Here is a 72,089-nt window from a genome sequence, read left to right as displayed (position 1 = left end):
TAACGCAACCACAAGCGATACCCATGACCACCTTGCTCTTGAGGAAGCACTGGGGGCCCATGTGCTGTTGCGGTTTAACGTCACAGAGCTAAAGTTATCTCCATCTGATTCTTCAGGATCATCATTATTTACATAGTCTGAGCTTCTTTTTATTTTTCTGCTTTTTACAGACGATAAGTGACATGTCTAATACTTTAGCACTGATAGCCCTACTACACTTTATTATTATATTTTTGCAGACTGTTTCACTCATATTCTTTCATTCTAGCACTTTGATTGTCATTTACACACACACAAAAAACATGACAAAACACAAATATTTTTTAACTTAAAATCCCTCTCACAGAGGTTGTTCAATCTTACGGATACTTATTTAATTTAATGGATTTATTGTAAATGGCTGGGAATGCTAAAATACTTAGATGTAATGTAAACTACATACGATCGATTAATCTGTTTAGAGATATCTGATTGATTCATTGATTCATTGATTTAATGTATTACATGTTTAAAAGTAGCAGGCTGCTCCAGCCAGAGACAACATTACATACATTAAACATGAATAAACATTATCAAGGATAAAAACACAATAAATCCTCTTAGACAGTGAGATGGCAGGTGGGCAAGATAGACCCATCATACTCAATTCAATTAAAAACAACAACAGTATCATCAATTACAAATATATACAACAACAAGTTACAACAACATCAACAGTACAGAGGTGCTCCCTTAAGTCTGATCAGCAGCCAACAGACTTTCTCAGTTTGTTATACAACGCAAAGGGGATTCGCTGTAAAAGTTCTGCCTCCATACAGGGGTTGATGATTGACGAAGGAGACAGGAGACAGGGTTCGTTCGAGCCAGGGTTGGGGTTGATTCTGAATTCCTGAATTTAATTCAATTATACCCATTAATTAAAGTTGAATTTGAATTAGACTTACCCCACAGCAAGAATCATTTAATTAAAGGCAATTCAAATAAATTCAACTCAGACAAGAAACACGAAAGTCTCATTCCTTTGACAAAACATTTACCAAAACCATCTGCCACTTATTCCTGCAAAGAATCCAGATACATTAAAAAATGCTTTATTATAACTCAAACAGTATGTTTTGTCATTAGATGTTAGGTTGTTCCCTTCCATTCAGAAGTGTTTGATTTAATGCATCCTGGAAGAAAAACAAAATCTCATATTTAATGACGTGTGTAAATTATGATAATAATAATAATCCTAATGATAATAATTAACAACATTTCCTTTCTAAATTAAAATAACACTCACACTTGACTTGTTCCTACTAGCACTGACTTTGCGGATATCTACTTTATTGTCTCACCTAGCCATTTTAAGATGAATGCACTAACTGTAAGTTGCTCTGGATAAGAGCTTCTGCTAAATGATTCAAATGACAAATTTAGATATAAACTCTGCAAGACAACATGGCAAACAAATTCACTTTTTGGCCTACATAAAAAAAAATACAGATTTGAGTTGAATCCAGTACAACTCAACACAGAGTGAAACCGTCTGTATTTCAAGAATTGTGGTGGCAGCATCATGTTATGGGTATGCTTGTCACAGCCAGGGACTGCAGAGTTTGTCAGGATCAAAAGGAAAAGACTTTACTTCACATCTCTTACTGTCTCCTTTACTTCACATCTCTTTACTGTCTCCTATACTGCACATCCCTTACTGTCTCCTATACTTCACATCTCTTTCTGTCTCCTATACTTTAATGTCTTAGTGTGTCCTTTACTTCACATCTCTTTACTGTCTCCTTTACTTCACATCTCTTTACTGTCTCCTATACTTCACATATCTTACTGTCTCCTATACTTCACATCTCTGACTGTCTCCTATACTTCACATCTCTTTACTGTCTCCTATATGTCACGTCTCTTTACTGTCTCCTATATGTCACATCTCTTACTGTCTCCTATATGTCACATCTCTTACTGTCTCCTATACTTCACATCTCTTTACTGTCTCCTATACTTTAATATCTTACTGTGTCCTATACTTCACATCTCTTTACCTACTCCTTTACTTCGCATCTCTTTACTGTCTCCTATACTTCACATCTCTTTACTGTCTCCTATACTTCTAATCTCTTTACTGTCTCCTATACTGCACATCTCTGACTGTCTCCTATACTTCACATCTATTTACTGTCTCCTATACTTCTCATCTCTTTACTGTCTCCTATACTGCACATCTCTTACTGTCTCCTATACTTCACATCTCTTACTGTCTCCTATACTTTAATATCTTAGTGTGTCCTTTACTGCACATCTCTTACTGTCTCCTATACTTCACATCTCTTACTGTCTCCTATACTTTAATATCTTAGTGTGTCCTTTACTGCACATCTCTTACTGTCTCCTATACTTCACATCTCTTTACTGTCTCCTATACTTTAATATCTTACTGTGTCCTTTACTTCACATCTCTATACCTACTCCTTTACTTCACATCTCTTTACTGTCTCCTATACTTCTCAACTCTTTACTGTCTCCTATACTGCACATCTCTTACTGTCTCCTATACTTCACATCTCTTACTGTCTCCTATACTTTAATATCTTAGTGTGTCCTTTACTGCACATCTCTTACTGTCTCCTATACTTCACATCTCTTTACTGTCTCCTATACTTCTCATCTCTTTACTGTCTCCTATACTTCTCATCTCTTTACTGTCTCCTATACTTCACATCTCTTACTGTCTCCTATACTTCATATCTCTGACTGTCTCATGTATTTTACATCTCTGACTGCCTCCTATACTTCACATCTCTGACTGTCTCCAATACTTCACATCTCTGACTGTCTCTTATACTACACATCTCTGACTTCCTCCTACACTTCACATCTCTGACTGTCTCCTATACTTCACATCTCTGACTGTCTCCTATACTTCACATCTCTTACTGTCTCCTATACTTCACATCTCTTACTGTCTCCTATACATCACATCTCTTACCGTCTCCTATACTTTCAAATAAAGCTGTACATATGAAACAGTTCTCCTCTAGATCAGTGGAGGCTATTGAGGGGAGAGTGTTCTAGGTATCAGTACAGGACAGTGGTATACTATCTATCTCCCCTTTCTGTCTTTTCTCTCCCCCTCGGGATCCCGAAGCCAAGTCAGGGTCAGAACACCTCAATCTCAGGTCAGCTAAACCAACAGGGGTGAGTACAGTCGCCAACCTCTCGACTTCTCCCTCTCTCTTTATTTATCTTCCCTACTTCTTTAATTCCTTAACTCATAAAAATGTAATGATACAACTCACAGGAGGTTGGTGGCACCTTAATTGACGAGGATGGGCTAGTGGAAATGGCTGGAGTGCAATTTGTGCAAATACATTAAACACATGGTTTCCATGTGGTTGATGCCATTCCATTTGCTCCATTCCAACCATTATTATTAGCCATCCTCCCCTCAGCAGCCTCCACTGATACAACTACCCTCTTAGAAAAAAGGATACCCCTTTTGGATAACCCTTTTGGGTTCTGTAAGGAAATGTTATTCTTAGTACATAGGTACTCCTGTATGTTTATCCATGGTTAAGTCAATACAATTACTCTATCTGTGTGATAAAGCGCAGTTCCCATCTATGAAGTGTGAGAAAGAGACCTGAAACAGAACTGCTGTTTAAATGTACTGATGATTACTAAAGCCCTATCGCATGATGTTTTGTTTACACATATTGCTACATAGTAATTAATAACAAATGTAAAGAGCTATCTTTCTTTGTTAGGGTGGCAGGTAGCCTAGTGGTTAGAGCGTTGGACTAGTAACCGAAAAGTTACAAGATCGAATCCCTGAGCTGACAAGGTACAAACCTGTCATTCCGATCCTGAACTTGGCAGTTAACCCACTGTCCCTAGGCCGTCATTGAAAATACGATGTTCTTCACTGACTTGCCTTGTAAAATCAAGCAAAACTATATAAAATTAGGAGTTTTGAGGATACAAGCCAGTTCCTGTTGATGCTATGTTCCAGTCTTACTTCTGCTAGCACATGATAGCAATAAGAGGAAGAAGGATTGGGTAACTAACTGCCAATAAGCCGAACTCTGCCCAGCAGAGACAACTATGTATTAACAACTCATAATTATGAGTTTATATGGTATTAAGTTACGGGACATCACACTGGGCGGGGTGAACCATAGTAGGGGATATAAAGGGAAAACTGAGAACTGAGTGTGTTACTTGCAAATTACTCTAAGTCTATACTCTGGGTTGCAATCTTTATTAACCTCTACGGGATCAGTGACAGAAAGAGTGAGTGAGGCGCTCAGACAGCCTTAAGAAGCAGAACTCTCTGGGATAACAGGTTCCTCCCTCACTTTCTCTGTGACCCCTCAAGCACTGCACTGCAATGCCTTAGACAGCTGTGCCACTCAGAGACCCAATGTGAAAACTTTTAAAGAAACATGGATTGTCTTCTGACACATTTAGTCAGGGGTGTAGATTGTCTTCTGAGACATTTAGTCAGGGGTGTAGATTGTCTTCTGAGACATTTAGTCAGGGGTGTAGATTGTCTTCTGAGACATTTAGTCAGGGGTGTGGATTGTCTTCTGAGACATTTAGTCAGGGGTGTAGTCAAGGGTGTGGATTGTGTTCTGACACATTTAGTCAGGGGTGTGGATTGTCTTCTGACACTGTTAGTCAGGGGTGTGGATTGTCTTCTTACAAGATTAGTCAGGGGTGTGGATTGTGTTCTGACACTTAGTCAGGGGTGTGGATTGTCTTCTGACACTGTTAGTCAGGGGTGAGGATTGACTTCTGACACTGTTAGTCAGGGGTGTGGATTGTCTTCTGAGACATTTAGACAGGGGTGTGGATTGTCTTCTGAGACATTTAGTCAGGGGTGTGGATTGTCTTCTGACACTGTTAAACAGGGGTGTGGATTGTCTTCTGACACTGTCAGTCAGGGCTGTGGATTGTCGTCTGACACCGTTTTTTCAGGGGTGTGGATTGTCTTCTGAGACCGTTAATCAGGGCTGTGGATTGTCTTCTGACACTGTCAGTCAGGGCTGTGGATTGTCTTCTGAGACCGTTTATCAGGGGAATGGATTGTCTTCTGAGACCGTTAGTCATGGGAATGGATTGTCTTCTGAGACCGTTTATCAGGGGAATGGATTGTCTTCTGAGACCGTTAATCAGGGGAATGGATTGTCTTTTGACAGGTGGTGCCACTCCTTCACTCATAACCTCAACATAGTCAATGCTCCATCTGACGTAAGACAATGAGGTTTGTGTGCAGCAAAACACACTTGTGTTTTTTTCCAGATACAGACACAATCTAGAGATAGAGGTCATTGTTTCCCATGAAGGAAGAGAAGTGAACAGTCTTCTACTGGTCCTGAGAAATGGACATGCCTTTATAACTGCCCTTTTCTCTTTCTTGCTCACACACACACACACACACACACACCCACATGCTCACACACACCCACATGCTCACACGCTCACACACACGCTACTGCAAGGACGTATGAACACATGGATGCACACAGGCATACACACATGCACACAAACGTATTCTTCCCTCTTTACATAATCCTTCTGTGATCCCTAGCTTTATTCTTTGCTATTGTAGCCTTTACAATGTCAAATGACCCTGCTGGTAGTAACATAGATAATTGTCATGTAAAAAAAGGTATATTTATTTCTAATATAATTTTTCAGTTGATGGGCTCTCTCCGTCTGGTTCATGGTGCTGAACAAGGCTTTTATCAATCTCTGCTCTGTGTGAAGTCTGTAACATTTCAAAGAGGTTTGTGTGTGGTGTGTGCCGTTTTAATACATTAATGTGTTTTGCTGAGAAACGTCAATGCCAAATTAATGATAATGTAATATTGAATGTACTATTTTCATATTTATTTTACACTGTATAAATAGAACCGTGCCTTGGTTTCAGATGGTCTGTTAACCTGCATGTTGGAGCTGTCGCTGACAGACAAGCCTATGTCCTTTAGATTAGAATATCTCACACACAGAAATGTAGCTGCCTTTCACATATAAACATGACTGAGATATCTGAAAGCTGCCAGTGTATATGAGAGGATTTACAGAGAAAACATTAACAATGAAAACCAATGTAACTCTCCAGTGTGCAGTAACTATAACATCCTTATCTCAAAGCAGTCTTCTTGTAGCCTGACTGACACGCAGGCCCACGTGGTACACAGTGAGAGGAGAGCTTGTGGTACTTACAAGCGCATTAGCCAGGCAAGTCTTTTTTCCCCACCAAGGGGCTGATGTATCCGACCTAGGGCAATCCTGGGTGGGATACAGCATACACTAAGATGTCATTCTGTGAAAGAGTTGGATACTGACCCTGAGTCAGTTGCTAGGGGGATTTGTATATTAATAACTGGCTCATGTATCTGCTTAAACAGCACTGCACCACCATACATGTCCTTTTGTAGCAGTGACGGATTTCTGGTGTTGTTGTTCACTGGTTATGATGAGTTAACTTTGTAATGTGTGTGTTGAATACAAAACATGTTGTACTGTTTTCCTGTTCACAGGCCTGTGCTGGATGTATTACTTCAGATTTACCAATGACTTTAAGTATTGATATTTAACTGGCTGTGTGTATTCATATGAGTGAATACATTCTGTAAGCAGTCATTGTTATTGCTGGAAAAATCATGACATGCAACATTTACATTTCAAACTGAGATAGAGATGACATTGAGTGAGCAGAAATGAATGATCAATATAAAACGCACCATGCTGTTGTAGAGTCCAGTAATATATTACAGACTAAAGAGATGTATTATTAAGTTAACATCTACAATAGAAAACACACCATGCTGTTGTAGAGTCCAGTAATATATTACAGACTAAAGAGATGTATTATTAAGTTAACATCTACAATAGAAAACACACCATGTTGTTGTAGAGTCCAGTAATATATTACAGACTAAAGAGATGTATTATTAAGTTAACATCTACAATAGAAAACACACCATGTTGTTGTAGAGTCCAGTAATATATTACAGACTAAAGAGATGTATTATTAAGTTAACATCTACAATAGAAAACACACCATGCTGTTGTAGAGTCCAGTAATATATTACAGACTAAAGAGATGTATTATTAAGTTAACATCTACAATAGAAAACACACCATGCTGTTGTAGAGTCCAGTAATATATTACAGACTAAAGAGATGTATTATTAAGTTAACATCTACAATAGAAAACACACCATGCTGTTGTAGAGTGTATTATTAAGTTAACATCTACAATAGAAAACACACCATGCTGTTGTAGAGTCCAGTAATATATTACAGACTAAAGAGATGTATTATTAAGTTAACATCTACAATAGAAAACACACCATGCTGTTGTAGAGTCCAGTAATATATTACAGACTAAAGAGATGTATTATTAAGTTAACATCTACAATAGAAAACACACCATGTATATATTAAGTTAACATCTACAATAGAAAACACACCATGTTGTTGTAGAGTCCAGTAATATATTACAGACTAAAGAGATGTATTATTAAGTTAACATCTACAATAGAAAACACACCATGCTGTTGTAGAGTCCAGTAATATATTACAGACTAAAGAGATGTATTATTAAGTTAACATCTACAATAGAAAACACACCATGCTGTTGTAGAGTCCAGTAATATATTACAGACTAAAGAGATGTATTATTAAGTTAACATCTACAATAGAAAACACACCATGTTGTTGTAGAGTCCAGTAATATATTACAGACTAAAGAGATGTATTATTAAGTTAACATCTACAATAGAAAACACACCATGCTGTTGTAGAGTCCAGTAATATATTACAGACTAAAGAGATGTATTATTAAGTTAACATCTACAATAGAAAACACACCATGCTGTTGTAGAGTCCAGTAATATATTACAGACTAAAGAGATGTATTATTAAGTTAACATCTACAATAGAAAACACACCATGTTGTTGTAGAGTCCAGTAATATATTACAGACTAAAGAGATGTATTATTAAGTTAACATCTACAATAGAAAACACACCATGCTGTTGTAGAGTCCAGTAATATATTACAGACTAAAGAGATGTATTATTAAGTTAACATCTACAATATAAAACACACCATGCTGTTGTAGAGTCCAGTAATATATTACAGACTAAAGAGATGTATTATTAAGTTAACATCTACAATAGAAAACACACCATGCTGTTGTAGAGTCCAGTAATATATTACAGACTAAAGAGATGTATTATTAAGTTAACATCTACAATAGAAAACACACCATGTTGTTGTAGAGTCCAGTAATATATTACAGACTAAAGAGATGTATTATTAAGTTAACATCTACAATAGAAAACACACCATGCTGTTGTAGAGTCCAGTAATATATTACAGACTAAAGAGATGTATTATTAAGTTAACATCTACAATAGAAAACACACCATGCTGTTGTAGAGTCCAGTAATATATTACAGACTAAAGAGATGTATTATTAAGTTAACATCTACAATAGAAAACACACCATGTTGTTGTAGAGTCCAGTAATATATTACAGACTAAAGAGATGTATTATTAAGTTAACATCTACAATAGAAAACACACCATGTTGTTGTAGAGTCCAGTAATATATTACAGACTAAAGAGATGTATTATTAAGTTAACATCTACAATAGAAAACACACCATGCTGTTGTAGAGTCCAGTAATATATTACAGACTCTACAATAGAAAACACACCATGCTGTTGTAGAGTCCAGTAATATATTACAGACTAAAGAGATGTATTATTAAGTTAACTTGTAGAGAAAACACACCATGTTGTTGTAGAGTCAGTAAAGAGATGTATTATTAAGTTAACATCTACAATAGAAAACACACCATGCTGTTGTAGAGTCCAGTAATATATTACAGACTAAAGAGATGTATTATTAAGTTAACATCTACAATAGAAAACACACCATGCTGTTGTAGAGTCCAGTAATATATTACAGACTAAAGAGATGTATTATTAAGTTAACATCTACAATAGAAAACACACCATGTTGTTGTAGAGTCCAGTAATATATTACAGACTAAAGAGATGTATTATTAAGTTAACATCTACAATAGAAAACACACCATGTTGTTGTAGAGTCCAGTAATATATTACAGACTAAAGAGATGTATTATTAAGTTAACATCTACAATAGAAAACACACCATGCTGTTGTAGAGTCCAGTAATATATTACAGACTAAAGAGATGTATTATTAAGTTAACATCTACAATAGAAAACACACCATGCTGTTGTAGAGTCCAGTAATATATTACAGACTAAAGAGATGTATTATTAAGTTAACATCTACAATAGAAAACACACCATGTTGTTGTAGAGTCCAGTAATATATTACAGACTAAAGAGATGTATTATTAAGTTAACATCTACAATAGAAAACACACCATGCTGTTGTAGAGTCCAGTAATATATTACAGACTAAAGAGATGTATTATTAAGTTAACATCTACAATAGAAAACACACCATGCTGTTGTAGAGTCCAGTAATATATTACAGACTAAAGAGATGTATTATTAAGTTAACATCTACAATAGAAAACACACCATGCTGTTGTAGAGTCCAGTAATATATTACAGACTAAAGAGATGTATTATTAAGTTAACATCTACAATAGAAAACACACCATGTTGTTGTAGAGTCCAGTAATATATTACAGACTAAAGAGATGTATTATTAAGTTAACATCTACAATAGAAAACACACCATGCTGTTGTAGAGTCCAGTAATATATTACAGACTAAAGAGATGTATTATTAAGTTAACATCTACAATATAAAACACACCATGTTGTTGTAGAGTCCAGTAATATATTACAGACTAAAGAGATGTATTATTAAGTTAACATCTACAATAGAAAACACACCATGCTGTTGTAGAGTCCAGTAATATATTACAGACTAAAGAGATGTATTATTAAGTTAACATCTACAATAGAAAACGTCATACATTGTTACAAATCACACAAAGATACAGTACCTATTCATATTGATGTACAATGACTATATGAAAAGGAAGAAAAAAAACCAGTAGAACTGTATTAAACATTTGTCAAATCCAGTTGATGGACCAGCACAGGGACTGTTGTTGTGGACAGGTGACTGGTAAGCGGTCCCTCAGGCATGAGAACGATGGGTTTGATAAATACTGCTGTGTAACAAAGTTTATGTCACAACTTCCTTGTTCGGGTGGCGTTCGGCGTTCGACGTCACCGGTCTTCTAGCCATCGCCGCTCAACCTTTCATTTTCCATTTGTTTTGTCTTGTTTTCCCACACACCTGGTTCACATTCCCTCATCTGACTGAATGTATATTACCCTCTGTTCCCCCCATGTCTGTGTGTGGAAGTGTTTGTTGTTACGTGTATGTGCACGTCAGGCTGGTTTGCGCCGGGTTATATCAACCTGTATTTGTTTCGTTTTCTTAGTGCTGTGTGTTTGTTCGCGGTAATAAAGGGCTCCGTTTCCTACAGTTCTGCTCTCCTGTGCCTGACTTCCCTGCAGCCAGTTACGCTACAGTTTAAATTGACAAAATTACAAAATAACATCTCTTAACATAGAGTATAGCAAATATACTAGATTTATAACATGCTGATCCAAACATTTATCCTAGTGTTTATCATTATCCAGTTCCTTCTACCCATAACATTTACAGTACTAATATTAAACATACAGGCATACAGTGGTACTGCTGGGTTAGTTAAAGGTGCATATCAAATAGGCAATGACAGAGAAGAGAAAATACATTGAGACAAAAAACCAAAACATTCTTTGTGATTATCTAATTAGCCTGCAAATCCCAGATTGACTGTGCTCTTGGACAGGCTTTTCTTGATCAGGCAGTTGTTGCTGCATTGGTGCTGCTGGGCAATTTCTCATAGCACTTCTTCATCTCTTCATATTCCTCAGAGACATCTGCAAAGAAGCATTTTATTTTTTATTTTATTTCACCTTTATTTAATCAGGTAGGCTAGTTGAGAACAAGTTCTCATTTGCAACTGCGACCTGGCCAAGATAAAGCAAAGCAGTTCGACACATACAACACAGATTTACACATGGAATAAACAAAACATACAGTCAATAATACAGTAGAAAAATATATATACAGCATGTGCAAATGAGGTAAGATAAGAGAGGTAAGGCAATAAATAGACAATTGTGGCAAAGTAATTACAATATAGCAATTAAACACTGGAATGGTATATGTGCAGAAGACGAATGTGCAAGTAGAGATACTGGGGTGCAAAGGAGCAAGATAAATAAATAAATAAATACAGTATGGGGATGAGGTAGTTGGATGGGCTGTTTACAGATGGACTATGTACAGGTGCAGTGATCTGTGAGCTGCTCTGACAGCTGGTGCTTAAAGCTAGTGAGGGAGATATGAGTCTCCAGCTTCAGTATTTTTTGCAGTTTATTCCAGTCATTGACAGCAGAGAACTGGAAGGAAAGGTGGCCAAAGGAGGAATTGGCTTTGGGGGTGACCAGTGAGATATACCTGCTGGAGTACGTGCTACGGATGGGTGCTGCTATGGTAACCAGTGAGCTGAGATAAGGCGGGGCTTTACCTAGCAGAGACTTGTAGATGACCTGGAGCCAGTGGGTTTGGTGAAGAGTATGAAGCGAGGGCCAGCCAACGAGAGTGTACAGGTCGCAGTGGTGGGTAGTATATGGGGCTTTGGTGACAAAATGGATGGTAATGTGATAGACTGCATCCAATTTGTTGAATAGAGTGTTGGGGGCTATTTTGTAAATGACATCGCCGAAGTCGAGGATCGGTAGGAGTGTCAGTTTTACAAGGGTATGTTTGGCAGCATGAGTGAAGGATGCTTTGTTGCGAAATAGGAAGCTGATTCTAGATTACATTTTGGATTGGAGATGCTTAACGTGAGTCTGGAAGGAGAGTTTACAGTCTAACCAGACACCTAGGTATTTGTAGTTGTCCACGTATTCTAAGTCAGAGCCGTCCAGAGTAGTGATGTTGGACGGACGGGCAGGTGCAGGCAGTGATCGGTTGAAGAGCATGCATTTAGTTTTACTTGCATTTAAGAGCAGTTGGAGGCCACGGTAGAAGAGTTGTATGGCATTGAAGCTTGTCTGGAGGTTAGTTAACACAGTGTCTAAAGAAGGGCCAGAAGTATACATAATGATGTCGTCTGTGTAGAGGTGGATCAGAGAATTACCAGCGACATCATTGATGTATACAGAGAAGAGAGTCGGCCTGAGAATTGAACCCTGTGTGTGTGTGTGTGTTGAAACTATAATTTCAGTTCCTGTTGATACTATGTTCCAGTCTTACTTCTGCTAGCACATTGTAGCAATAGGAGGAAGAAGGATTGGGAAACTAACTGCAAATAACAAGAAGCTGAACTCCGCCTAGCAGAGACATCTTTGTAATAGCAACTATTAATTATGAGCTTATATGGTATTAAAGATAAGGGACATCACCCTGGGCGGGGTGATCCTCAGTAGGGGATAAAAAGGGAAAACACCATATTTTGTACTGAGTGTCTAGCTTGCAAATTACTGTAAGTGTAAACTCCAGGTTGCAATCCTTATTAAACAAGCTAACCTCTGATCAAAGAAGTGTCCTGTGGTCACTTGTGTGCACATAGGGCAGAATTCCATTACAATTCTCTGCCTAAATGACTACAGACCCGTAGCACTCACTTCTGTAGCCATGAAGTTCTTTGAAAGGCTGGCCATGGCTCACATTAACACCAATTATCCCAGAAACCCTAGATACACTCCAATTTGCATACAGCCCCAACAGATCCACAGATGATGCAATCTCCATTGCACTCCACACTGCCCTTTCCCACCTGGACAGAAGGAACACCTATGTGAGAATGCTCAAAGCTCATCACTAAGCTAAGGGCCCTGGGACTAAACACCTCCCTCTGCAACTGGATCCTAAATTTCCTGACGGGCCAACCACAGGTGGTAAGGGTAGGTAACAACACATCCGCCACACTGATCCTCAACAGGAGTGCTTGCTCACTCCCCTCCTGTACTCCCTGTTCACTCATGACTGCATGGCCAGGCATGACTCCAACACCATCATTAAGTTTGCTGATGACACAGCTGTGGTAGGCCTGATCACCTACAAAGACGAGACAGCCAATAGGGAGGAGGTCAGAGACCTGGCCGTGTGGTGCCAGGACAACAACTTCAAGACAAAGGAGATGATTATGGACTACAGGAAAAGGAGGACCGAGCACGCCCCCATTCTCATCGATGGGGCTGAAGTGGAGCAGTCTGAGAGCTTCAAGTTCCTTGGTGTCCACATCACCAACAAATTATCATGGTCCAAACACACCAAGACAGTCTTGAACAGGGCACGACAAAGATTATTCCCCCTCAGGAGACTGAAAATATTTGGCATGGGCCCTCAGGTCCTCAAAAAGTTCTACAGCGTCATCATCGAGAGCATCCTGACTGGTTGCATCACTGCCTGGTACGGCAATTGCTCTGCCTCCAACCGCAAGGCACTAGAGAGGGTAGTGCGTACGGCCCAGTACATCACTGGGGCCAAGCTTCCTGCCATCCAGGACCTCTATACCAGTTGGTGTCAGAGGAAGGCCCTAAAAATTGTCAAAGACTCCATCTACCCTAGTCATAGACTGTTCTCTCTGTTACCGCACAGCAAGCGGTACCGGAGCGTCAAGTCTAGTTCCAAAAGACTTCTTAATAGCTTCTACCCCCAAGCCATAAGACTCCTGAACAGCTAATCAAATGGCTACCCAGACTATTTACATCCCCCCCTTTTTTAAACTGCTGCTACTCTCTGTTTATCTATGCGTAGTCACTTTAACTCTACCGACATGTACAGATTACTTGTAGTTTTTCATGTTGTTTGTCTGTCATTTTTGTAATGACTTGGTGCTGCCTATCTTGGCCAGGACGCTCTTGAAAAAGAGATTTTAAATCTCAATGAGCCCTTCCTGGTTAAATAAAGGTTTAATAATAATTTAATAAAATATTACCTCAATTACCTCAACTTACTGGTGCCCCCACACATTAACTCCGTACCCCCTGTATATAGCCTCACAATTGCTATTTAACTGCTGCTCTTTAATTACTTGTTACTTTTATTCTTGTGTTTTTTACCTATTTTTTTTACTTAACACTTATTTTTCTTGAAACTGCATTGTTGGTAAGGGCTTGTAAGTAAGCATGTGTTGTGTTGCTACCATGTTGTTGTCATGTTGTGTTGCTACCATGCTGTGTTGTTTTTCTGCCTTGTTATGTTGTTGTCTCAGGTCTCTCTTTATGCAGTGTTGTGTCTCTCTTGTTGTGATGTGTGTTTTGTTCTATATTTATATTGTATTATTATTATTATTATTTTTATCCCAGGCCCCCGTCCCCGCAGGAGGCCTTTTGCCTTTTGGTAGGCCGTCATTGTAAATAAGAATATTGTTCTTAACTGACTTGCCTAGTTAAATAAAGGTCATATAAAATAAATAAATAAATAAAACATTTCACTGTAAGGTGAATTGTTGTATTCGGCACAAATGACAAATAAAGATTGATTTGATTTAGTATATCCCTCACTGTGAAAACAGTTGATGGGACTGGAAAACTGGTCATTTAGCTAATAATCATTGGTAGTGATTGGCGAAACCATTCTACTTAAATACTTCATGGCCAAATCAACTAAAATCCACTGAAATCAACTCAATATTCAGTTTGACCTTACTTAAAGGTGATTTGGCCATTTTAAAAAGGTTGTTTATATTTAGAACAGATTTGTAATATCTGTAAAACATCACTTACTCATTCTGCTACTAATTCAAGCTAACTTAATTCATGCTGCCACTGATTTGAAAGAAAAAAGAAGTTGCAAATCTCTTACATGACTTTTCCTTATCTCATTTGCAGTAATGTTAGCATTCAATTATCACCTTACAAGATCTGAATCAAAACCCTTGGTAAACCCTCATTTAATATCATTTATTTTAATGATGCTACTTATTTAAAGCCATTTCAGGCATTTCTAAGCAGTTTCAGAAACCTATTTCACGAGGAAATTTAAATGACCAATTAATTGTCTTTCTTGTAAATGAGCCCACATTGATCAACTAAGAGTTTTCCGTGAAATGTTTGGAAAGTTCAAACAAAAATATGCTGATACTTTACCTCAAAGGCAATCTTCTACAAATGTATTCTGTGCTACTTACTCACCTCTCTACAGCAAGCAAACATACTGAACAATGTATGTGGTGTTGGGTAAAGGAGTACAGCAGGATGGGTGTGGCTGTTCTTTGACTTGTTCTGACTGGTTTTCATATTCAAGCTACAATAAAACACCTCAGTGTGGTAGTTAACCCTAATTTCCCCTCTATAAAATAGAATGACCTTGCTCAGTATATTACTGTGATTGAACAATTGTGCTTAAACTAATTTAAACTAATACAAAATCCTGTCATACAATAACTTTGGCTTTATTCAGCTACATAATTTCTTGGCTGTAACATGATCATGTAAAAAATTTAATGTTTCCAGCGAATGGCTTTAGCGGCAAAACTGTATTTTTCTGATCATTTAAGAAAATAGCTTTCTTGCATCTTTTATTGAGTGTTTTTAAACATAATAATAATGTGTTGCCAAAACTGGAAGTTATTTTTCAGTTTTCTACTTCGGTAGGCATGGTCATGACATGACATGGTCTAAATAATCTAAGGTCCAGGCACTCAGGGGGGTTTTAATATTAAAAGCTGTTATTAACTGGACATAGAGCATATTACAAACATGTACGTGTTTCATCAGAGTGAATGTCATGGTGGATAGACAGTGAATCGACCTGGAATAACCTCCTCATTCTAAAACTTCTCATTTGGAGACTAAGCAGGGCCTGAGCCCTAGGACCATGCCTTAGGTGTCAGGGGTGCGTACTGGCGGCAGAGAAATCAGGCGCAGCAAAAACTGTGTTACAATGGCACAGTTTAATAATAAAAGCAGAGTAAACAGAACAATCAATACAATGGGTACAAAACCAGTCGCACACCAGAATGTAATACATGTATCACTAGCCACTTTAACTATGCCACTTTGTTTACATACTCATCTCATATGTATATACTGTACTCGATACCATCTACTGTATCTTGCCTATGCTGCTCTGTACCATCACTCATTCATATATCCTTATGTACATATTCTTTATCCCCTTACACTGTGTACAAGACAGTAGTTTTGGAATTGTTAGTTAGATTACTTGTTGGTTATTACTGCATTGTCGGAACTAGAAGCACAAGCATTTCGCTACACTCGCATTAACATCTGCTAACCATGTGTATGTGACAAATAAAATTTGATTTGATTTGATTTGATTTGATTTGAAATAACGTGCACAAGCACTTACAATAAACAATTCCGGACAACGACATTTGCGGGAACAGAGGGTTAAATACACAACATCTAATAATGGAATTGAAAACAGGTGTGTGGGAAGACAACCGCCGAACGCCGCCCGAACAAGGAGAGGAACCAACTTCCGCGGAAGACATGACAGTACCCCCCCCCCCCCCCCCCCCCCTTGACGCGCGGCTCCAGCAGCTCGCCGACACCGACCTCGGGGACGACCCGGAGGGCGAGGCGCAGGGAAATCCGGACGAAGACAGTGGAACTCCTGCAGCATTGAAGGGTCCAACATGTCCTCGACCGGAACCCAGCACCTTTCCTCCAGACCGTACCCCTCCCACTCCACGAGATACTGAAGGCCCCTCGCCCGACGCCTCAAATCCAGTATGGAACGAACGGAGTACGCCGGGGCCCCCTCGATGTCCAGAGGGTGCGGAGGAACCTCGCGCACCTCAGACTCTTGGAGCGGGCCAGCCACCACTGGCCTGAGGAGAGACACATGGAACGAGGGGTTAATACGGTAATCGGGGGGAAGCTGTAACCTGTAACAAACCTTGTTCACTCTCCTCAGTACTTTAAATGGCCCCACAAACCGTGGACCCAGCTTCCGGCAGGGCAGGCGGAGGGGCAGGTTTCGGGTCGAGAGCCAGACCCAGTCCCCCGGTGCGAACACCGGGGCCTCACTGCGGTGACGTCTGCGTTCTCTTTCTGGCGCAGCACGGCCCGCTGAAGGTGAACATGGGCAGCTTCCCATGTGTCCTCCTCTCGCATGAACCAGTCGTTCACTGCAGGAGCCTCTGTCTGACTCTGATGCCAAGGTGCCAGAACCGGCTAGTACCCCAGTACGCAGTGGAAGGGCGAGAGGTTAGTGGAGGAGTGGCGAAGCGAGTTCTGTGCCATCTCGGCCCAGGGCACGAACGCCGCCCACTCCCCTGGCTGGTCCTGGCAATAAGACCGCAGAAACCTGCCCACATCCTGGTTTACTCTCTCCACCTGCCCATTACTCTCGGGGTGAAACCCTGAAGTAAGGCTGATCGAGACCCCCAGACATTCCATGAACGCCTTCCAGACCCTAGACGTGAACTGGGGACCTCGATCAGACACTATATCCTCAGGCACCCCTTAGTACCGGAAGACGTGCGTAAACAAGGCCTCCGCAGTCTGTAGGGCCGTAGGGAGACCGGGCAGAGGGAGGAGACGACAGGACTTAGAGAACCGATCCACAATGACCAGGATCACGGTGTTACCCTGTGAGGGGGGAGATCGGTAAGAAAATCCACCGACAGGTGCGACCAAGGCCGTTGTGGAACGGGTAAGGTGTGTAGCCGCCTGCTCAATGTCCGCGTCCAGCTCCCACACTATCGGCGCCACCAGGCAGGAGGCTGGGAGTATGGGAGTGGGATCCATGGGCCGCTCCTCTGTGTCATACATCCGGGACAATGCGTCTGCCTTCACGTTCTGGGAGCCTGGTCTGTAGGAAAGGGTGAACACAAAATGGGTGAAAAACATGGCCCACCTTGCCTGGCGAGGGTTCAGTCTTCTCGTTGCCCGGAAGTACTCCAGATTGCGGTGGTCAGTACAGATGAGAAAAGGGTGTCTAACCTCCTCTAGCCAATGTCTCCACGCCTTCAAGGCCTTGATGACAGCCAACAGCTCCCGGTCCCCCAATGTCATAGTTTCTTAATCTTAATGTTTTTCCTCATAATCCTGGACTATCGGACCACCATTTTATCACGTTTGCAATTGCAACAAATAATCTGCTCAGACACCATCCAAGGAGCAGCAAAAGTCGTGTTATAAATTCACAGACAACACAAAGATTCCTTGATGCCCTTCCAGACTCCCTCTGCCTACCCAAGGACGTCAGAGGACAAAAATCGGTTAACCACCTAACTGAGGAACTCAATTTAACCTTGCGCAATACCCTAGATGCAGTTGCACCCCTAAAAACTAAAAACATTTCTCATAAGAAACAAGCTCCCTAGTATACAGAAAATACCCAAGCTCTGAAGCAAGCTTCCAGAAAATTGGAACGGAAATGGCGCCACACCAAACTGGAAGTCTTACGACTAGCTTGGAAAGACAGTACCGTGCAGTATCGAAGAGCCCTTACTGCTGCTCGATCATCCTATTTTTCCAACTTAATTGAGGAAAATAAGAACAATACGAAATTTATTTTTGATACTGTCGCAAAGCTAACTAAAAAGCAGCATTTCCCCAATTTGGAAACCCAAATTGGTCTACACGGACAAGTTCTGGCATGGTTTCGATCTTATCTGTCGGAAAGATATCAGTTTGTCTCTGTGAATGGTTTGTCCTCTGACAAATCAACTGTACATTTCGGTGTTCCTCAAGGTTTCGTTTTAGGACCACTATTGTTTTCACAATATATTTTACCTCTTGGGGATGTCATTCGAAAACATAATGTTAACTTTCACTGCTATGCGGATGACACACAGCTTTACATTTCAATGAAACATGGCGAAGCCCCAAAATTGCCCTCGCTAGAAGCCTGTGTTTCAGACATAAGGAAGTGGATGGCTGCAAACTTTCTACTTTTAAACTCGGACAAAACAGAGTTGCTTGTTCTAGGTCACAAGAAAAAAAGAGATCTTCTGTTGAATCTGACAATTCATCTTAATGGTTGTACAGTCGTCTCAAATGAAACTGTGAAGGACCTCGGCGTTACTCTGGACTCTGATCTCTCTTTTGACGAACATATCAAGACCATTTCAAGGACAGCTTTTTTCCATCTACGTAACATTGCAAAAATCTGAAACTTTCTGTCCAAAAATGATGCATAAAAATTAATCCATGCTTTTGTTACTTCTAGGTTAAACTACTGCTCTACTTTCCGGCTACCCGGATAAAGCACTAAATGAACTTCTGTTAGTGCTAAATACGGCTGCTAGAATCCTGACTAGAACCCAAAAATGTTATCATATTACTCCCTACACTGGCTTCCTGTCAAGGCAAGGGTTGATTTCAAGGTTTTACTGCTAACTAACAAAGTATTACATGGGCTTTCTCCTACCGATCTCTCTGATTTGGTCCTGCCGTACATACCTACACGTACGCTACGGTCACAAGACACAGGCCTCCTAATTGTCCCTAGGATTTCTAAGCAAACAGCTGGAGGCAGGGCTTTCACCTATAGAGCTCAATTTTTATGGTATGGTCTTCCTACCCATGTGAGAGATGCAAACTCGGTCTCAACCCATAAGTCTACTGAAGACTCATCTCTTCAGTGGGTCATATGATTGAGTGTAGTCTGGCCCAGGAGTGTGAAGGTGAACGGAAAGGCTCTGGAGCAACGAACCGCCCTTGCTGTCTCTGCCTGGCCGGTTCCCCTCTTTCCACTGGGATTCTCTGCCTCTAACCCTATTACAGGGGCTGAGTAACTGGCTTACTGGTGCTCTTTCATGCCGTCCCTAGGAGGGGTGCGTCACTTGAGTGGGTTGAGTCACTGATGTGATCTTCCTGTCTGGGTTGGGTTTTTCCTAGCCACCGTGCTTCTACACCTGCATTGCTTGCTGTTTGGAGTTTTAGGCTAGGTTTCTGTACAGCACTTTGAGATATCAGCTGATGTACAAAGGGCTATAAAAATAAATTTGATTTGATTTGATGTACCCCCGATGCAGGGATTCGGAAACATATGTTTCTATAGCCGCCGTCTCCGCCTGTGAGAGGGGCTACAAGTTACTCCTGGGAAGTGCAGCTTCTACCAGGAGATCTATGGCACAATTGCCCCGTCGGGGTGGTAATTGAGTCGCCTTCTTTTTGGAGAAGGCAAGAGCCAAATCGGCATATTCAGGGGGAATGCGCACGGTGGAGACCTGATCTGGACTTTCCAACGTAGTAGCACAAATGGAAACCCCTAAACATCTCACCCAGCACTCTCGCGACCACCCTGTGAGTGTCACACCCTGACCATATTTTGCGTTGTATGTTTCTATGTTTTGTCTGGTCATGGTGTGATCTGAGTGGGCATTCTATGTTGTGTGTCTAGTTTGTCTGTTTCTGTGTTTGGCCTGATATGGTTCTCAATCAGAGGCAGGTGTTAGTCATTGTCTCTGATTGGGAACCATATTTAGGTAGCCTGTTTGGTGTTGGGGTTTGTGGGTCATTGTCTCCTGTGTCAGTGTTTGTGCCACACGGGACTGTTTCGGGTTTACACGTTTGTTGTTTTTGTAGTTTATTCATGTATAGTTTTCTTATTAAAAACAAACATGAATTTCAACCTCGCTGCATTTTGGTCCTCCTCTCCTTCGACGGAAGAATCCCGGTACAGAATCACCCACCACAACAAGACCAAGCGGCGTGGTGACAGGCAGCGGCAGCAGGAGCAGCGCAAGGAGTACTGGACATGGGAGGATGAGTTGGATGAAAAAGGACCCTGGGCACAGCTTGGAGAATATCGCCGCCCCAAAGAAGAGCTGGAGGCGGCGAAGGCGGAGAGAAACTGGTATGAGGAGGCAGCACGGCGGCGTGAATGGAAGCCCGAGAGTCAGCCCCAAAAATGTCTTGGGGAGGGCACACAGGAAGTGTGGCGAAGCCAGGTAGGAGACCTGCGTCAACTTCCTGTGCTTACCGGGGGCTAGAGAGACCGGGCAAGCACCGTGTTATGCTGTGAAGCGCACGGTGTCCCCAGTGCGGGTGCATAGCCCGGTGCGGTACATACTAGCTCTGCGTATCGGCCGGGCTAGAGTGGGCATCGAGCCAAGTCCCATGAAGCCGGCTCTACGCATCTGGTCTCCAGTGCGTCTCCTTGGGCCGGCTTACATGGCACCAGCCTTGCGCATGGTGTCCCCGGTTCGCCTGCATAGCCCAGTGCGGGCTGTTCCACCTCGCCACACTGGCAGGGCGACCGGGAGCATTCAACCAGGTAAGGTTGGGCAGGCTCGGTGCTCAAGAGCTCCAGTGCGTCTGCACGGTCCGGTCTATCCGGTACCACCTCCAGGCACCAGCCTTCCGGTGGCAGCCCCCCGCACCAGGCTGTCTCTCCGTCTCATCCCTACAGGTGCTCCAGCCTGTCCAGTGCTGCCGGAGCTGCCAGTCTGCAAGGAGCTGCCAGTCTGCAAGGAGCTGCCAGAGCCGCCAGTCAGCATGGAGCAGCAAGAGCCGCCAGTTAGCATGGAGCAGCCAGAGCCGCCAGTCAGCATGGAGCAGCCAGAGCCGCCAGTCAGCATGGAGCAGCCAGAGCCGCCAGTCAGCATGGAGCAGCCAGAGGCGCCAGAGCCCCTCAGTCCAGAGGCGCCAGAGCCCCTCAGTCCAGAGGCGCCAGAGCCCCTCAGTCCGGCGCTGCCAGAACTTCCGCCCCTCAGCCCAGAGGCGCCAGAGCCCCTCTGTCCCGAGCTGCCCCTCTGTCCCGAGCTGCCCCTCTGTCCCGAGCTGCCCCTCTGTCCCGAGCTGCCCCTCTGTCCAGTGGGTTCATTTAGGAGGGTCGCCGTGGTTAGGAGGAAGCGGACAATGGGGCGAACTATATCGAGTGGATTTCAGTTGGTTTTATAACTACCAATGAATTTTTGCAAAATTACATTTTTTTCCAGAACCATAGACTACTTTCATGGTGAGGAAACAACTCAACTTAAGTTTTAAAATACTGAACTTCCCCTTTAAGTAAAAACTAATAGAAGATGGGTTTATCCTGTATCTAGTCCCCCCATTTGAAAAAGTCATAAGTATTTGGACAAATAAAAATTCACAGGACAAATAAAAATTCAGTGTTACGAAGTTGATTAACTAGCTAATATTATTGCGCTTGCTATCTCTAGGGGTCTTGAGCCAACCTGCAAAGGGCACACTACATCACATATCTCTAATCAGGTCTCAGCTAACCAGCTCATCTCCCTCACTAGGGAGAACCATTTCCTGGGAACCACTGTTTATGTATTCTCAGAAAATGTTGTGATGTTTTTTTCCCCCTGTTCAGAGAAGTTAGTCAGGTTTATGTCTTATCATACATCCTGATATTATCAGGTTCTGACCACTAGATGACACTGTTACCTGATGGTGCTGTTCCCTCAATGTTAAAAATGTAGTTCACCTAAATTACATATTGGTTTCCTTACCCTGTAAGCAGTTTATTATGGATACGGTCTCCCCATGATTTTTTTTACTAACTTTATTTAACTAGGCAAGTCAGTTAAGAACAAATTCTAATTTTCAATGACAGCCTAGGAACAGCAGGTTAACTGCCTGTTCAGAATGACAGTTTTGTACCTTGTCAGGGATTTGAACTTGCAACATTCCAGTTACTAGTCCAACACTCTAACCACTAGGCTACCCTGCAGCTTTGGTTGTAGAGCTCTGCTAGTTTAAAATATGGAATCGTTTTTTAAAGTGGAACAGAGCGTTTTAGCAAAATGAAACCTTGTTAAAATATGTTCATATACACCCCAAGAAGAACATCACACTTTAAAAAAAAAAATTCTGACAAGCAAGCACTTAGATATTGTCCTTTTCACATTTTCATACTTTCATAGAATGTTTGGGAATGACGTGGAGTAAGACATTTGTAAAAATTCTATAGCAAAATAGTGGGAAAGCAGCTGTGCATTTTGACAATTTATAGACACTGAACTTTGAACTGGACTCTGTGTTTACATGCAATAGCAACAGTGCAACTGTAGATAATTAGAAAGCATTGGCCACAAGCCACAAAATACACCTGAATGGATTTCTGCAAATGTGCAAATATTATGGGAGTCCTATTACATTTGGGAACTTTACAGTCATATTGATCAAACAACCATGAAAAGTTAGGCTCTCTCTCCCTCAGTTGCCTATGCACATCAGCAACAATAACAAGATCAACAACTAATGCTAGCCAGAGTGAGATAAACAAATATCTAACAAGGGAACAGTAGATAAAACCTCAAACTCTTTCAGCTTGTAGTTGGCCATCAAAATTGCCTGCTCGCCCTTCTGCAGCTTGCCTGCCAACGAGTGATTGTTCCAACCCACATGTTGACCTCTGAATGGGAACTTGCCTGCCTGCTCGCCAATTTGATCGATCCTAAATACATTTGATTGACAACTAAGATATATGCTAACTGTGGATAACAGTCATTCAAGTTCACCATAGCTAGCAAGCAAAGTGATTCACATTTTTCCCTAGCTAAACAAATGACACATGCAACTATAGCTGTAGCCACTGAAAAGGGGGGTAAAAGTTACCCATACCCAATGACATGACATCCTCCCAGCAGCTAGAAAGTTAGCTACTGTAGCTAACACATTACCAGCCTTAGTTACATGTGTCTGTTTTTGTCCAAAGTATTGAGTCATTGAGACTGAAACAGTGATCATTCCGAATGGGTGGAGGCAGCAAACAATGTACCAGTCCAGCTGTGATTTACAACCTGAATGCAGTATTTGTTGGACTACCAAGAAATGTATTGGTGAATTATATTAATCATGCATTGAACTGCATCCATCTATTCTGCCAACAATGCCTTACCCCAGGTCATGGAATTTTGGGGTAAAATATAACCTATTTGTGAAACCTCTTATAAAGTTGGTTTGGTAGCATAAACACGGAATTTGATATTTTTACTGAAATTATGATTGTCTTTGTTTGTTTCATATCTGCCAAGTAGATAAATGTGATTTGGCCATGAAAAAAACACCATTGTATGTTTAACCAACACACCAGTAGAGTGGAGGTTGCTTCTATAGTAGAACGGTCTGTAAAACATTCACTACTTTTCCATATCTCATTTGCAATAACTTTAACATTCAATTATCATTTTACAAGATATTACCCAAGCTAATTTCAAGTTAATAACTTAATAAATGCTGCCACTTTGAAACATTTTTCTATATATATATATATATATATATCGTTCGTAAATTCACCTTGGCAATCTACTCCAATTTCAGAGCGCAGAATAATTGAGGAATTTACAAAACGCCCTAAACTCGGTTGTTCTGACAGGTGTAAGTAAACATCTGCCTAAAAAATTGAATACAAAGGGTTAGAGAGTGTTTTTCTCTTGTTTACTGTATGTCTGTAAGTAGCTAACAAGCTAGCCAACTTTAGCCAGTTAGCTTGTGTGCTTGACTGCCATTGTGAGGTCAGAATGCTCGAATCAACCCTATTCCAAGACTCAAAGCTACAACGCTACTCCAATCTGACAACGTTCAAAATTTACAAACGCCCAGAGCACACTCTGAGTGCATTCTGACACTCTAGAGTGAATTTACAAATGCACCCAAAGTTGCAAATCTCTTACATTACAAAATCTTCTCATTTGTAGGAATTTTAGCATTTCATTATCACCTTAAGATATTAATCAAAATCTGAATAAATCTATCCCAAGCTTAACCCTATTCAAAGATAATTTAATAAATGTTGCTACTTATATGGCAGGCAAAAACCTGAGAAAAAAATCCAAACAGGATGTGGGAAATCTGAGGTTTGTAGGTTTTCAATTCTTTGCCTATTCAATATACAGTGTCCATATTGCACTTCCCAAGGCTTCCACTCGATGTCAACAGTCTTTAGAACCTTGTTTTAGGCTTCTACTGTGAAGGGGGAGAGAATAAGAGCTGTTTGAATCAGGTGTCTGGCAGAATGCCATGAGCTAAGTCAGGCGTGCTGCCGTGAGAGTTAGCTGCGTTCCTTTTCATTTCTAAAGACAAAGGAATTGTCCAGTTGAAACATTATTGAAGATTTATGATAAAAACATCCTAAAGATTGATTCTATACATCATTTGACATGTTTCTACGAACTGTAATATAACTTTTTTTTACTTTTCGTCTGAACTAAGTGATCACGCATTGAGCATTTGGATTACTGGGCTAAACGTGCAAACAAAAAGGAAGTATTTGGACATAAATGATGGACTTTATCGAACAAAACAAACATTTATTGTGGAACTCGGATTCCTGGGAGTGCATTCCGATGAAGATCATCAAAGGTAAGTGAATATTTATAATGCTATTTCTGACTTTTGTGACACCTCTCCTTCTTTGGAAAATGGCTGTATGTTTTTCTGTGGCTAGGTGCTGACCTAACATAATCACAAGGTGTGCTATCGCTGTAAAGCATTTTTGAAATCAGACACTGTGGCTGGATTAATGAGAAGTTTATATTTAAAATGGTGTATAATACTTGTATGTTTCAGGAATTTTATTTATGAGATTTCTGTTGTTTTGAATTTGGCACCCTGCAATTTCACTGGCTGCTGGCTAGGTGGGACGCTAGCGTCCCACATATCCCAGAGAAGTTTTAATGACTCCAACCAAAGTGTATGTAAACTTTAGACTTCAACTGTACATACCTATTTGAAGGTTTGTGTCGAATTTGAATTGGGTTTTTAGGGAGGTCCTAAAGTGATCTTCAGAAGTAAACAATGTCTTTTGAGAGTCATGATAGCTTGCATTGATGATGCAAAAAATGACTAGGTATCCCCCTTACCCTGTCCCTGTCTTTTTCTTGTTTTTAAGTGGTGAGAGAAGTGCTGCACCTGGTGGAGAGAGGCTGTAAGACAGAATTAGTTGCTCTATGCGTGCTGTACGTTACGCCATGACACGTCACGATGTAACATACATCGTTAGAGGGGTCAGTTTTTTTCAACTTTTCTCCAATACTATAGAGCCATTACCATGTTAATCAACGCTTGAATAGAAACATAGAAACCTCAGATTTTGATGTCAACATAGTCGCTACAGTTCCATTAGTTTTCTTTGCAGCCTAGTTTGAATGTCGCGGTTGCGCACATTTGTACGGAATGGGGTTAGCGGATGTTACTGAGTAAGAGCAAGCGTAATTAGCTATACAGCCTGATAGTACCAGTGATGGTGTAGACCTAAATCAGCATGTTGTTTGTGCAACAGTATCTTCTAAATTAAAGAGGTAAACGCAAAGCAAGTATATGTTAACTACATGAAGTAGCTAAGAGAAAACGTTCAATGTAGCCAAAGATTATCGGGTCCCTTAGGAAACACTTATCAACACTTTAGTTCCTACCCTGTCACAATAACTCCTCCCTGGCATTTTCATTCGTTGTCATGTCAAACAACACTGTATTAAAAGTGTCCACTATTATATTCAAACTATATAATTAGAATATACATTCTATTTTCGTGATTCCAACAGTTAACCCAAGTGTTTTTCTCTAAATCGCAAGTCAAATTGCAACATTTGGTTAAAAATAAGGCACAGATTGCTTGCCCATATCGTGCAACCCAATGTGTAGAAGTGTAGAAATGATCTCGTATGCAGAAATTTATGAAAAGTATGACTTTTTGGGGTTGAAGTTGAATTGAACAGTATGAAATGATCAGAATGGAGAAACATCCATTGAAATCACTTAGAATGTATGTGTTGCCACCCTAGGGTCACGCACTACTCAGGGCAGATTTAGAAATGTTATTATTAAAAAACATAAAATACCATCATACCGTAAAAAATAAATAAATACCGTGATATAATATTTCGGCCATATTGCCCAGCCCTAGTACTGTATATAGTATCTATGTCTCTAAACCTCTGACCATTGATAATATTCTTAATTGATTCCAAAACCTTTACTTTCAATTGACCTTTTGTTTAGCCCACCACCTAGGTTACTGTTGCAACCTCTGTCAACATTTTACCAGGAAGCCCAATTCCCCATTCAAACCACTGGAGAAAACCCCAAACAATGATCTCCAACTGGGTTTTTAATACACAATGAAATTCATTACAGTCTACCCGTTGCTAATCAGGCCAATCTCGGGTATGTTGTGGTGGATTGTCATCATAATTGCTTCACGGGAACCTGGTAAATTAAGTTTGTAGTGTAGCTAGCCACTAGCTGGCTCTGAATGCACTAGTGTAACCATCTAGCAAACAATGTGTTGTGTCTTTGGCTATGCCGGATTAAGTGATATGACATGCTATTCTATAAAATCATTTCTCCGTAATTAATATTACCTGATTGAGCTAATCATGTAAATATAATTAACTAGAGAGTCGGGGAACCATTAAATAATATTTATAGAGCTGTTATCTTCCGAATAAACTCTTAAAGGCCTAGTAATATTTTACATCAATAGCAGTCAATATTAATCGTCATCTTAATTCAGTCTCATCTGAAAGTTGTAAATTCTTGGTTATCTGCACGAACCCTGGCTCCCAAGTTGAATCAGCAATACAAAATTGGGTTTAATCATTTATTTACTAAATACCTAACTAATCACACAGAATTACACATACACATAATTAATTCATAACTTGATTACAAATTATGACATAAAGGAAAACGTCCCTAGCGGGCGGAACAGAGATGACAGCTTGTTACACAAAAGAAAAGGTGCTGGGTTTGAGTGAAAGAGCGGGAAGACTGAGGAACAAAAGGGAGAAGCTGTGCTATCGTAAATACAGTATCTTATGCATTCTAAATTACCACCCATTTGGAAAGGAAAATGCAATAAATATTTACTCTGAGCTGCGCTTCGGTAGGTTGGTGGTAGATGGAAGGCCGTGTTGCCCAACCGAGTCCTTTGAAGAATGTCTCTGGTGGTCAATTGGATACGTTGTAGTAACGTCGTTGTGTGATACCATTCGCAACCAAAGCTCACGCTGATATTGGCTTCGTTCTGTAGGTATTATCTGAACCATTCTGACATCAGACCGTCGTCCTCACATCTTCGGAACAGGAGGTTATATTGTCGTCAAGGCTTTATATAGGAAGGGAGAAAAGGAGTGTGTTTCATAGTTTACAAACGATGTCTCCACATGGGCGGGCCACTGAGTGAGCAGAGCCCTATCTTATCATATCTCACATTTTAGAAGCTAAAATCACATTTCAACCCATCACAAAACATTTCATATTCAAGCATTTAAGTTGAACAACAATTCCACGTGAATCTGATAACTCTGATGTGTAGACTTTCCACGAACTGACATCATATTCATTAAGTACCACCGCATATGTTCAATTGGTCTGATTACCAGAATATAGTTCATTTCCTCCCACCTTCTGATGTTCCCATAATCTCTATGTTAACCAAGGGTTTTGCAAATGTAACATCAGAAGGGTAGAGATAGGAAAAGGGGGGGAAGAGGTATTTATGACTGTCATAAACCTACCCCCAGGCCAACGTCATGACAGTGGGTTCAATCTTGCAATTAACCTGCATGTTGCAAATTAACCTGCATGTTCGCAGAAACCCTGGTAGGCGAATTAAGTCCACTCCATGGCTGGACAGCAGATGTCCAGTTGGTGATCGCTGTTGCAGTCCCCCCTCTGGTGTGGTCGACCCTGGTAGGGTGTCTGCAAAGGAACAAGTCAGCTCCATGGCTGGGCAGCGGATGTCAGGATTGGGATCGCCGTTCCGGACCCGTCGTCTGGTCGTCCAGACTGGAAGATCTGGGCAGTAACTTAGGCAGATGTTAACAACGCACACTCATGAAATATATCATTACATTTCCTCCCAAATGAGTGGCATTGTGGCACTAACTGATGGTTGTATGGGGAAGTTGTTTATGGCTCTATCACTTTCTATGTGCCGAAGAAAATGAAACAAAATTAACGAAAGCATAAACAAAACAAAATATAGTTATGCCCCCTTAATCATCTAATTGGACTGTATTATATCTACGTCCATGGTCTTGGCAAAATGACCCTATCATGGCATTGTCTAATGTCATATCTAGGGCTTTCCTAATTTGCGGGGTGTTGCTTAGGGTACTATTCTAAGTTGACAACTTAGCTGTAAGGCATTCGTTTTGGTCAGTCTACAGGGATGACCTATGGACTTCTGGGAAGAAAACTGGTGAGTGCTGTAGCTGTAGAGTTAACGGCCTCAAAATAAATGTTCAACTTTACTAAGGCTGGTATTTTGCTCGGACCCTTAAGGCAATCATACAGATATTATCCCATGTATCCATGAATAAAGAGCACTGACATTATTTTTGCAGCTGAGGTTTCATTGTTGGTTGGATCTCGTCACCGTTTCTGTCATGCACCAGTTCACCACCGGCCTGTAAAGAACCCCCAGGTCTTTAATCTACAGATATTTCATACACCCATGCACGGTTTTGGTGTCTCTGTCACGATCATCGTAATGATTAGACCAAGGCGCAGCGTGCATAGAGTTCCACATATTTTAATAAACTGAAACTCACTGAACAAAACAACAAACAACCAAACTAGACGTGAAGCTACTGGTGTGCACTAAGGCAACTATACATAGACAAGATCCCACAACACAAATTAGGAAAATGGCTACCTAAATATGATCCCCAATCAGAGACAATGATAAACAGCTATCTCTGATTGGGAACCATATCAAGCCAACATAGACATACAAAAACCCCTAGACATACAACAACCCTAGACTTACAAAAACTAGAGTACCCACCCTAGTCACACCCTGACCTAACCAAAATATACAGAAAAGCAGAGATATCTAAGGTCAGGGCGTGACAGTCTCCATGGAACGACAGAAAAAGATATTGAGATCTGGACCAAACTGTCACAAGAACTTTCAATCCCCATGATAATAACTAACACCTATTTAAGCTTTGACCAATCCCCGAGGTTTGTAAGACCCTGGGTTTAATAATAATTAGGCAAAGACTCAGTTTATGCAAAAGGTCCGTAAAGCTATTCACGAGAACGTTCTGAAGTCCAAAATACAAAGACATGCCGTTTTATAACTCACCCTCTCCCTACCTCCTACATGCACATACACGCACATACAGACACACAAACAGTAGGTGGGATGTATCTTTCCCCATAGTTCTCACCACTCCTTTATCACTACAAAGCTGGCAGTTCCATCCTCCCGAGATTAGAGGGACCTTGACAGGACTCCCTTTCCTGACGTAAGTTTCTCAGAGTTCTAACCAGGTCAGGTCATGCACAGTTTAATTGTTCTCTGTATTTTCTTAGTCACACACACATTTCTACTTGTCTCGACCAAACCGTATTAGACTGAAGTTTATCATTCTAATCCATTATACATATTACATAATCGAATAATTACTAATAGTTAAGTTTGTCTAATTATTCATTATATATGTTACATAACTTGTTATGGCTGGGGGCAGTATTGAGTAGATGGATGAATAAGGTGCCCAGAGGTGCCCAGAATAAACTGCCTGCTACTCAGTCTCAGTTGCTAATATATGTATATATTTGGATTGGAAACAATCTGAAGTTTCTAAAACTGTTTGAATGATGTCTGTGAGTATAACAGAACTCATATGGCAGGCAAAAACCTGAGAAACAATCCAAACAGGAAGTGGGAAATCTGAGGATTTGTAGCTTTTCAACTCATCCCCGATTGAAGATACAGTGGGAAATTGGTCATCTTGCACTTCCTAAGGCTTCCACTAGATGTCAACAGTCTTTAGAACCTTGTTCTTTAGGTCCTTTAGAACCTTGTGAAGGGGGGCCGAATGAAAGGGGAATGAGTCAGAGGTCTGCCAGCAGCCATGAGCTGACCATGCGCGTTCATGTGAAAGTTAGCTTGCTTTCCATTGCATTTCTACAGACAAAGGAATTCTCCGGTTGGAACATTATTGAAGATTTATGTTAAAAACATCCTAAAGATTGATTCTATACTTCGTTTGACATGTTTCTATGACATGCAACGGAACTTTTTGACTTTTAGTCTGGCCGTCTGCTCACGCGTCATGAATTTGGATTACTGGGCTGAACACACTAATAAAAAGGAGGTATTTGGACATAAATTACGAACTTTATCGAACAAATCAAACATTGATTGTGGACCTGGGATTCCTCGGAGTGCATTCTGATGAAGATCCTCAAAGGTAAGTGAATATTTATAATGCTATTTCTGACTTCTGTGGACTCCACATGGCGGATATTTGTTTGGCTGCTTTGGTCTCTGAGCGCTGAACTCAGATTATTGCATGGTATGCTTTTTCCGTAAAGTTTTTTTTAAATGTGACACAGCGGTTGCATTAAGGAGAAGTTTATCTAAATTTCCATGTATAATAGTTGTATCTTTTATCAATGTTTATTATGAGTATTTCTGTGAATTTGTGTGGCTCTTTGCAAAATCACCACATGTTTTGGAACTACTGAACATAACACGCCAATGTAAAATTAGATTTTTGGATATAAATATGCACTTTATTGAACAAAACATACATGTGTTGTGTAACATGAAGTCCTATGAGTGTCATCTGATGAAGATCATCAAAGGTTAGTGATTAATTTTATCTCTATTTCTGCTTTTTGTCTGGAAAAATGACTGTGTTTTTTCTTTGGCTGGAAAAATGGCTGTGTTTTTCTGTGACTTGGCGGTGACCTAACATAATCGTTTGGTGTGCTTCGCTGTAAAGCCTTTTTCAAATCGGACACTGTGGTGGGATTAACAACAAGATTACCTTAAAAATGGTATAAAATACTTGTATGTTTGAGGAATTTTAATAAAGAGATTTCTGTTGTTTGAATTTGGTGCCCTGCAATTTCACTGGCGGTTGTCATATCGATCCCGTTAGCGGATCTCAGCCATAAGAAGATAATCTAATAATTACGTTTCAGGGTGGAATTCTTTAGTCATTACCTTAAACATATAAATTCCCTTATCAACAACCCCCCCCAAAAAAACAATTATTTAAAAATATATTTTTTATTTTTCTAGCAAAACAAGTGGGGCTCAAAACAGGTGGGTCTCTGCCCCACCTGCCCGGAATAACGGGTCGCCACAGAATGGCAGAAGCATAATTATTTGCCGTGCTGGTTGAGCTCGAAAGAAATCCAGATTTTCGTAAACTAAAAAACAAGGGTTAAATATTTTCAAAGTAAAAAGTCATCCAACGTCAGTAATTGTCTAGTTGAATATGAAATCTCAAAAGGACAAGGAGCAGTTGTGCAGTTTCGGACTGCAGAGGGTAAGTTATAAAAAGTCAACAAAAAAAAATTATACAAATTAGGTTATGATGCTTTATCATAGATATTCTAAATGATGGAAAGTAAATACAAGAGGCTTTTATGAAAGTAAAATATTAAATAATACAAAGGAAGAAGCCCTTGATTCTCATTCAATTCAAATGGGAAAATCTTATATAAATCTGCATTTTTGTATTTGTTTTTTAAACTACTGTACTTGTAAATAAAAAAAAGTATGTGGACACCTGCTTGTCGAACATCTCATTCAAGGCCGAGACTGAACCATGAAAAACAGCCCCAGATCATTATTTCTCCTCCACCAAACTTTATAGTTGACACTATGCATTGGGGCAGGTAGCGTTCTCCTGGCATCCGCCATACCCAGATTTGTCCGTTCGACTGCCCGATGGTGAGGCGTGATTCATCACTCCAGAGAATGCGTTTCCACTGCTACTGAGTCCAATAATGGCGAGGTTAACACCACTCCAGCCGACGCTTGGGATCACGCATGGGGATTTTAGACCTGTGTGTGGCTGCTTGGCCATAGAAACACATTTCATGAAGCTCTAAATGAACCGTTCTTGTGCTGACGTTGCTTCCAGAGGCAGTTTGGAACTCACTTATTTAATAGGATATTTTACATGCATACTACACCTCTAAACACAACCAATTAAACAGTATAGCACTTATTTAATAGGATATTTTACATGCATACTACACCTCTAAACACAACCAATTAAACAGTATAGCACTTATTTAATAGGATATTTTACATGCATACTACACCTCTAAACACAACCAATTAAACAGTATAGCACTTATTTAATAGGATATTTTACGTGCATACTTATTCGATCTCATAATAGGCCAATTAATAAAAAAAATAAAAAAATATATATATATTTTTTTTAAACGAGCAAAACAAGATCTCCCCGATCAATGTCTTAGGTTCTTATGTAAAAATTTGGCAACGATTCATACTCACACCCAGTACTTTCTGATCAAAATTTGGTTTAGGCTATAATACAATATGCAGATTTCGATTTAACAGGCTCTGCTCACCTTATTTAGAGCGCTCCGATCAGATTTCCTGAGGCAAGATGAATGGCTCACTCTTCCGTCTGATTTTTGAGCCGTGATCAGTCTCGTCCTCTCACACTAATTTATCATAGATCGAATTCAAGAACAACCATCCTCACGCTACCATTTTGTTAGTGTTTATATACTGGAGAGTTGAGACCAAATCACGGACGCTGGACAGAGTGGATTTCAGTTGTAACAAAAGACACTTTTAATGAGTCAGAGATATCTTGTCCCGCAGTTTTACGTGCACGGATCTAGTTCATACAACTCGGCAAGGAGTCAGGTGAAAAAGAGGCCTTATACAACGGTTACATTCATTTTTATACATAGAATAAAGTAGGTGGAGTCTTGTCGTTTCGGTCTTCTTGACTGGTCGGAGGGTTGGAGGCGGGCCTTGCTCTAGCCAGAGCAGAAGCCCCATTGGTGCACAGCAGAGCCTTATCCTGAGCATCCGACCAATAGAGGGGGTCAGTCTTGTGGCTGGGTGTATGTGTTCTTGCAACGGAATGTCTGAGTTTATATGAGCTATGTGTATGAATATTTATATAACACTCGGTAGTGAGTGTTGCAACCGAGGACACACCATTCTTACACGCTACGCGCTTTAGCACTCTGTGGTTGTAACGGAGCGCAAGCATAGGACACACTGCACCCTCCCAGTGCCCTGGAGACACAGCACGCAGCGCCGGCGCAGGATACGGGGACGAAACGGCGTACTGGAGACCAAACACGCTGGGCTGGCACAACACGCCCTTGCTGGATGCACACTCTCGCTTGGCACTTGTGGGGGGCTGGCCGACACCGTGCGCTTGACCGCATAACATGGTGCCTGACAAGTACTGCGCTACTTTCAGTAAGCACGAGGAGTGAGCTCAGGTCTCCAACCTGACTCTGCCAGACTCCCCGTGTGCCTTCCCCCCAAAAAATATTGGGGCTGCCTGTCGCGCTACCGTGCTGCCTCCTCATATCGCCGCTGCTCAGCTTTCCCCAGCCTGTGCCCAGGGTCCTTTTCCATCCAAAATCTCCTCCCAAGTCCATGAGTCCAGAGATTGCTGCTGCCCGATACAACGCTGCTTGGTCCTTGGTTAGTGGGTTATTCTGTAACGGAATTCTTAGTCCTCCTCTGAGGAGGAGTTTGAAATGTCGGACCAATGCGCAGCGTGGTATGTGTTCATGATGATTTATTATACTGAACACTGAAAAACAAAATAACGTGAAAATAAACGAAAACCGAAACAGTCCTGTAAAACACTAAAATATAAAATAATCAACCACCAAACACAGGTGGGAAAAGGCTACCTAAGTATGATTCTCTATCAGAGACAATGAACGACACCTGCCTCTGACTGATAACCATACCAGGCCAAACACATAAACACAACATAGAAAAAAGAACATAGACTACCCACCCCAACTCACGCCCTGACCAAACTAAAACAAAGACATAACAAAGGAACTAAGGTCAGAACGTGACAGTGTTCCCATTCTGTGAACATGTGTGGCCTACCACTTCACGGCTGGCTGAGCCATTGTTGCTCCTAGAAGCACTTACAGTTGACAGGGGCTGCTCTAACAGGCCAGAAATTTGACAAACTGACTTGTTGTAAAAGTGGCATCCTATGACGGTGCAACGTTGAATGTCACTGAGCTCCTCAATACGGGCCATTCTACTGCCAATGATTGTCTATGAAGATTGCATGGCTGTGTGCTCGATTTTATTCACCTGTCAGCAACAGGTGTGGCTGAAATAGCTGAATCCACTCATTTGAACGCATGTCCACATACTTTTGGCCATGTGGTGTTTGAATGACTTGCGATTTTGTTCTCATTATGAATAGAGCAAGAAGCGAAAGTGAAACTAGAACCAAGACACCCACCCTGCAGTAAATTTGTTCAGTTCGTGTCCAGCAGCAATGGCAGAATCATACTTATTTTCCGTGCTGGTTGAGCTCGAAGGAAACCCAGATATTCCTAAACTTAAAAACAAGTTGGTTAAATATTTTCAAAGTAAAAAGTCATCCAACGGCGGTGATTGTCTAGTTGAATATGAAATCTCAAAAGGACAAGGAGCAGTTGTGTGGTTCCGGACTGCAGAGGGTAAGTTATAAAAAGGCCAGTCATTTTTTCCACAAATTAGGTTATGATCTTTTATCATAGATATTCTAAATAATGGAAAGTAAATACAAAAGGCTGTTATGTTAATCTAAAAATACATCAAATATGAAATAATACCAAGTAAGAAGCCCTTGATTGTCATTCCATTCAAATGAGAAAACCCTATGTAAATCAGCATTGCTATTTTTTAAACTACTGTAGGGCATGACACTGTTCTTGTAAAACAAAAGTTTTTCATTACACACTAACATTTTGCACATGATTTCAAATAGAAAGTGAAACTGTATTTAAATACTATACACGTGTTGCATGTTCTTTCTAGTTTCACTTTGAGCATACTTGGCAGACCTATACATCATGAGCTCAGCTTGTCTATCTTTAAGAAAACCATGATAAACCTGAAAAACAAGTTAAGATATTGTATCATGTTATATTGTTAATTAGTAAGCGAGCTGCTCTCTATTTTAATTGTATTTATTTACTTGCATGCCTCTTTGTTATTTCCTTTTAATATATGTTTATTTTGGGTCACGAACTCTGAACAAAAAATTATCTGCTTGAACTGGCCGATCAAGAAGGAGCTGGCTCAGGACCAATTTTCTAAAATATTTTATGAGATTAGAGAAGACATTAGGAGGGATCATAGACCATTCCTCGATATGGAGTCTTTCCAGATCCTTGATATCCTTTGTCTGTGCCCGGAATAACGGGTCGCCACAGAATGGCAGAAGCATAATTATTTGCCGTGCTGGTTGAGCTCGAAAGAAATCCAGATTTTCGTAAACTAAAAAACAAGTTGGTTAAATATTTTCAAAGTAAAAAGTCATCCAACGGCGGTGATTGTCTAGTTGAATATGAAATCTCAAAAGGACAAGGAGCAGTTGTGCAGTTTCGGACTGCAGAGGGTAAGATATAAAAAGTCAACAAAAAAAATTATACAAATTAGGTTATGATGTTTTATCATAGATATTCTAAATAATGGAAAGTAAATACAAGAGGCTTTTATGAAAGTAAAATATGAAATAATACAAAGGAAGAAGCCCTTGATTCTCATTCAATTCAAATGGGAAAATCTTATATAAATCTGCATTTTTGTATTTGTTTTTTAAACTACTGTTCTTGTAAATAAAAAAAAGTATGTGGACACCTGCTTGTCGAACATCTCATTCAAGGCCGAGACTGAAGCATGAAAAACAGCCCCAGATCATTATTTCTCCTCCACCAAACTTTATAGTTGACACTATGCATTGGGGCAGGTAGCGTTCTCCTGGCATCCGCCAAACCCAGATTTGTCCGTTCGACTGCCCGATGGTGAGGCGTGATTCATCACTCCAGAGAATGCGTTTCCACTGCTACTGAGTCCAATAATGGCGAGGTTAACACCACTCCAGCCGACGCTTGGGATCACGCATGGGGATTTTAGACCTGTGTGTGGCTGCTTGGCCATAGAAACACATTTCATGAAGCTCTAAATGAACCGTTCTTGTGCTGACGTTGCTTCCAGAGGCAGTTTGGAACTCGGTAGTGAGTGTTGCAACCGAGGACACACAATTTTTACACGCTACGCGCTTTAGCACTCGGTGGTTGTAACGGAGCGCAGGCATAGGACACACTGCACCCTCCCAGTGCCCTGGAGACACAGCACGCAGCGCCGGCGCAGGATACCCTGGGCCGAAACGGCGTACTGGAGACCAAACACGCTGGGCTGGCACAACACGCCCTTGCTGGATGCACACTCTCGCTTGGCACTTGTGGCGGGCTGGCCGACCTCTCGTGCCTGTCGCGCTGCCGTGCTGCCTCCTCATATCGCCGCTGCTCAGCTTTCCCCAGCCTGTGCCCAGGGTCCTTTTCCATCCAAAATCTCCTCCAATGTCCATGAGTCCAGAGATTGCTGCTGCCCGATACAACGCTGCTTGGTCCTTGGTTGGTGGGTTATTCTGTAACGGAATTCTTAGTCCTCCTCTGAGGAGGAGTTTGAAATGTCTGACCAATGCGCAGCGTGGTATGTGTTCATGGTGATTTATTATACTGAACACTGAAAAACAAAATAACGTGAAAATAAACGAAAACCGAAACAGTCCTGTAAAACACTAAAATATAAAATAATCAACCACCAAACACAGGTGGGAAAAGGCTACCTAAGTATGATTCTCTATCAGAGACAATGAACGACACCTGCCTCTGACTGATAACCATACCAGGCCAAACACATAAACACAACATAGAAAAAAGAACATAGACTACCCACCCCAACTCACGCCCTGACCAAACTAAAACAAAGACATAACAAAGGAACTAAGGTCAGAACGTGACAGTGTTCCCATTCTGTGAACATTTCACGGCTGGCTGAGCCATTGTTGCTCCTAGAAGCACTTACAGTTGACAGGGGCTGCTCTAACAGGCCAGAAATTTGACAAACTGACTTGTTGTAAAAGTGGCATCCTATGACGGTGCCACGTTGAGATGAGATTAGAGAAGACATTAGGAGGGATCATAGACCATTCCTCGATATGGAGTCTTTCCAGATCCTTGATATCCTTCGTCTGTGCCTATGGACTGCCCTCTTCAATTCAAACCACAGGTTTTCAATAGGTTTGAAGTCTGGAGACTGAGATGGCCATAGCAAAATATAGATTGCATGGCTGTGTGCTCGATTTTATTCACCTGTCAGCAACAGGTTTGTCTGGAATAGCTGAATCCACTCATTTGAACGCGTGTCCACATACTTTTGGCCATGTGATGTTTGAATGACTTGTTCTTTTGTAACATTTCATTATGAATAGAGCAAGAAGCAAAAGTGAAACTAGTTGTTTTTCTGTAATGGGGAACTGAAGATTAATGGGTCAGGGACACTGGAGGAATTTAAGTCCAGGACTCATAGCTACATGTGGCAAGTTCTCATTGGGCAGAATTGTCTATGCATTGAGCCTGAAACAGGATACTTGTTATTTGGCCATTGGTCCAATTTTACTGCATGGAATTCTAATTGGTCTACCACTGGCTAGGGTTGGGTTATAAACTACATCCTGTCTCTTTGTTCAAAGGAGAAACCATTGAGGACAGGGAATAATAAACATCTACCATCTGCTTCCCAGCATACCAACTATGATTTGATCTCTTTGAACAAATATATTTTTCTCCCCCTGATTTGCTTTAGGGTCTGTGTTATTGAAGAATAACATCAACTCCTAACAGGGTTATGAAAAAATATGATCTTTGGCACTAAAATCACATTATGTAAATATACTGAATAAAACTATAAATGCAACATGCATCAATTTCAAAGATTTTACTGAGTCTCGGTTCATATAAAGAAATTACTCCATTTAAATAAATAAATTAGACCCTAATCTATGGATTTCACATGATTGGGAAAACAGATATGCATCTGTTGGTCACAGATACCTTAAAAAAAGGTAGGGGTGTGGATCAGAAAACCAGTCAGTATCTGGTGTGACCATCATTTGCCTCATGCAGTGCGACGCAGCTCCTTCGCATAGAGTTGATTGTGGAACGTGGAATGTTGTCCCACTCCTCTTCAATGGCTGTGTAAAGTTGTTGGATATTGTCAGGAACTGGAAAATCCTGTCGTACATGTCAATCCAGAGCATCCCAAACATGCTTAATGGGTGACATGTCTGGTGAGTATACAGGCCATGGAAGACCTGGGACATTTTCTCCTTCCAGGAATTGTGTACAGAACCTTGCATGGGGCTGTGCATTATCATGCTGAAACATGAAGGGATGGTGGCGGACGAATGGCAGGACAATGGGCCTCAGGGTCTCGTCACGGTATCTCTGTGCATTCATATTACCATCAATAAAATGCAATTGTGTTCGTTGTCCGTAGCTTATGCCTGCCCATACCATAACCCAACTGCCATCGTGGGGCACTTTGTTCACAACGTTGACATCAGCAAACTGCTCACTCACTCAACGCCATATCTGCGGTCTGCGGTTATAAGGCTGGTTGGAGGTACTGCCAAATTTTCTAAAACGACCTTGGAGGCAGCTTATGATAAAGAACTTGACATTAAATTCTCTGGCAATAGCTCTGCTGAACATTCCTGCAATCAGCATGCCAATTGCACGCTCACATCTGTGGCATTGTGTTGTGTGACAAAGCTGCACATTTTAGTGGCTTTTTATTGTCCCCAGCACAAGGTGCACCTGTGTAAGGATCATGCTGTTTAAGCAGCTTTTTGATATGCCACATCTTTCAAGTGGATGGATTATATTGGCAGAGGAGAAATGCTCCCTAACAGGATGTACAAAATATGATAGAGAAGCATTTTGGCATATGGAACATTTCTGGGATATTTTATTTCAGCTTGCGCAACATGGGACCAACACATTACATGGTACTTTCCAGTGAAGAATGTCCTTGTACTTGGTAACATTCATTATTAATAATAATAATAGATGTTATGATATGGGGCGGAAGTTTAGTGTTAGGACATAGACAAGAAAACTTCCACACACTCAGGTGACACTCAGGTCAACACTCAATCCCCAGGTGACAGCACCAACCAGGTCACAGGCTGTGCTCTGCCAAGAAGCCTAATAAGCATAACAGCTGGTAGCATCAAGATGATTGGCATTCTGTGGCCAGAGGCCTCTCGTCCAGCCAGTGTTGGTGTTGTTTTTTTGTTACTTACCCTCTTTAGTTTAGCCTCTTTGTTGTTTTGTTTTTATATATCTTTGTTTTGGGGTCACCACTTTGAACTAACAATAATCCACTTAGATTTGCTGACCAAGAGGCCAAGAAGGAGCTGGCTCTGAGGCAAGGTTGTTGTCTCCTGGGTACATGCATTCATCACCTGGTCGCATACGCTTACCTCTCATTTATGCACACACCAAATCAGGTTACAGACCATGTAGTTAGGCTTAATATTAATAATAATGACAATAATAATAATATAATTTCAATGCAATTATACGCTGCATCCTGAATGGGTTAATACCATATACACAAAGATAGTGATCAATAAGACATATATTATTGAATTGTTTAATACAGACTATAATTCCCTTGTATAAACAGTGATAAAAAATCTTTCAAGATATCCCTCATTCTACATAATATTATAAACATGGGTAATACTATCTGTTGGATGACTCTGTCTTTGCATATAGAATGCTGTCTATGAATTTGAGAAGGGGTACATTTGGCCCCATTGCTCATCTTTATAACAAAGCAAGTGACATGGACACCATTTTGCTCTTTTTCAAATCTCAGAATGTCTTTAATCTGAGGGGAATTGCTACAAATTCCTCTCCCCTGAAGTAACAATTTGATATTATACTGAACAGTCCCACGTCTGTGATTTTTATTTACTAGTTTCAAACTTTGAAGCTTTAGTACAAGGCAAAAGTAATTTTCTTTTCCACACACAGTGAGGCAGATGGTTCTTGAAAAGCAAGAACACAAGATCAAGTTGGATCAAGGTGTGCTTAAACTGAATCTTCGTCTACCATCAGATGAGGTCACAATTGCACAGGTAAGCTTGGCCCCTCCCTGATAGTGGTTGCATTCCAGGCAGACAGTATTGCAGACATCATCTGCACAGTCAGGCATCAGATTGCTATATCATATGATGTGGTTACTGGATATGTTCATCCAAGATGGCGTAGCAGTGCAGATGTGTTTTGTTCATCCTCTCGTGTACTTGTGTATTTTTCGTCTTTTTTGTATATATTTCAATTTTATTTTCAATCTCTCTTCCATTTTAGTTCAATTATACCTTCCGGTAACCTGCCTCACCCAATGTGATTCGGAACCGCTATTATTTTTTATTTTTAGACCTTATAGCAAGAACCACCTAGCCATCAGAAGCTAACCAGCTAATTAGTGTGCAAGCTATTTAGTCATTGTTAACCGCTACTAGCGGGCTTTACCTGCTGCACAGATACCAGCCTTTTTTTTTGCCAGCATAATACTCGCCAGCCTACCAGTATCGGACTGTCTCTCCACTACAACGCCGGATTACTGCCGTAATCCCTGGACGATTACTCCTGATCTTCACAGCTAGCTAGCAACCTCCGAGTTACCCAGTACCGAAGCTATCCCTGAGGCCCACCTCACGGGCCTACTCAGTTGTTCACCTTTGGCCAGAGGCCTCTCGTCCAGCCAGTGTTGTTGTTGTTTTTTTGTTACTTACCCTCTTTAGTTTAGCCTCTTTGTTGTTTTGTTTTTATATATCTTTGTTTTGGGGTCACCACTTTGAACTAACAATAATCCACTTGGATTTGCTGACCAAGAGGCCAAGAAGGAGCTGGCTCTGAGGCAAGGTTGTTGTCTCCTGGGTACATGCATTCATCACCTGGTTGCATACGCAAAACACGGCTAGAACACACTACTACACCGGATCCTTGCCTTAAGCTCTGGACCTTGGCACCGGATCACCGCTGCTACCGAGTGGCTAAAGTGGCTAATGCCCCTGCCCCAAAGCTAGCACCAGTTAGCCGTGAGCAGGGCGCAAACTAAATTACTACAACACCTCTTTCGCCATCTGGCTTGGATCCTTTGTCAACACGGCGCCCCGCCGCACCACCACGACTGGTCTGCCGACGAATACTCCATCCGCTGTGCCTTCAACCGGCCTCCGTCCGACCTCGTAGCAGACGCTTCTACTAGCCCCGGGCTACTAACTTTAAACGCCTTGTCGCCCGCGTGCTAGCGACTACTCCACTGCTTCCCTGTTCCATCTATTGCTGCCCCCTGGACCCTGTGATCACTTATCTACGTAGCTGATGCCTGCTGGACTGTCCATTAATCACGGTACTCCATTCTGTTTATTTTTTGTTTATCTGTCGGCCCCAGCCGCAAACTCAGGCTCTTTGTGTAGTTAACCGACCCTCTCTGCCCAGTCATCGCCATTTTACCTGTTGTTTTTAGCTGATTAGCTGTTGTTGTCTCACCCGTTGTTGTCTTAGCTAGCTCTCCCAATCAACACCTGTGATTACTTTATGCCTCGCTGTATGTCTCTCTCAAATGTCAATATGCTTTGTATACTGTTGTTTAGGTTAGTTATCATTGTTTCAGTTTACAATGGAGCCCCTAGTTCACTCATCATACCTCTGATACCTCCTTTGTCCCACCTCACACACATTCGGTGATCTCACCCATTATAACCAGCATGTCCAGAGATACAACATCTCTTATCATCACTCAGTGCCTGGGCTTACCTCCGCTGTACCCGCACCCCCCCATAACCCTGTCTGCACATTATACCCTGAATCTATTCTACCACGCCCAGAAATCTGCTTCTTTTATTCTTTGTCCCCAACTCTCTAGGCGACCAGTTTTGATAGCCTTTAGCCGTACCCTCATCCTACTCCACCTCTGTTCCAAAGGTGATGTGGAGGTAAACCCAGGCCCTGCGTGTCCCCAGGCACCCTCATTTGTAGACTTCTGTGATCGAAAAAGCCTTGGTTTCATGCATGTCAACAGCAGAACCTGAATCCGTAAACATGGGCACCCTCATAGACATTATCCTGACCAACTTGCCCTCCAAATACACCTCCACTGTTTTCAATCAGGATCTCAGAGATCACTGCCTCATTGCCTGTATCCGCTATGGGTCCGCTCAAACAACCACCCCTCATCACTGTCAAACGCTCCCTAAAACACTTTCTAATCGACCTGGCCCGGGTATCCTGGAAAGATATTGACCTCATCCCGTCAGTCGAGGAAGCCTGGTCATTCTTTAAAAGTTATTTCCTCACCAACTTAGATAAGCATGCCCCGTTCAAAAAATGCAGAACTAAGAACAGATATAGCCCTTGGTTCACTCCAGACCTGACTGCCCTTGACCAGCACCAAAACATCCTGTGGCGGACTGCAATAGCATCAAATAGTCCCTGCGATATGCAACTGTTCAGGGAAGTCAGGAACGAATACACGCAGTCAGTCAGGAAAGCAAAGGCTAGCTTTTTCAAGGAGAAAATCACATCCTGTAGCTCTAACTCCAAAAAGTTTTGGGACACTGTAAAGTCAATGGAGAACAAGAGCACCTCCTCCCAGCTGCCCACAGCACTGAAGCTAGGTAACACAGTCACCACCGATAAATCCATGTTAATCGAAAATTTCAATAAGCATTTCTCAACGGCTGGCCATGCCTTCCTCCTGGCTACTCCAACCCCGGCCAACAGCTCCCCCCCCACACTCCCCGCAGCTATTGGCCCAAGCCTCCCCAGCTTCTCCTTCACCCAAATCCAGATAGCAAATGTTCTGAAAGAGCTGCAGTACCTGGACCCATACAAATCAGATGGGCTAGACAATCTGGACCCTCTCTTTCTAAAACTATCTGCCGCCATTGTTGCAACCCCTATTACCAGCCTGTTCAACCTCTCTTTCGTATCGTCCAAGATCCCTAAAGATTGGAAAGCTGCCGCGGTCATCCCCCTCTTCAAAGGAGGTGACACCCTAGACCCAAACTGTTACAGGCCTATATCCATCCTGCACTACCTATCTAAAGTCTTCGAAAGCCAAGTTAATAAACAGATCACTGACCATTTCGAATCCCACCGTAACTTCTCCGCTGTGCAATCCGATTTCCTAGCCGGTCACGGGTGCACCTCAGCCATGCTCAAGGTCCTAAACGATATCATAACCTCCATCGATAAAAGACAGTACTGTGCAGCCGTCTTCGTCGACCTGGCCAAGGCTTTCAACTGTCAATCACCGTATTCTAATCGGCAGACTCGATAGCCTTGGTTTTTCTAATGACTGCATTGCCTGGTTCACCAACTACTTTGCAGACAGAGTTCATTGTGTCAAATCTAAGGGCATTTTGTCCGGACCTCTGGCAGTCTCTATGGGGGTACCACAGGGTTCAATTCCCGGGCTGACTCTTTTCTGTGTATATCAATGATGTCGCTCTTGCTGCAGGCGATTTCCTGATCCACCTCTACGCAGACAATACCATTCTGTATACCTCTGGCCCTTCCTTGGACACTGTGCTAACTAACCTCCAAACGAGCTTCAATGCCATACAACATTCCTCCCGTGGCCTCCGACTGCTCTTAAACGCTAGTGAAACCAAATGCATGCTTTTCAACCGTTCACTGCCCGCACCCGCCCGACTAGCGTCACCACCCTGGACGGTTCCGACCTAAAAATATGTGGACAACTATAAATACTTAGGTGTCTGGTTAGACTGTAAACTCTCCTTCCAGGCTCATATTAAACATCTCCAATCCAAAATCAAATCTAGAATCGGCTTTCTATTTTGCAACAAAGCCTCCTTCACTCACTCCGCCAAATTTACCCTAGTAAAACTGACTATCCTACCGATCCTCGACTTCGGCGATGTCATCTACAAAATAGCTTCCAATACTCTACTCAGCAAACTGGATGCAATCTATCACAGTGCCATCTGTTTTGATTCCAAATCACCTTATACCACCCACCATTGCGACCTGTATGCTCTAGTCGGCTGGCCCTCACTACATATTCATCACCAGACCCACTGGCTCCAGGTCATCTACAAGTCTATGCTAGGTAAAGCTCCGCCTTATCTCAGTTCACTGGTCACGATAACAACACCCACCCGTAGCACACGTTCCAGAAGGTATATCTCACTGATCATCCCCAAAGCGAACACCTCATTTGGCCGCCTTTCCTTCCAGTTCTCTGCTGCCAGTGACTGGAACGAATTGCAAAAATTGCTGCAGATGGAGACTTATTTCCCTCACCAACTTTAAACATAAACTATCTGAGCAGCTAACCGATCGCTGCAGCTGTACATAGTCCATCTGTAAATAGCCCACCCAATCTACCTACCTCATCCCCATACTGTTTTTATTTTATTTAATTATCTGCTACTTTGCACATCATCATCTGCTCATTTATCACTCCAGTGTTAATCTGCTAAATTATAATTATTCGCTCCTATGGCCTATTTATTTCCTACCTCCTAATGCCTATTGCACACATTGTATATAAACTTTATTGTTTTCCTACTGTGTCATTGACTTGTTTGTATTATTGGCTTGTTTCTTGTTTACTCCATGTGTAACTCTGTGCTTTATCTTGGCCAGGTCGCAGTTGTAAATGAGAACTTGTTCTCAACCAGCCTACCTGGTTAAATAAAGGTGAAATAAAAAAGAAAGAAAATAAATGTTCAACACCTATCCAGGAGTTGTGTGATCTGATAGGCGTCTGCAAAGTCGTCACCCTGGAATGCGGCCACTATTCAAGCATGCATTTCCAACCCTCTAACAGCTTCAAGGCCACATTCACTGCTGCTGTCTTTTGTTCTGAATCGTATATACAGTAGTGTGATATTGACAGTAAATGTGTTTTACTAAAGATTTGCTGGATTACATGTACAGTACCAGTCAAAAGTTTGGACACATACTCATTCAGGGTTTTTAGTTTTAATATTTTCTAACTGGGTAGAATAATAGTGAAGACATCAAAACTATGAAATAACACATATGGAATCATGCAGTAACCAAAAAAGTGTTAAACAAATCCAAATATATATATTTGAGGTTCTTCAAATTAGCCACTCCTTGGACTTGATGACAGCTTTGCACACTCTTGGTATTCTATCACAACTCAGGATATGACCCATATGCAGACACAGGAGGTGGATAGTACAGTTCTCAGATACTTTATTATAATCACGGGGCAGGCAAAGGGCAGGTTGAGGACAGGCAGAGGTTCGTGATCAGGTCGGAGTCAGGCAGGTACAGGACGGCAGGCAGGCTCGGGGTCAGATCAAACAGAATGGTCAGAAGGGAAGAACTTGAGAAACGGGAAAGCATGCTGGTAAGAACCTGACGAGACAAACTGGCAACAGACAGAGAACACAGGTATAAATACACAAGGGATAATGGGACAGATGGGTGACACCTTGAGGGGGCTGGACACAAGCACAAAGACCGGCGAAACAGATCAGGGTGTGACACATTTTCTCAACCAACTGTCTTGAAGGAGTTCCCACATATGCTGAGCACTTGTTGGCTGCTTTTCATTCACTCTGCAGTCCAACTCATCCCAAACCATCTCAATTGGGTTGACTTCACGTGATTGTGGAGGCTAGGTCATCTGATGCAGGACTCCATCACTTTCCTTGGTCAAATAGCCCTTACACAGTCTGTTGAAAAACAACCAGATGGGATGGCGTATCGCTGCAGAATGCTGTGTGCCTTGAATTTAAAGAAAAATCACTGACAGTGTCACCAGCAAAACACCATCACACCTCCTCCTCCTTGCTTCACGGTGGGAACCACACATAAGGAGATTATCTGTTCAACTACTCCGTGTCTCACAAAGACACAGCAGTTGGATACAAAAATTTTAAATTTGGACCAAAGGACAGATTTCCACCAGTCTGGTGTCCATTGCTTGTGTTTTTTGGCCCAAGCAAGTCTCTTCTTTATATAGGCGTCCTTTTACTAGTGTTTTTGTTTTCAGCAATTCGACCATGAAGTCCTGATTAATGCCGTATGCAGTCTTCTCTGAACAGTTGATGTTGACATGTGTCTGTTACATTCATTTGGGCTGAAATCTGAGGTGCAGTTAACTCTAATGAACTTATTCTCTGCAGCAGAGGTAACTATGGGTCCTCCTTTCCTGTGGCGGACCTCATGAGAGCCAGTTTTATCATGGTGCCTGATGGTTTTTGTAACTGCACTTGAAGAAATCTTAAGTTCTTGAAATTTTCCAGATTGACTGACCTTCATGTCTTAAAGTAATGATGTGCTGTCATTTCTCTTTGCATATTTGAGCTGTTCTTGCCAATATGGACTAGGTATTTTACCAAATAGGGCTATCTTCTATATACACCTTAGTATTTGGTAGCATTGCCTTAAACAATTTAAACTTGGGTCAAACATTTCGGGTAGCCTTCCACAAGATTCCCACAACCAGTTGGGTGAATTTTGGCCCATTCCTCCTGACAGAGGTGGTGTAACTGAGTCAGGTTTGTAGGCCTCCTTGCCCGCACACGCTTTTTCAGATCTGCCCACACATTTTTCTATAGGATTGAGGTCAGGTCTTTGTGATGGCCACTCCACTACCTTGACTTTTTGTCCTTAAGCCATTTTGCCACAACTTTGGAAGTATGCTTTAAATTCCTAACTGATGTCTTGAGATGTTGCGCCTTCTTCACCACGCTGTCTATGTGGGTGGACCATTTCAGTTTGTCTCAAAGCACTCCATGATGATGGAAGTGAGTGCTACGGGGCAATAGTCGTTTAGCTCAGTTACCTTAGCTAAACGACTTACCTTAGCCTTTTGGGAACAGGAACTTTGGTGGCACTCTTGAAGCATGTGGGAACAGCAGACTGGGACAGGGATTGATTGAATATGTCCGTAAACACACCAGCCAGCTGGCCTGCGCAAGCTTTGAGGATGCGGCTAGGGATGCTGTCTGGGCCGGCAGCCCTGCGAGGTTTAATACGTTTAAATGTTTTACTCACGTTGGCTGCAGGGAAGGAGAGCCCGCAAGTTTTGGTAGCGGGCTATGTCGGTGGCACTGTATTGTCCTCGAAGCGAGCAATGAAGTTGTTTAGTTTGTCTGGGAGCAAGACATCGGTGTCCGCGACGGGGCTTGTTTTCTTTTTGTAATCCGTGATTGACTGTAGACCCTGCCACATATGTCTCGTGTCTGAGTCGTTGAATTGCGACTGTACTTTGTCTCTATGTAACAGTAGAACTTTAGACAGTCCCCTCGCCCATACCCGCGCGCGAACCAGGGACCCTCTGCACACAACAGTCACCCACGAAGCATCATTACCCATCGCTCCACAAAAGCCACGGCCCTTGCAGAGCAAGGGGAACCACTACTTCAAGGTCTCAGAGCAAGTGATGTCACCGATTGAAACGCTATTTAGCGCGCACCACCGCTAACTAAGCTAGCCGTTTCACATCCGTTACATCTATACTGACACTTAACTTGTTGATTGCCTTGCAGAGGGAATAGCTACACTGTTTGTATTCAGTCATGTTTCCGGTCGCCTTGCCGTGATTAAAAGCAGTGGTTTGCGCTTTCATTTTTGTGCGAATGCTGCCATCAATCCACGGTTTCTGGTTGGGGAAGGTTTTAATAAAATCTTGGCTGATTTCTTTTGATTTTCCCATGATGTAAAGCAAAGAGGCACTGAGTTTGAAGGTAGGCCTTGAAATACATCCACAGGTGCATCTCCAATTGACTCAAATTATGTCAATTAGCCTATCAGAAGCTTCTAAAGCCATGACATAATTTTCTGGAATTTTCCAAGCTGTTTAAAGGCACAGTCAACTTAGTGTATGTAAACTTCTGGCCCACTGGAATTGTGATACAGTGAAATAATCTCTGTAAACAATTGTTGGAAAAATTACTTGTCATGCACAAAGTAGATGTCCTAACCGACTTGCCAAAACTATAGTTTGATAACAAGAAATTTGTGGATTTGTTGAATAACGATTTTTAATGACTCCAACCTAAGTGTATGTAAACTTCCGACTTCAACTGTACCACCCGTACCTTGGCACAACACAACTTATTTGCTCAAACGCATTAAGAAGGAAAATATTCTCACAAATTGAAATGCATTCCAGGTGACTTCCTCATGAAGTTTGTTGAAAGAATGCCAAGAGTGTGCAAAACTGTCATCAATGCAAAGGATGGCTACTTCGAAGAATCTCATATAAAATATATTTTGATTTAACACTTTGAGTTACTACATGATTCCATATGTGTTAATTCATAGTTTTGATGTCTTCACTATTATTCTGCAATGTAGAAAATAGTAAAAATAAAGAAAAACCCTTGTCTGTCCAAACTTTTGACTGGTACTATATATTCTGTGGACAAGCCCCATCAAACTTAACACATGATTTTTATGTTTAGGAAATACCATCTGCTGTCAACTCAAGCAAACAACGTAAGTACAAAACATTTAACTTTAGGTCAATATGGAAGAGGGTTAGGGTTATTGTAAATGATTGTATTATAAACTGGGTGGTTTGAGCCCTGAATGCTGACTGTTGAAAGCCGTGGTATATCAAACCATATACCACGGGTATGACAAAAAATGAAAAATAATTATGTTGGTAACCAGTTTATAATAGCAATAAGGCACCTCAGAGGTTTGTGGCTATTTCACGGCTAATGACTGTATCCAAGCAATCCCTTGTGTCAAGCTTAAGAACAATCCTTAGTCGTGGTATATTGGCCATATATTGTGGGTGGCAGGGTAGCCTAGTGGTTAGAGCATTGGACTAGTAACCGAAAGGTTGCAAGTTCAAATCCCAGAGCTTGAAAGTAAGAATTTGTTCTTAACTGACTTATCTAGTAAAATAAAATAAAAAAAATATACCACACCTCCTTGAGCTGTATTGCTTAATTAGAAATATGTCTTATTGCAAGAGAATGTCATCACCTTTTACAAATAATTAACATGGGGACTCATGGGATATTATGGGAGTGGTTGCCTTTCTGATATGCCTGTTGCCTTTCTGATATGCCTGTTGCCTTACTGATATGCCTGTTGGCTGGAATGTAAGGTCTGTCCACTTAGATTTTATATCAGTCAAAACAGATTGATCCAAGGGTTATTCAATAGATCTCATTCAACTTTGGACATATATACGGATGCCTAGTGTAATATTCATGCACACTGAAAGCATTTGGAAGTTCAGTCAACTTTAAAAAATCAAGGCAAACAGCCTTACTGAACTTTGTGGAAGGAAAATTCTACAATAACACATTCCTGAGTTGTCTCAACACATTTGCCAAAGTTGAGAGAACTAGAAAATTATTTTGCAGCTGGTTCCATAGATCTTTTTAAAAGTTGACTCAACTTTTTATTTCAAGTCCTCTCAACTTTAAATATGTAAGGATATCATCAGCTTAACTATACATTTTAATTTCCATGAACGATGATATAGATGTTTTTCAACTATGGAAATTATTTTGACAGATGGCAGCAATATATTTTTTTAGGGGGTTTTATAACAAGTATGTTAATGTTAGAGTCCCCTCTGACACATCTCCCATTTCAGTCATGATTCAATTAATGGACCAGACATCTAGAACCTGTTTTAAACCAACATTCCACTCCATGTGCTCTGTGTCATTGCAAAACAATGAAACAACGTGTTGGGCATCTTTCTTTTGGTGTGTTTCAGAGTCAGTAGAAAGACCTCTTTAGTGTCCTAAGTTTTCATAACTGTGATCTTAATTGCCTACCATCTGTTAGTGTCTTAACGACTGTTCCACAGGTGCATGTTCATGAATTGTTTATGGTTCATTGAACAAGCATGGGAAACAGTGTTTAAACCCTTTACAATGAAGACCTGTGAAGTTATTTGGATATTTACGATTTATCTTTGAAACACAGGGTCCTGAAAAAGAGACTTTTCTTTTTTTTCTGAGTTAATATATTGTGGTAAAATGTGGGGTGTTGGGTTGAGCGTGCAGAGATTGCCACAGAAATGGGAGGCTTTCGTCCGCAAAAACAACTTTACTAAAACAGAAAATGAATAAAACAAAGAAAATCACATAGGTTTCGCTCAGTCCTTCTTCTCTACTTTTGCTTGGTGTCGGTCTCTCCACATTCTCTCCCACGGTGTCTCACCATGCTCCTTTTATTTGGCCTCCACGGCTGGTTGGCACTTTCCTCTAATTACCTCCACTTAGAGCTGTCCATGTCGGGCTGCCCAGCTCCCGTATTCCCAGCAGAGGGAGCCAACGTCACCTCACGTACCTCCCCTCTATTACCATCTCTACCTCCCCTCTATTACCATCCCCCGGGGTAGACCTCCTGGTCGCTGTAAGGACAGGAACCAGCGGGTGACACGGTCATATGTGTCCTTACCTCTTGCCATCCACACAAGGGGGGCATGGTCAGTGATTAGGGTGAACTTTCTCCCAAGGAGGTAATACTTGAGGGTGTCCAGTGCCCACTTCACGGCGAGGCACTCCTTCTTGACAATAGAGTATTTATTCTCCCTCGAGAGGAGCTTCCTGTTGACATGCATGATGGGGTGCTCCTCACCTTCCTGCTCCTGGGACAAAACGGTCCCTACACCTGTGTCAGATGTGTCTGTCTGGACCAGAAGGTTTTTTGAGAAGTCCAGTGTGACGAGTACCGGGTGCGAACATAGCGCATCCTTCAGGGTCTGGATGTCGCCTCTGTGTCCTTCATCCATCGCACTGTCTGGAGTAATCGTGCCTTTTTTCAGTCTGTGAAGGGAGAAGCAATTGCGGCAAAGGTAGATACAAATCTACTGTAGTACCCTGCTAACCCCAGGAATGACCTCACCTGCCTCTTGGTTCGGGGGACCGGCCATCCCCTAATAGCAGCAATTTTATTTTTTTTCCTTGGGGTTTCACATTTCCCCTCCCGATCTGATATCCCAGGTACTCCACCTCGGCGTAGCCAGGCTTGCACTTGTGGGGGTTCGCGGTCAGGCCTGCATCCCTTAGCGCATCAACCACGGCCTGTAACTTACAAAGAGGTGACTACCAACTGTCACTGTGCACAATGATGTCAGCTAGATAAGCAGCTGCGTACTCCATGTGCTGCCACAGGACACGGTCCATGAGTCGCTGAAAGGTCGCTCGTGCCCCGTGGAGCCCGAAAGGCAGAACCCGGTAGTGGAGAAGGTAGTCTTCTCCCAGGAGGTCACTGCCAGTGGCACCTGCCAGTACCCCTTCGTCAGGTCCAAACACATATACAGTGGGGCAAAAAAAGTATTTAGTCAGCCACCAATTGTGCAAGTTCTCCCACTTAAAAATATGAGAGAGGCCTGTAATTTTCGTCATAGGTACACTTCAACTATGACAGACAAAATAAGGAACAAAAATCCAGAAAATCACATTGTAAGATTTTTAATTTATTTATTTGCAAATTATGGTGGAAAATAAGTATTTGGTCACCTACAAACAAGCAAGATTTCTGTCTCTCACAGACCTGTAACTTCTTCTTTAAGAGGCTCCTCTGTCCTCTACTCGTTACCTGTATTAATGGCACCTGTTTGAACTTGTTATCAGTATAAAAGACACCTGTCCACAACCTCAAACAGTCACACTCCAAACTCCACTATGGCCAAGACCAAAGAGCTGTCAAAGGACACCAGAAACAAAATTGTAGACCTGCACCAGGCTGGGAAGACTGAACCTGCAATAGGTAAGCAGCTTGGTTTGAAGAAATCAACTGTGGGAGCAATTATTAGGAAATGGAAGACATACAAGACCACTGATAATCTCCCTCGATCTGGGGCTCCACGCAAGATCTTACCCCGTGGGGTCAAAATGATCACAAGAACGGTGAGAAAAAATCCCAGAACCACACGGGGGGACCTAGTGAATGACCTGCAGAGAGCTGGGACCAAAGTAACAAAGCCTACCATCAGTAACACACTACGCCGCCAGGGACTCAAATCCTGCAGTACCAGACGTGTCCCCCTGCTTAAGCCAGTACATGTCCAGGCCCATCTGAAGTTTGCTAGAGAGCATTTGGATGATCCAGAAGAAGATTGGGAGAATGTCATATGGTCAGATGAAACCAAAATATAACTTTTTGGTAAAAACTCAACTCCTCGTGTTTGGAGGACAAAGAATGCTGAGTTGCATCCAAAGAACACCATACCTACTGTGAAGCATGGGGGTGGAAACATCATGCTTTGGGGCTGTTCTTCTGCAAAGGGACCAGGACGACTGATCCGTGTAAAGGGAAGAATGAATGGGGCCATGTATCGTGAGATTTTGAGTGAAAACCTCCTTCCATCAGCAAGGGCATTGAAGATGAAACGTGGCTGGATCTTTCACCAAACACACCGCCCGGGCAATGAAGGAGTGGCTTCGTAAGAAGAATTTAAAGGTCCTGGACTGGCCTAGCCAGTCTCCAGATCTCAACCCCATAGAAAATCTTTGGAGGGAGTTGAAAGTCCGTGTTGCCCAGCAACAGCCCCAAAACATCACTGCTCTAGAGGAGATCTGCATGGAGGAATGGGCCAAAATACCAGCAACAGTGTGTGAAAACCTTGTGAAGACTTACAGAAAACGTTTGACCTCTGTCATTGCCAACAAAGGGTATATAACAAAGTATTGAGATAAACTTTTGTTATTGACCAAATACTTATTTTCCACCATCATTTGCAAATACATTCATTAAAAATCTTACAATGTGATTTTCTGGATTTTTTTTCTCATTTTGTCTGTCATAGTTGAAGTTTACCTATGATGGAAATTACAGGCCTCTCTCATATTTTTAAGTGGGTGAACTTGCACAATTGGTGGCTGACTAAATACTTTTTTGCCCCACTGTAATTGTGGTCCCACTTTACTAATTAGTGTCCCATAATACCTACGCCTATGTTACCTATACACATGGCAGTTGCATAGGCAGGTAAAGTGTAATTTGGGCCTACATGGTGGGTGGCAGCATAGCCTAGTGGTTAGAGCATTGGGAAATAAATATAATTGTGGTCCCACTTAATTGTGGTCCCATTTAATCAAGGTTGCAAGTTCAAATCCCCGAGCTCACAAGGGAAAAATCTGTTGTTCTGCCTCTGAACAAGGAAGTTGTTCCTAGGCCGTCATTGAAAATAAGAATTTGTTCTTAACTGACTTGCCTAGTTAAAAAAATAAAATACACTATATGCACATTGTTATATAATACTTACAACCTTTATTGAGATTGTAATCACACAATCTTAACTTTTTATAGGTGCCGTGCTTAATCTGCAAAAACAACAAATGTATTATGGCTAACTTCATCTCATTTGGGAGAAAACCCAAAGTCATCTTGTTTGGGCAATATCAGATACAGCTACGGTAGCTACAACCATCTGTCATTAATATTGTTGTCGATATTCAAGTACAGCAATGCCACATCCTATTTCCATGTTTCCTTTTCCTACTGTCTGTCAGGTTTCCAGGGCTTAATGTTGCTATTTAACTGTGCCCACTTTTGTTTGTCCACATTGGTCTGAAGCCTGTTGGATATGCATTGCTTACATTTCATCCTCAGCTGCTGTTGTTCCAAAAGACTTACCTGAGAGTGGGGATGGAGAAACGGCCTGTCCTGAGGACAGTGGGGATGGAGAAACGGCCTGTCCTGAGGACAGTGCAGCAACAGATAAGACAGAGCTGCAATCCACCTCAGCAGTATTGGGAAACATTCAGGAGAGTATGAACCAGGCATTTCTGGAGATGTTGGTAGAGAACATCATGAATGCCCAAACCTCAGCTTCTCCTACTGCATCACAGAGATTCAGTCTGGAAATCCTGCCTGACATCAGTATGGCTGTAGTGACTTTCCAAAATGTAAAAGGTAAACCATAAAACTGGGGGCTGGGGGTGGTGTAGTGTCACTGTTATTGTCACATCTTTGTTCAGTCATTGAAACCTAAGCAATATCTTAAGCGTATAATCTACCCTTTTCTTATTTGGCAGATACTGAGTACTTTATCTCAAACTGTATCAGCCACAAGATATTCAAGCAGAAAGAATTATCAGTAAAACTCCTGGAAATCACAGCAAAAGTGAAAGTTGAAAACATACCTCCAAATTACAGTTCAGACCATCTCCATCTCTACTATGAAAAAGAAGGTGAAGTTGTCGACCTTGAAATGTGTGAAGAGGACCAATCCGCTGTCATCACTTTCCAAGATCCACACGGTAAATGGTCATTCTTATTCTCTATGTTGTGACAGAGTTTTCCATAATGCAGGATGATATATTGATAGATATTTCTGTGTAATTAGCTGTTCACAGAGTCACAAAAAAGCACCACGATGAGAAGCAGCCTATCAAAGCTTTCCCATTTTATGAATCTCTGGGAACGGCCCTGTATGACAAAGATCAACCCACATTGAAACTCCCAGCTGCCTTCACTGAGAACATCGACCAGGCCATTTGGAGATACCTTTGTGACAAGCAAGAAGCTACTGCAACCATCAACAAGATTATGGCCGAAAACTTCTGCAAAGTAGACCTGCAACACCATACTGTCCTGTTAAGGCCCCTACCATCTCTACTCAAACAGAAAGATGTCAAAGCCAAGCATGTCCACCAGTGGAAGGACACTGTCAAGACTACCTTCACTCAAGCCTTGTCTAAATTCAAATCCTTGGAGCTGAATGTACAGGACTGTGCATGGGAGGAGTCTGAACAGGAGATCTGCAAGGCAATGTCTGGTGAGGCAGTGGTTGTAGTCCCTGATAAGGCCAAAGGTGCACTCATAGTGGTGGGCTTGGTAGATGAAGTGGATAGGCTCAGTCAGTCACTAAAGGAAATCATGGACAAGATTGCCAAAATAATTGAGAGGGAGAAGACTAGCAAGACAGAGGAGCTCCACCTAGCTCCATCTATCTACCATGTCATTTCTCAAGATGGTCTGCAAGGCAAGATTGCAGGTGAATACCCAGAACTGAAGATGGCATACAACCGTGAGAGCCAGAATGTGATCTTAACAGGCTTAATGCAAGAGGTGTGGGGTGCTAATAGGAAGATTATAGATGCGGTGTCGGCACTGAAACGGAAGAAGGTGGAAGTGAGCAACTATGTCCTTGAGTTTCTGCAGGAGGAAGACCAAGAAAAGCTTAGCAACTCTCTTTTCACGTCACAGAGTGTTAATGCAGCACTAGAAATAGATAGAAATGGCTTGGAGCTCCTGGCTGTCTCAGACCTGGCCTTGAGTGAAGCAAAACGCCAACTTGAAAAATGTTTGGTTTCCAAGTACATAGATGTTGAAGACTCCAATGTCCTGGAGATGTCAGGGTGGAAGGACCTTACCTCCCGTTTGGAAAAAACATACAACATTTTGTCTAGGACTTTCATGGTGAAGACGTCTGGTGTCCATCCAAATATAAAAGTGGTAGTGGCTGGCAATATGGACATTGTCAATTCAGTGCAAAAGGAACTTGGTGGCTTCTTATTTCAAAATGCTCCAGTTGATGAAATTCTTCAGATTAAGTCAAACGCCATTGTCAAATTCATCCAAGAAAAAGAGAGTGCTTGGTCCGATATAGTCAAAGGTGGAGTAAAGGTTTCTTTCAAGGATGAGGCCATTTGCTTTAGTGGCATCAGGGTTCATGTCTCTGACTGCTTGACCTTATTTAAAGACCTGGTATCATCAACATACTTTGATACTTTACAAGTCCCCGAACCTGGAGCAAAGAAGTTCTTCCAGGACGAGGAGGCCATGTATGTTGAAGCCGTTAAAATGAAGACAGCTTGTGTAGTCCAGCTGGTGGATGAGATGCATCTGGTGAGCAATGACAAGACAGTCCAGGCTATGGAGGAAATGGTGCCAAAAGAGTTTGGGAACCATGGGGGAAATAATCTGCAACAACATCTGGCCATATCCACAGAGACCCAGCATTATAGATGGGAGCAGAGCACAAATGGGTCAGAGAGAGCGCAGACCAAAGAGGGGCTGACCATCACACTGATGAAAGGAAACATCCAAGATGCTTTGGTAAAATGTTATCATTATGTCTTTGCTCTCTTATAAATGTCAGTCTTACTAAAATCAAATCAGATAATTATTTTGAATAGTCTGGTATAGTTTACCTTAGGTATCATACATGTATTCAGAACCCTTGACTTTTTCCAAATTTTGTTGTTACAAGCTTATTCTAAAATTGATTAAATATTTGTTTCCCTCATCAATCTATACACAATATCCCATAATGACAAAACAAAACAGATTTTTAGAAATGTTTTCAAATGTCTAAATAAATATATAAATATATCACATTTACATAAGTATTCAGACCCTTTACTCAGTACTTTGTTGAAGCACATTTGGCAGCGATTTTTGGGTATGACGCTACAAGCTTGGCACGCCTGTATTTGTATTTCTTCTCTGCAGATCCTCTCAAGCTCTGTCAGGTTGGATGGGGAGTGATGCTGCACAGCTATTTTAAGGTCTCAGAGATGTCCGATCGGTACAAGTCCAGGCTCTGGCTGGGCCACTCAAGGACATTCAGAGACGTGTCCCAAAGCCACTCCTGCGAAGTCTTGGCTGTGTGCTTAGGGTCGTTCCTGTTGGAAGGTGAACCTTGGCCCCAGTCTGAGGTCTTGAGCGCTCTGGATCAGGTTTTCATCAAGGATCTCTCTGTACTTTGCTCCGTTCATCTTTCCCTCGATCCTAACTAGTCTCCCAGTCCCTGCCGCTGAGAAACATCCCCACAGCATGATGCTGCCACCACCATGTTTCACCGTAGGGATGGTGCCAGGTTTCTTCAAGATGTGACACTTGGCATTCAGGCCAAATAGTTCAATTATGGTTTCATGAGACCAGATAGTCTTGTTTCTCATGGTCAGAGTCCTTTAGGTGCCTTTTGGCAAACTCCAAGCGGGCTGTCATGTGCCTTTTACTGAGGAGTGGCTTCCGTCTGGCCAGTCGACTATAAAGGCCTGATTGGTGGAGTGCTGCAGAGATGGTTGTCCTTCTGGAAGATTCTCCCATCCCCACAGAGGAACTCTGGAGCTCTGTCCAGAGAGACCATCTCCCCAATCTCCCCAGATTGCTCAGTTTGCCGGGGGCGGACAGCTCTAAGAAGAGTCTTGGTGGTTCCCAACTTCATTCATTTAAGAATGATGGAGGCCACTGTGTTCTTGGGGACCTTCAATGTTGCAGACATTTGTCGGTACCCTTCCCCAGATCTGTACCTCGACACAATCCTGTCTCGGAGTTCTACGGACAATTCCTTCGAACTCATGGCTTGGTTTTTGCTCTGACATGCACTGTCAACTTTGGGACCTTATATAGGCAAGTGTGTGCCTTTCCTATTCAATTGAATTTACCACAGGGGCACTCCAATCAAATTGTAGAAGCATCTCAACGCTGATCAATGGAAACAAAATGCACCTGTGCTCAATGTAAAATCTCATAGCGAAGGGTCTGAATACTTATGTAAATAAGGTATTTCTGTTTTTTATTTTTAATAAATGTGCAAACATTTCTAAAAAGCTGTTTTTCTCTTTGTCATTATGAGGTATTGTTTGTAGATTGATGAGGGAAAATGTTAATTTGTTACATTTTAGAATAAGGCTGTAACGTAATGAATTGTTGAAAAAGTCAAGGTGTCTGAATACTTTCCAAATGCACTGTATCTGTTACAGACTGAGGTTGTTGTGAATACAGTCGGTAATGACCTGATACTGGATAGTGGAGCAGTCTCCACTGCACTCCTTAATGCTGCTGGCCCCGAACTTCAGGAACTGATAAACCAACATGCCACTGCTGGCAAGGTTGGGGAAGTCATCATCACCAAAGGCTGCAACCTCAAAAGCAAGCTGGTCTTTCATACCATTGCTCCTAGATGGAGTAATGGACAAGGAGCAACACAGAAGGTAGAATAAAAAAACAAAAATGCACACAGGAGGAACTCAAAATCCCAAAACACCCCACGGCCATCTAAAAATAAAAAATAAAGTTTAAATTAAGTGCTTAATAAAATATAGTAGTATTTACACAGCACATACAGAACTGGCATTTCATAACTCTGTCTACCTTTACTGAAACATTTACTGGAAAACCATGTGTTGTTCCTCAACTGAGAACTAAAATGAATATTTGTATTTCACATACCATGCCAATACAATGTAAACACACAATACTATACAAACATGCTCAATGAAATCACAAAGATTTAAACAACTTTGCAGCAATTCCTTTATGAAAAACATGTTTACCTGACATCTTGCAGACATTGAGTGAGATCGTAAAGAAGTGCTTGGTTCTGGCGGAGCAGCAGCAACTAATGTCAGTGACCTTCCCCGCCATCGGCACAGGAAACCTGGGCTTCCCCAGAGTCCTGGTGGCCTCTCTGATGCTGGATAAAGTCCTCAAATTCAGCAGTAAGATGAACCCCAAGCATTTGAAGGAGGTGGTGTTCATCCTCCACCCAAGTGATGTTTCGACTTTCAAGGTATAAGGCCAAACTGAGTGACTTTAAATATACACAAATAACGTTTAGAGTGCGTTTGATAACCAGGTGGTAATCAAATAAGTCATATGTGAATGCAGTTGAATTGGTCAAACGGTATTGCATTGAATTAGTATTTTTAAACGTTCTCTGTTTCCCTGTCAGGCTTTCACTGACGAATTTAACAAAAGGTTCATGACCCAGTCTGCAATTTCAAAGGGCTCAGCATCCACTCAACAAGGTAAAGGTGCAGCTCATATAATCCTCATAACAAGGGAGGATTTGCAGCTCTTAGCATTAAAACCTTGTAATTTACCAATTTGAGCGTGATGGTACGGAGCAATCTTAGCTTACCCTCAGTTTAGGAGATGACCATGCAGCTGGTCATTTGAAATGGGTTATTCCAGTCAATGAGTTTGGTTTGTGTGCACGCATCTTTTCTCAGAGTTGTAGAAGTGTCTACAGAGATGAAAGCTTCTTAATGTTTATATTCCAATAATTCAGTTGACTTTCGATATAAACACGAAGGTACTTCACTGTCTGACACAATGCCAACTTTCTCCTCCTTGATTTTTATCAGGAGGAGCTTGTTCTTTTCTGTCTAAGATGATTTATCTGCTATTATTTATCAGCTTGTACACCACTTATTTCCTACTGGTAGGTCTTTTCTCTAAGGTCACATCAAGCTCAGGGATGCATGAGACAAAGATGGGAGGGGTGGTTATACAGGTCGTCACAGGAGACATAACCAAAGAGACTACTGATGTCATCGTCAACTCCACCAATAAGACCTTCAACCTTAAGACAGGTACATCCAACCTTACCTCTGTCTCACCTGAGGTTCCATGTTTTAGGTTAAACGTTCAACAACAACAGCAGTTTTATTGGTTTTATCAGTAGGTTTTATTGGGGGATTTAGTATGCGTGGGATTCAGCAAGTCATTATTTGTGTCACCTCCCACTGGGCTCACACTGGTTGAATCAACGTTGTTTCTACGTCCATTAAATTACAACCAACATGGAATAGACGTTGACTTAACTTCTGTGCCCAGTAGGCTGTAATGTGCAACAATGTAGTTTATCTTAATGAGCTGTGTTAGTAATTAAGAATGAAGTCTCTCACACTTTTTTGGGACATTAGCCTAGAGATGGTTTAAGTTCAAATCAGCAAACTGTTCAACTGACTCTCAACAAACTGTTTAACTGACTATCAACTAACCTTAACCCTAAGTTGTTGCATATCTGCAGAGTTGCAGTTGATTGTTTGGTGATGGTAAAACTATCTATAGGGGATCATTCAAAAAAAGTGGGACCAAAATGTTTTTTCCAATAACAACCTGGATGGTCAAGAGGAGAAGACACCAAGATATGTGACTCCAAAAGACAAGCTTGAATAACCCTATCTTAATAATAATGTGATTTTCCAAATAATTGGCACTACATACACAGTGTATTTGGTCATTGTAGCAAAATGTAGTGTAGCATCCCTTAGCTAGTCAAGACCGATACATGCAGAGGTGTGTACTTTTAAAAACATTCTTCTCTTATTCTTCTCCAGGGGTGTCGAAAGCCATTCTGGATGCGGCTGGTCCAACTGTTGAGGCAGAATGTCAACAACTCAGTAAAACCAGTTATAATGTTGTCACTGTATTTAGTTTAAGAACTTCTATCCCTGAATCTCTGCATATGAATGTGACCCTGTTGCAAAATTGTGACTGACCGGCTCAAATCGGTCTTGTGTAGCAAAATGTTATATCATACACTGCATTTTTGAGGAACAATGGGAAAGTAATTCTGCTTTGAATGTTGATAAACTTGTAAACTCACTTTTGAGAAAAGGGCCGTTGAATGTTTTGGCACCTACAGGAGAGCTCTCCTTTGTCTACACCCATTGGGTTATGGTATACTTCCAATTTTAGAAATGAATTTGCACTGCCGCTTATATGCTGGTCTGGGAAATGCTTGTCCCCTTATGAAATTCAAAACATACCCTTATTTTTCTTAAATTACATACACATAAGTATATCTAAATATGCAATTAAGGGATAGTGCAAGATTCTCGCAGTTAGGCTGTTTTTCTACTTACCGAGAGCAAGGTGAAGTCTTTGTCTCTGCATGCAGTATGAAGTATGTGTAAATAAATAACCCATCAACTTTATTTCCAGCAGCCCAACCTATAAAAGATATGATTTTGACTGAGCCAGGCAACCTGCAGAGTAAGAAGATCCTTCACCTGGTTGGCATCAGTGACCCTCAGAACATCCAGGAGTGTGTCAAGGATGCACTTAAAATGTGCGCAAGGAAAGACTTCACATCCATCTCATTTCCTGCTCTCGGCACAGGTGAGTCACACAACCAGAGAACACGACTGACCGTATACAGAGTATAGGAGAAATATCAAATAACATTGATATTGCATTTGTTAGACAGAATAACACTTGACTTAAAGCCTAATATTATTATTTTTGTTCTAAGCATGTATGAACATTTATAAAGTCGTGTTATATTGAATCCCAATTCTAATTCAAACAGTCACAATTTCCATTTTAATTCCAATTCAAATATACTTTTTTAAGGCCAAGGCAATGTACAGGTGAGCCAGGTGGCAGACGCCATGTTCGATGCGCTAGTGGAAGTAGTGGCCAAGAAGTCAGTGAACACCTTGAGGCTGGTCCGGATTGTCATCTTTCAGACTGCCATGCTGACTGAATTTTACAACAGTATGCTGAAGAAGGAAAACACAGATGTTCAGGAAGAGGAGGACACTGATGCACAGGAGGCGGTCACTGACCTTCAAGATGAAGGCAGTCTGTTTAAAGCCTTTGAAAACATTGGCACCAGAATAAAATGTATGGGATGCCTTTATTAACTTGAGTATATATAGTATATAATATGTTTAAATTCGCTAGGTGTCTTCGTTATTACATGATAACTGAAACACTTTCAATGTCAATTTGTTCATTTTTTTTGTTTACAGAATTTTTTTACAGAAAGAGTTTTAGATAAACAGCTGCATTAACTGGGACTTATTACAATCTGTTCATATTCTTACAGCAATTTTCATTAGGAGTAAAGGTAATAAGCCACAAAAGCCTGAGAGATTTGTCTTCATGGATAAAGAAGTGGATCCGACTTGCTTCCACATCTGTGGGGATTCTCAGGCTAAAGTAGATGAAGCCAAGCAGTGGGTCAAGGACCTGATCTTGAAGGAGCAAGACAGCTCCATCATCACTGACGATGCCATCATCAACTTAACCACTTCTGACCGCCAGTGCATTAGTAACATGATCAACACCATGGGAGTGAGAGTGGAACAGGAGTCATCTCAAGACAAGCTGACTATAGAGGGCATCACCAAAGACGTGCTCAAAGTTACTAATGAAATCCAGAAGATGCTCCAAAGGATCCGTAGTGAAGAGGAACTCAGTAGGAGTGCTGAGCTAGCCAGCACCGTGGTGGAATGGCAGTACCAGCAGCAGGGAGGGCAGTACCAAAGCTTTGACCTCATCCATAACTTCCATCTGGAGCAGGCAAATGAGACCAAGAAGCAGCATGTGGAGGTCACTATCCAAGGTCGGATGTACAAGGTCACCCTGCCAAATGGGCCTGCGACAGATAACCATGGCAACAGCCTCGATATCAGACGCATTGACAAAGCAGGTACCTATCCTTTTGGCCTTCCATGTGAACTTGAACAACAATTTTCAAGAAATCAATGCACCACATTCACATTCTCTAAAGCGTTCTCTTGGGAGTTTATGATTGGCTAAGATTGATATTGATGCATGTGAATTCCAATAACTTTTATTTTGATATTGCTTGCTCATTATCTATGGTCCTCTTGGTTGGGAGTAAGCCATTCATACACATGAGGATAGCATTCCCACTGTTGTATTCCCATTATAGTACTAACAAGAATTTACAACAATGTAAAGCCTGTGTGTTTGTCTGACCTTCGTTATTCAACCGTATTCTCCAGCTCATGACAGTCTTCCTCAGTATTGGGATACCATGCCAGACAACTCTTTATGCCAGTCCTTCCCCATCCAGCCAGGAACCTCTGAGCATGATGAGGTCCTAGGCCTGTTTCAGGCCACTTGCCAAAACAGCGTTCTAAAGGTATCTATCTCTGCTGCTAAATGTATTTCAATACAAGTTAAATGAAGAGGTGCAATTAAAAAAGACACAACACTCAGATCTCTCCATTGTTATATCACCAAGAATCACACACTCCCTTTCAATTCCACCCCTGGTTACATACACATTCTTGCTGGGCCTGCCAAATGGAATGGTTACAGTTGTTATAATGTAATCAATTGGCCATGTTCTTAATGGAATGAGTTGTGCTTTTTAATCCAGATCTAGGCTTAATCTGGGTTTTGAAAACCGGTCATATTAGAGTAGGACATCTAGCTGTATTGACAGTCTTTTTGCATATGAATGTGTGGTTTTCCCCCTTCCTTCAGATTGAGAGGATCCAGAACCCAAGCCTGTGGAGGAATCTACAGATCAAGAAACAAGAAATGGATTCCAAGAACTGTCACCAGAACAATGAGAAGAGGCTGTTCCATGGAACTTGCCCCCTAATCATAGATACAATTAACGCAAACGGGTTCAATCGGAGCTACGCTGGGAAAAATGGTAAGATGTACAAAATGACAAACACCAGAGTTATAAAGTAGTGCCAAAAACCTCCGTTTTTATATGGGTATTACAAAATCAGATCAAATGATCAACAGGTATGAGTATTAGGAAAGTGTACTCATTTTGGTTTTGCCACTAACGTAGCAACTACATCTGTAAGACTCACCAACGAAAGTTAGGCTAAAATAACAAACACTAGTTAGCCAGCTAGCTAAGTTCTCTGACCCCTCCTACCACTCAGCAGAAGTCTATGATAATAATGTCATCCCTTTTTGCAGCGGCAGTGTATGGAAACGGCACCTACTTTGCAGTTGAAGCCAGCTACTCTGCCGATGACACATACTCAGTCCCAGATTCCCAAGGGCAGAAGCACATGTACCTGTGCCATGTTCTGACCGGAGATTTCACAGAAGGACAACGAGATATGATTGCGCCTCCAGCTAAAAGCAAATCAACTACTCAACTCTATGACAGCGTGACAGACGACCCAACAGCACCATCCATGTTTATTGTATTCAACGACATTCAGGCTTATCCTGCGTACCTGATCACTTTCATCTAGACAATTAAAGGAGCATTTACTATCTTACTATCTTATCTTATCTTAAAGAATAACTTTTCATATGCTTCTTTAAAAATGTTAGGCTTTCTCTATGGTTATAGTTATCTCTTTTACAGATTATTATATAGCAAATCAAGATGACTTTTTTCTCAATAAATCAGGGTTCACCTTGTTTACTTACAGTTTTGGTTTATGTACAGTATGTGCATTTTCAGAACGCTTAGTACAAAAATCTAAATAGATAATTTTTAAAAAGCTGTTTTAAGACTCTAAGCACATTTTCAATTGACTAAGTACAACACACAAAATCGTAGTAACATTTTTGCCAAACTTAATCAGTTTAATCTATAATACATGTTCATAAGGCAATTACTCTTCGCAATGCTCAAATTTCTTGATATGATTGTCTTCTAATTTATTAAAACACAGTTTACTATTACTTAGTCTGACTGTTCTCACTTGATAATCACTTAACCGTTTGGTAAACTTATAGATTTTAAACTGGTTTGTCTTCTACAGACTTTGAGAATTACATAATGAGAATGTAGGTTTGTAAAATAGAAACATATAAAGCATGATATATTGTAATGGACCGTAAGTAAGCATTTCACTGTTAGTCTACACCTGTTAACGAAGCATGTGACAAATAGCATTTGATTTGAAGTACTATCATGATGATGACTATAAGGATTTTACTTCACAGTAAGTTTGACAAAATCTGATATTGACAAGATCAGAGATGTACTGTATTTAACAAATGCATCCTCTCATACCATCCTTTCATACCACTTGTCATGACTGTCCTGATCAGGTCAGGTTACAGGAGACCACCACCCTACAGATTATCTCTCAACCCCAACAGAGGAGGAGAGATCTAGGGGTCTGAAGATGTGGGGGTTTTATGACCCCTCACGCCCCTAGTAAATCTTAGGCCACACAACATTCTTGTGTCCCCTCAATATGGAGAACCAGTCTCAATGTTAAACATGAAATAAAGGGACTTTGGAACAATGGTTTCCGTCAGGCACAATGGTGGTCATGACGATAGATGGAATATGAAAATGTATGTCATTTTTGTTTTGTTATTAAAGGTTAATAGATTACGTTATTACGAAAACATTGTAACGTGAAGAGTTTTTTCCTAGTATATGTTTGATGTTTATACATTGTACGTTGGAAAATGTGGAAAATGTCCAAATCAAAGGGAATGTTTTGGTAAAGATGAAATGTAAAACCTAGACCTTGCTCTTAACTTGGTATGCCCAGAGAATTGCCCTAAAGGCGGTTACGCCCACTTCTGATCCAAGGGTATAAAACTTGTGAGTGAAGAATTAACAGTTATGACAAAGTGACCCCAGCTGCAGCCAAGGTCTAAAAAGTCAACAAACCCAAAACGCAACACAAGCTTGAAGACAAAGAAATTGTTTTCTACCCAAGCTACGGATGAGTAGCTGTGTCTAAGCAGATGAATTCAAGCCGGACCACCTAGCATCCAATCCCCATCGAATCGTGGTATCTAAAAGGTTTCATTCCTATGCTGTGAGCTCTGAGCTACAGAGTTGTCTGTCCTCAGAAGACCCCTTCCAGAGCAAGGGTGAGGGAGCAGACCATTAAGCCAAAAGGACATTGACATCGTGAGGACGACCAGAGAGGTGCGCCGGAGAAATGCGTCATTAAGCAGCCTGAACGGTCCACGCAGAGAATCCACCTTCCCCACGTAATTACATCATTATATTCTGACCAATAAGAACGGCAGTTTGGGGCAAGGCTAGGGTTAGAATAAGCATAGCTGACAAATTCACCCAAATGTATATTTCTCTCGGGTACTTTCTTTTTTCTCTCTCTCTTTGAAATCCCCATTTTGGGTAACACGCGCCATAGTGTGTTGGCCCGTTATACTAAGTTCTAGTCAATAGCCTAAGTTCGCATCAATATGCGACGTTCAGAACGAGATTGTAGAGGTAACTGATTAATTGGCGGCTGTTGTAAAATCGATATTCTTTGAGTTTGGAAAATAGAAACTCAATAAAACTTATTTTCCCATGGTGCCCAAGGTTAATTTGTTTTTTTTACCTTTATTTAACTAGGCAAGTCAGTCAAGAACAAATTCTTTTTTTCAATGACGTCCTAGGAACAGTGGCCTGTTCAGGGGCAGAACTACAGATTCGTACCTTGTCAGCTCGGGGATTTGAAATTGCAACCTTTCGTTACTAATCCAACGCTCTAACCACTAGGCTACCCTGCCGCCTCTACACTCTAACCAGTAGGCTACCCTGCCGCCTCTACACTCTAACCAGTAGGCTACCCTGCCGCCTCTACACTCTAACAACTAGGCTACCCTGCCGCCTCTACACTCTAACCAGTAGGCTACCCTGCCGCCTCTACACTCTAACCAGTAGGCTACCCTGCCGCCTCTACACTCTGCCCACAAATGTTCTATAGGATCGAGGTCAGCGCTTTGTGATGGCCACTCCAATACCTTGACTTTGTTGTCCTTAAACCATTTTTCCACAACTTTGGACATTTGGAAGACCCATTTGCGACCAAGCTTTAACTTCCTGACTGATGTCTTGAGATGTTGCTTCAATATATCCACATAATTTTCATTCCTCATGGTGCCATTTATTTTGTGAAGTGCACCAGTCCCTCCTGCAGCAAAACACCCCCTCAACATGATGCTGCCACCCCTGTGCTTCACAGTTGGGATTGTGTTCTTCGGCTTGCAAGCCTCCCCTTTTTCCTTCAAACATAACGATGGTCATTATGGCCAAACAGTTCTATTTTTGTTTCATCAGACCAGAGGACATTTCTCCAAATAGTACAATCTTTGTCCCCATGTGCAGTTGCAAACCGTAGTCTGGTGGCCCATCAGAAAGTCCAGGACCCAGTTGCACAGGGCGGGGTCAAGACCCAGTTGCACATGGTGGGGTTAAGACCCAGGGTTACGAGCTTAATGCCGAGGTTGGAGGGTACTATGGTGTTAAATGCTGAGCTGTAATCGATGAACAGCATTCTTACACAGGTATTCCTCTTGTCCAGATGGGTTAGGGCAGTGCGCAGTGTGATTGCAATTGCGTCGTCTGTGGCCCTGTTGGGGCAGTAAGCAAATTGGAGTGGGTCTAGGGTGTCAGGTAGAGTGGAGGTGATATGATCCTTGACTAGTCTCTCAAAGCACTTCATGATGACGGAAGTGAGTGCTACGGGGCGATAGTTGTTTAGCTCAGTTACCTTAGCTTTCTTGGGAACAGGAACAATGGTGGCCATCTTGAAGCATGTGGGAACAGCAGACTGGGAAAGGGATTGATTGAATGTGTCCGTAAACACACCAGCCAGCTGGTCTGCGCATGCTCTGAGGACGCGGCTAGGGATGCCGTCTGGGCCGGCAGCCTTGCGAGGGTTGACATGTTTAAATGTTTTACTCATGTTGGCTGCGGTGAAGGAGAGCCCACAGGTTTTGGTAGAGGCTGTGTCAGTGGCACTGTATTGTCCTCAAAGCGAGCAATGAAGTTGTTTAGTTTGTCTGGGAGCAAGACGTCGGTGTCCGCGACGGGGCTGGTTTTCTTTTTGTAATCCGTGATTGACTGTAGATCCTGCCAAATACATCTCGTGTCTCAGCCGTTGAATTGCGACTCTATTTTGTCTCTATACTGATGCTTAGCTTGTTTGATTGCCTTGCTGAGGGAATAACTACACTGTTTGCATTTATTCATGTTTCCGGTCGCCTTGCCCTGGTTAAAAGCAGTGGTTTGCGCTTTCAGTTTTGCGAGAATGCTGCCATCAATCTACTGTTTCTGGTTGGGGAAGGTTTTAATAAAATCTTGGCTGATTTCTTTTGATTTTCCCATTATGTCAAGCAAAGAGGCACTGAGTTTGAAGGTAGGCCTTGAAATACATCCACAGGTACACCTCCAATTGACTCAAATTATGTCAATTAACCTGACAGAAGCTTCTAAAGCCATGACATCATTTTCTGGAATTTTCCAAGCTGTTTAAAGCCACAGTCAATTTAGTGTATGTAAACATTTGACCCACTGGAATTGTGACACAGTGAATTATAGGTGAAATAATCTGTCTGTAAATAATTGTTGGAAAAATAGTATAGTTGTTAGCAAGACATGGAGTGGTTGAAAAATGAGTTTTAATGACTCCAACCTAAGTGTATGTACACTTCCGACTTCAACTGTACACTACAATACTGTAAAATGCATCACATGATTACAATACAGGTGGAAGGAAGGTGTATGATTGCCATCCCCATAACTGTGCCATCCCCATAACTGTGCCATCCTCCTTCAAGCCATGGATAAGGATAACATAACATTAATCCAGACCTATGCCAGGATTGGATTCGCGCAGCCAAAAGGTTTTCCCCCAGGTGCATGAACATTGAGGACATTTACTACAATGGCAAAATGCACAAGACGGGCGTGATGCGAACTAGTGCCTGATAAACATTGTTTCTTTTATTCATTCATTTTTTTAAATTGGATTAAAGTACACCAACTATATGTCGTAATTACATCTGGACAATATATTTATTATGCCTGTGGAAATTAGATTTCCAGTCAATTTTGATGGGTAGTGCAAGTGTATTGCCTAATGTGAAAACAATTTTATACCTTCATTTAATTAGGCAAGTCAGTTAAGACCTCATTCTTATTTTCAATGACAGCAGGTTAACTGCCTTGTTCAGGGGCAGAAGGACAGATTTTTACCTTGTCAGTTTAGGGATTCAATCTAGAATCCTTTCGGTTACTAATCCAACACTCTGACCACTGGGCTACCTGCCTCTGTAGCATATTACATTCAAATGGCAGTTTTGCTATTCGATTAACTGGTTATTAAAACAACTAAATTGAGAAGATACAGTATCATTATGTTGTGTTGGTATTTCCTACTAATGTATATTTTAGATCAATGGTTGTGTGGTGAAAGACGTCTGGAGACTAAATTAATGTACAGTAAAAGGTTTGCTGCATTACAAGTGTTACCAGTTTGGAGTTTTCTACTGAGTTTTTAAAACAGCATCAAAGAGATTTTAAAAAATGAACTCACCACAGGTTTGAGTGAGAATAGACACTAGGGGCCTTTAGCCTCAGTTACAAGTGCATCATTGTTGTGATGTTGTCAACACACCCGTCTATACTGCAGCTTGAGCTGTGTGTCCAAGGTGTGACGGTAGAGGGCAGCATAGTTCTACGTTTGAGCCTTTAACTTTTCTGCTTCTCCAGTGACTGATAGGGATATTACAAACAACCCTTCTCTTGTCCACCCCCACCCACAAACACTTCCCTTAGATATCAGTCACACACACACACACACACACACACACACACACACACACACACACACACACACACACACACACACACACACACACACACACACACACACACACACACATACACACACACACACACACACACACAATCAAACACATACTCTCCCCATCATTCCACATGCTGCCGCACTACAATCTGAGCTCAGGCCCGGTTTCACAAAGTGACCCTTTAACCCTGTACAGGGAGTTGCTGAGAGAGAGAGGGATGGAGGAGGGAGAGGACAAACAGAGGGAGGAGAGGACCACCCAGCACAGTGCTATGGAATACAAAGGGCATGGGGAGACGAGCTGTGTGTGCGTGTGCAGATCTGGAACCCAGGCATGTAAATCGGTGTATTTTTGCCCAGCAACTGTCCAATGCTGCTTACAGTTTCCCCCACTCTCGCTGCCCCCGTATTGACATAAAGCAGGCAGGCCCAAAAATAACACCAACACGACCAGTTTGGATTCGCCGGGGCAAATGATTGGTCTTAACAGCAGGTAGCCAGGTAGGAGGGTGCAGACAGACAGGAAATGGCCAGAGTCTTGTCTCCGTATGACCCGACAGTTTCCTATTTACAGTATGCATTTATAGGCAACCATTATGTTTCTCCACCTAGCTATTTTGTCCAGTAGAAATAGAGTACCTGGGCGTAACATGTTTGGATCATCTAAGAGGAAATAACTCAATATTCTATTTAAACTTTATGTAAACTCATTACAGGCAGACTCAAGCAGACAGAGATAATGTATTAGCATTGGAGAGTTCTGGAGATGGTGAGAATGAGAAGCAATGGGAGGAAAAGAAGGGTGAGTACGAGGGATGAATCTGTAAATCTGTCTTTCCCATAGACTTAGTTAGACAACTCGTCTTTCTATCTGTCCCATTATGGCGTCTTTGGGCAGTGCCATTGGAGCCATTTCTATATTGAAGTCGTCCATTTTCGTCTTTTGTGTAAGAAAAAAGTGTAAAGCTAATATTGGTGATTTACCTGCAGTGCTGGAATCTTGTATGATGTTTATTTATTGTGGCCACTAGATGGCGGTGATATATCTTAAAGCTGTTTACAAACACTTCAGGTGGCCTAGGTAGCCAAGTGGTTAGAGTGTTGGACTAGTAACCAAAAGGTTGCAAGATCAAATCCCTAAGCTGACAAGATAAAAATCTGTCGTTCTGCCCCTGAACAAGTTAACCCACTGTTCCTAGGCCGTCATTGAAAATAAGAATGTGTCCTTAACTGACTTGCCTAGTTAAACAAAGGTAAAAAAAAATCTGAAGAAAAAGACAATGCTCTGTCATTGGCTGAGCACTCCCAAGCCACAGAATCCCCACCCTGTTGACAACTTTAAAATGGTGAAAGCCCTCAGTAGCCATGTCCATGCTAAAATGGGTTTTTTCCTAAATGAGTCCTCTAACTATCTCTATTGTCTGTCCTTTTTCAGAACTCACACTGCAGTTGATTGTGAGTGAGCAGGGAGAGGAGAAGACAAAGGGAGAGGAGGAGCACAGGGGGTGATGATGGACAAAAAGAAAGACAGAGGGAGGGAGAAAGGGAGAGGAGGAGAGGGAGTCAATAAATGAGACAAAAGGAGGTATACAGACATGTCAAGGTGTATGATGAATGGTTGGAACCTGTCTGAATAACAAACAAGGTTCCACTAGCCATTTAAACAGAGCCCTCATCTCCTCCATCCAGTCCAGGGTTGTGTTCATTAGTCACTCAACGGAAGAAATGGACTAAAACAGGGAACTACCTGAATGGTCATTTTCGCTTTCCTTTGCAAAATGTTTTGCTACGGTGTGCCCTAATGAACATGACCCTGGCGATTGCTCAGTGTCTCTCTGCTGGTCATCTTGCTTCCCTCAGGCCCAGCTGACCTTTCCATGACCCTGGTCCAGTCAGTGGTGACACCCAGGAACACCCAGCGACCGCTCCCACTGAACAACAGCCTCTTTAAGATCCACAGCCCCAGACAGCCTTGACTGCAGGGACAGGGGGCTGAGGACCGGGGCTAGCCTGACTCAACCATCCCCGTCCGGGTGTAACCAAACCCCCAGGTCAGTCCCGACACAGCGGCCCCTCTATACGGCCCGTTTGTGTACCTGCTTGTTTCCCCTTATTACCACATGACCACATTACTCATTAACCATGAGCCTCAGGGTGTTTCTGGCTATATTTAAGAGTCGGATAATGCTGAATTTCAGGGGGAT

General features: G+C 41.7%; 1 protein-coding gene across 3 annotated transcripts; it reads left to right on the top strand.

The window, feature by feature from the left end:
• The first annotated feature begins 35,249 nt into the window (after positions 1-35,249).
• On the top strand, positions 35,250-65,674 carry LOC139401896 (protein mono-ADP-ribosyltransferase PARP14-like). 3 transcript variants are annotated; one of them, XM_071145902.1, is made up of 17 exons: positions 35,250-35,449; positions 40,865-40,968; positions 49,315-49,348; positions 54,461-54,745; positions 54,868-55,092; positions 55,179-56,893; positions 58,546-58,776; positions 59,133-59,354; positions 59,517-59,592; positions 60,013-60,159; positions 60,910-60,972; positions 61,517-61,693; positions 61,928-62,200; positions 62,406-63,011; positions 63,331-63,470; positions 63,818-63,992; positions 64,274-65,674. In XM_071145902.1, the coding sequence occupies exons 1-17, from the start codon at positions 35,266-35,268 to the stop codon at positions 64,555-64,557; spliced, it is 4,941 nt and encodes a 1,646-aa protein (XP_071002003.1). In that variant the 5' UTR covers positions 35,250-35,265; the 3' UTR covers positions 64,558-65,674. The 3 variants fall into 3 exon arrangements, with proteins under 3 accessions (XP_071002003.1, XP_071002002.1, XP_071002001.1); XM_071145901.1 differs by having other exon boundaries at positions 54,443-54,745; positions 61,520-61,693; XM_071145900.1 differs by having other exon boundaries at positions 54,443-54,745.
• The last annotated feature ends 6,415 nt before the right edge of the window (positions 65,675-72,089 follow it).

Source organism: Oncorhynchus clarkii, unplaced genomic scaffold (assembly GCF_045791955.1).
Source record: "Oncorhynchus clarkii lewisi isolate Uvic-CL-2024 unplaced genomic scaffold, UVic_Ocla_1.0 unplaced_contig_573_pilon_pilon, whole genome shotgun sequence".
NCBI classification, from domain to species: Eukaryota; Metazoa; Chordata; class Actinopteri; order Salmoniformes; family Salmonidae; genus Oncorhynchus; species Oncorhynchus clarkii.
The sequence above is the reverse complement of the archived record's forward strand: the minus strand, read 5'-3'. Positions and strand labels throughout refer to the sequence as shown.

What these genes read in the sequence shown, in the direction of transcription:
- LOC139401896 (XM_071145900.1), top strand. Translation starts at nt 35,266, where the DNA reads ATGGCAGAATCATACTTATTTTCCGTGCTGGTTGAGCTCGAAGGAAAC. An exon ending in GTGGTTCCGGACTGCAGAGG is followed by an intron (nt 35,450 to 40,864) that starts GTAAGTTATAAA and finishes TTCCACACACAG; the next exon opens with TGAGGCAGATGGTTCTTGAA. An exon ending in ATGAGGTCACAATTGCACAG is followed by an intron (nt 40,969 to 49,314) that starts GTAAGCTTGGCC and finishes TTTTATGTTTAG; the next exon opens with GAAATACCATCTGCTGTCAA.